This window comes from Trichoplax adhaerens, genomic scaffold (genome assembly GCF_000150275.1).
Source record: "Trichoplax adhaerens TRIADscaffold_9 genomic scaffold, whole genome shotgun sequence".
Lineage (NCBI taxonomy): Eukaryota > Metazoa > Placozoa > Uniplacotomia > Trichoplacea > Trichoplacidae > Trichoplax > Trichoplax adhaerens.
Genome location: NW_002060951.1, coordinates 2,111,299 through 2,183,387, shown reverse-complemented (window position 1 = coordinate 2,183,387; position 72,089 = coordinate 2,111,299). Strand labels below are relative to the sequence as shown.

The following is a 72,089-nucleotide window of genomic DNA, read 5'->3' as shown; positions in this document are numbered from 1 at the left end:
CGTATCTCGTATTTCAATTTCATTGCATATTTATTTCCAGTTATTAATAGCGTTGTTTTATATCTATATTTAATGCATTTTTTGAAAGAATAATATTACCTTTATGCTATTATTCTGAGAGTTACCGTCTAGTATAATATTAAAGAACATGAATTAAAGTATATATGTCGTTAATGCTAGCGATGACCTCTAATTTTCTACAATTTCGGTTATTAGAATAAAGATGTCAGGATAATATTCCTATTTGCTTATCCATCGAAAGCGCTACCTGTTCTATGTAATGTGAGTATATCATTTGAAAAAATTATTTATTTGAATATATGGAATCCCTATAGCCTTTTGCGGACATTGTTGAAATGGTCAAGATCAGTGACATCGTAAATATTCAATTTCACTATCATATAATCAGCTAAGACGAGAAAACGATTCATTTGAAGTCTGCATCTTTAGTATATTACAGTTATTAAATTATTAGTTGACCAACTGAATTGTAATAGTATCCCTCTGATTATTTATTGTATAATACATACAAACAACCGTGGACACATAACAAATAGATCAACGATCTTAAAACAAAATAGTATACGATAATTTCTGCAGCAGCTGCTTCTTTAAATTCTGTCCTGTATTATATTCAAAGCCTGAATAGCTGGCATATATTCATACAAATATGACCTTTGAACATTTAACTTCTTCCGCTATTCAGACCCAAAAGAAACGCATGCATCTTTTGTCTGCAAATACATACTCTATGTGATACATTAACTTAGTTAATCATTAATTTCTTTAATAAAATACACTGGCATAGTAATGAGGATATCATTTAAATGGAAGTAATTTTATCTGTCGCAATAAATATAGAAATATGATCGTACATTCGCATCTGGTCTAAACCGAGTTATCAGATATGATTTTTATTCGTATTATTCACTTAATTTTAGATATGCTCGTATGCTATTTGCTAATTGGAAATTTATTAGTACTGTATCGATTACCGATTTATGCTGTTACTTCACATTTTAAGCGGATAAAGCTTAGTAGTTTCGTTAAATCAAATAAATATCAATATTTTTTAGTAAGCAGATGCATTCCCGTTTCTCGTAACAGAAAAACTACATATTTGCATTTGAAGTATGTCTTGGTTGTAGTCAATCCACGTTCGTACTACAATCTGAGTAGTTTTTCGGTTTGATATAAAATAAGAGAGCTATGGTAACCTACGAGTATAATAAATTCTGTATGTATGTAGAATTTGATTGATGCAGTCAGTAAATCTTGCTCCGCTGATTTTAACACCGTACATAGGCGATAGTAAATCGAATATAGAGTCATTTAGAAGATCATTTGATAGCAGTAAGAGCTGAATTCTTGATACCGTAGCTATTATAGCTGAAGGCAAGAAGTAGCTTTAAGTCCTTTGTAATGATGTTAAAATTTAGTAAGATTAGTAATTATTAATTAATTCTTTAGTTATAACTGCTTCGTGTTTGCTGCATCCCGCTAAATTGTTTGAAAAGAAATGATCCTATTTGAAGGTAGCGCTGTATCGCGGACCCGATATGATTCCGTTTTCTAGAACAAAACCTAATTGAACTGCATCCTTGATAACTTTCACTACGCTACACGAATAAGATTTTAAGGCTGAAATATTAAATACTATATCACTAGCAACAAATTATGCCAAAGTAGCCACATATCGTAGATAGGATAGTTAACACAGTATTACTAAGAGCCATAAAGAGGATACGTTATTGTATTCAGCTACGGACTACTAGTTGCATCTAGTAGTCCATGATTCAGCCCATCTTTACCATTTCTATTCGTCTTTAGAAAGAGATGGTAAAGTTTATACTGCAGAGCTGCATGAAACAAGCGATGAAATTTATTTTTTAATATACCAGATCATCCTTAACAGTTAGTTCTTACAATTAGATTATCTTTAGTTTTTGTCTTTCAGATGTAGCACTGACGATTGACGTAAAATTTTCAGCGCCTAAACAACGTATTCAAAAATATTACTTGCTCGGTGTTATCTTGCGCATATACTAATTATTAGCTCATATTACAATATTTGTATAAGTTATCAAAGTTATCTTACTCCACTTTTTAGGCTTATCATCAAAAACTGTTTGGCTCGCATTATGTATGGATGCTGCCTGGATTTTATCTTGAAAACTGGTTTATTAACGATCTAAAAAAGCTCGATATAAATTGTACATCGGAGCAGATACAGGAAGTTATTGAAGGCTACGTTGCATTCAAAAACGAATTATTACCAGTTAATAACGAAAAGCCGCTGTCAGGATATGTAAGGAACTTATAGTATTCAACGACTATCTTTCGTTGTACTGATTCGATTCTAGCATAGATAATCTTTTATTATGATACTCACCGTTTAATAGAAAGCAGAAAGTATAGATAATCAATTAGCTTATATCGTTAATGCATTTAAATTAATAAGTTGCTTTCTGTAATTTTTTGTCAATCATCAGACGATTAATGGGTTTATAGAAGCTTATAACAATTTTTCAAATGGTGCTCCATTAAGTGGCAGCTATTCTTACGCTTACGATGCAATTTGGGCATTAGCACTTGGACTAAATCGTACTGATGAGATATTAAGGGAAAAATATGCAAGAAATCTGTCCTCATTCAATTATAATGATAACATTACGGCACATATACTTGTTGATGCTTTGAACAACGTTTCATTTATTGGTTTAAGCGTAAGTGCACGCGTATATGAATATGGCAGTTATGTTACTGCTCTAGTTGCGCTCCGGTGGCGCTAAAACATTAATTATAGTAAATGCTAATAAAATTTGGTGGCTATTACCTATTAAATCTATAATGAAATCGATCTAATTTAATTGATAGTATCTTTCTCAGATAACTTTATCTAAAGTTTTACGTATTCATGGTTTATTTGAATTTTACCATTACTTTTTACGTTAAGTTTAAGACCGTAGTAATTCCTTACATTTTACATGGCCATTAAGATCACAGTTATCCTGCTAACCTTTACTGCTTATTATTTTACTAACAGGGTCGAATTGCATTTGTCGATGGCAATCGAGTTGGAAATGTGATGGTCATGCAATATCAAAGTACGGATGCAACATCATGTTTTACGAGAAATAAAACCGTGTAATCTATCGATTGATTTCCGCTACAATATGATACTACTGTACAATATACTGCACATCATCGACTTCCATTTTTATGTTAACTAATCTTTCAAATAGCATGAACGTCTTTATTTGATTATTATTCATTAGAGTAGTTTGATTTAATGTGATGAAGCCGTGCAATTAGAATTTCACTCCAATAACATTTTGACTCAAAATCATATATCGGTTTCATGCATAGAATGCCGACGCCATAGTAATTTTTTTTGTCTTTCGACCTATCAAAATAATACGAATAAGCTTTTACCGTAAAATTAATTCTTATTGCAATTATAATCAATTATACCATTCTTGTATATTTTCGGTGAATAGGGCAAGTTTATCCAAATTATACAATTAGAGCAGGGTTTTACAATTATTTTACGAAAACGTTATCGGTATCGAACGAACCATATTCTATCAAATGGCAAGGTATCACATATTTTCTACCATAATTGAAGTTCCGTGAAATTTCTTAATTATCGTATTTAGTTTGAAATAGTCGCAAAACTTATAACTGATGCATCCGGCATATTAAATTGAGTTTAATACTGATTCTTTTAACATAGGTAACTTTACTCCGGCTGATGGAGAAAACGTCCACAACGAGTGGCAGTCTATCCCTACTGCTATATATATCGTATTTGCTTGCTTGGCTATGGCTGGTGTATTACTCACTACGATGTTTATGATATTTAATATAACCATGCAGAATGATAGGTAAGCTTTCAATATATACTTGTATTTCTACGAACATAGTCTAGAGCCGATGTGATATTAAAGTCCGATTTGAATTTTACAAATAAGTTAGAGAAATCTATGTAAGAAATGGAACGAGTTAAATTAATTACGGTGTCGCTTACGTTACAAATTAACCTTTACCGAAAATTCATTTATTGACAGACGAATTAAGATCTCAAGCCCTAAAATCAACATTATTATGCTAGTTGGTGCCATGCTTTGTTTTTTTTCGGTGATGTTTTTTGGTTTAGATTGGAAGTTTGTTGGTGAAAATGCTCTACCAGCGATATGCACTTCCGCTGCATGGACTTTATGTATTGGTTTTACGCTAGGCTTTGGCTCACTGTTCTGGAAAACATGGCGCGTTTATACTATATATAGAAATAAAACCAAGCGTTCTATAGTAAGTATAAAGTATTAAGAGGTTAAGCATCTTGTAAAATATTTTAACAGCTGTTTTTAATCATTAATAGATCATAAAGGATAGAAATCTAATTGTCAAGATATTTGGCCTCGCCGTAATTGATATTATTATACTAGTCTTTTGGCAAACTATTGATCCCCTATACGTACAAAAAGAGACAGTATTACCTAGGGTAAAATATTAGTCTTGTTACTGTAAGAGTTTTATAATTCTCTATACTTCTCTAATTTACTGTCATGTTTTGTTTTCTACTTGTTGACTACGTAGGCTGTTCAGAATAATCCAACAGTAACTACTCACTATATTGCAGTTGTGTGCACATCAAAATATTTGTCACTTTGGACAGGAATTATCTATGGTTATAAATTTCTTTTAATGATCTTCGGCGCATTCTTGGCATGGGAAACACGTTCTGTTGCCATTAAGGAACTTAATGATTCTAAGTTGATAGGATTATGCATCTACAATGTATTTGTACTATGTACTACCGGCGTTCTTCTTACTGCAGTCATCAATACTGACCCTATCACTAGCTTTTGCTTAATTGCTTCCTTCATAATACTATGCACGACTCTGACCATCGTTCTAATTTTTTCTCCAAAGGTAAATTTGCATAGCAACTGTAATAATGCTAGCTTGATATAAATAAAAAGGTACATTAATTGAAATAAATTAAAATCTTATACGCTTCTGTAATCGAAATTATGCTAATAATCTAATCTGGCACGGCCTAAATAAAAATTGGCTTATTTGAATTAGGTACATGCTATAAGAACTAGAAAAGAAGTTAATTTTATGAATAACAAGAGTGGAGTTGGGCTTACTAAGTCAGAACGTCAGTTAAAGCCAGCTCAGATCTTTCCAGCTGCCAATCTATCTTCCCTTAAGATCTCGAATGAAGCTAAATTACTAGTAGAGCAGGTTTGTGCTATTAATTGTTATGGGCATTCATTAACAATTAATACAGTAATTTTCTTCTTAATTTAAAATAAAAATATCAGCAATGCAATTAATAGTATTTATTTTTATACGATCTGTATTAGTATTAACTATTGCATCACTGATAATTAATTAATTAATTATGGTCATGAAATACGTGTTACAGAAGTTGTCGTGACAGGCAGAGAGTTGCTAATTATGAGATTAAGGTTAATTGTACTGTATAGGTATTCTCACATTGATGTATTTAATAACATAAATTGTTCTGGTGTTAGAAAGATAAAAGATATGTTTTTGTCATATTATGCAATAGAGAAGACTCTTTTACATTAATACAAGCGCATGACTTGCGTGAACAAATTATAAACAAGGAAATATAAACACTATATAAAATTTTAACTTTAAGAATAAAACTAGTCTTGACCCTCTATAATAATTCTCTTCTCATAACAAAACTGAATATGGAATTAGATTACAATAAAAGTATGTAACAATAGAAATCCTTTTAACTCTTTGGTCCTCAATAACGATCTAAATCACTTTTAATTTGATAGAAAGAAAAAGTTATTCGAAAGATGGAATTACTACTTCAAGAGCATAACATTCAGTACGACTATTCTGAATATTCAAAACTAGAGCCATCATCATCAAATCAAGATACTAATCAAAGCAACTAACCAATCAAACTACCTCATTGCCCAAAGAAACCTTCATATAAACTTTAATTCATATTATTAAATGGCTTTTTGCATATTAACATATGTGTTTAAATTATGTTCTATTATTATCATGTATTAGAAATTTATAGGATTATTATGTTATTAGCAAAGCTTGGAAAAGTTTCGACTTTTATTAAACCTACGATGAACAGAGACTTATATAACCATTACATTTTCATTATCATCAGGTATTGTAACTTGCTTTTCAATAGAATTCAATTACTATGAAAATTTAACTCTTTCGATCAGACCTATCACTGTCGTTACCAATTCATTCACAATAAATAAATAATAATAGGCACTTTATTCTGATATCTTCAGAGAGTCGTAAATGCAATTAAAGTGCTTAACAAAGTATTGAATAGATTTTGATTAATACGGATATTGTGTTTGAAATACGTTATGCGTAGATAATTACGGTTTGATGGTCCGTAAAAGATTATAGCAATAAAATAATGGACTGCAGTATAGCAGTTTATGGCTTTAGGTTCTAAGTCATTATTTATGTCGAAAGGTACTAAAATTTCAATCTATACACAGGGATAATCTATCCTATAAAGAGTCTCTCTGATTAGTCTCATGATGCGAGATGACTATTTAAGTTTTAATATCATCTGCAGCCTCATATGTAATGCTACACTCAAGGAGTTGCATTATTTGTTATGACCTACAGTGTATGCATAAGCGAAGACGATCTCACTCTTACTTTATTCAATATTTATTCGTGTGCATAGAGATATATATTACAATTTTAACGTCTGTAGTACCAGCAGTATGAAGCGCATTTAAATAATTGCTTTATTTTACGATACTCGATACTAATATATATATACTAATGGCCTGATGAAATATTATGAATTGGGAAAATTGATAAAATAATGACTTCAATTTAAGAAAATTTATTGGATATTCGGAAATGTTTCCTGTATTTATTTTACTTGATGCCTAATTTACCTAATTTCAATATAAAGCCATGCTACCACGAAATTTTACCATTTTTGATCTGTCCTTGGCATCTGTAATGATATTTAACAAATTGTGTAGTACATACGTAATTTAACTATTTCTTCCATGGAACATGTTCATGGCTGTGTATTCAATTTTGTTGTCTTAGTATGAATTGATTTAAAATCTTTAGATTGTCTTACTTCCTTATGTATTAAACTTTCCATCGACAAGTCTAATGCCAAGATAATATCTAAATAGTATTATTATGACCGTTCGTAGATCCTTTTAGTTTCAACAACATGCCAAATTTAACGATGTTTAATTAATAATTATTTCTTTGTTGCTGTTGCATTATTCTCTATGTTATAAATATAAACTCACATTTATAGATTGTTGAATATTGTAACTATCTTTGAACTATTACAGAGAAGATTAAAAACGCCCACGTATATATTTATCGTCCAAATTTTTAATTTAACATAAATTAGCTCGAACTGAAATTTGCGTAAAGTAACTAACGATCATCCATAGTTATTTCGGAAAAAATATTACCATAAATATAATAATAATAGAAGATTTCGTACAGTATATTGAGAGATATGCGTTTATACCTATGTAATATTTCGATAATTATTAGCTTTTGAAAAGTTTATATAAATCTCTAACAAAAACTGGTTTCTTATATTTCAGGTACATCCGACAGTAATTACAATTTATAAATTCAGTGTTAGCTGATTCATATATTATAGCTTCTCCGTACTTTGCTACATTACTTTGAAAAACTGACTATAATTATTAGTTTTACATCAAAATAAATTGTTGCCATAAATATACCAGTCGAATAACATTAGAAATGGTACAGCTATCTAGTTTATTAAAACGACTTAATTAAAATTAGACAGCCTTAATGCAGTATAGTAGTCTATAACTCTCTGTGTATTTCGATATAAAAACATTCATCGTCTGGTTCGCACAAGTACTTTACACGAGGATTCTATTTTAATAACCTTAGCATTGCATAGTAATGAATTTCTTGAATATAAGTAATAGATAAAACTTCAAATATTTTATATGTGATAGATGACTAACAGTCTACTGTAGGGTAGTTAGTGATATTCTTTAAATTTTAAGCAGATTGATTCGAACTGTAGAAAATAATAATGATCTATTTGAGGAAAAGTACTCTGTTTGATGACTTAAGTCTGATTGTAGCTAATTATCTTTTCATAAATCGATTTAACGAAATGCATTTAAGAACTGCGAAGTTAAACTCATATTAACGACTGCACTTCACTTTGAGCTCGGAATAATTTAGATTTTAGACTAGATTCTCGTAGTAATTAATTATTGCTCAATTATTCCTCAACCTTGTAATAAAAACCTGTCTGAAAATTTTATTTTACTGACACAGTTATTTGTGAGATACTTTTATTACATTTGTCGAATTTGAACTGTGTTATTTATAAAGCGCAAACATTTATTCGCCGTTGACTATTGTACTCTGATTGGAATGCTAGGTCCAAATTTTGATCTGGTTAGATTATTTTACTCAGCTTTCGTATATAGTGGTATATTATTAATAGAATTAAGGGGTTGGACATCACAGCAGGCGTTAGAACGAATTATTATTATTTTTTTAATCTAACCAGTAGTAGCGTTTTGATTAACATAAATCTAGCTCTTTCAAAGAAATGTTAATCACAGAACTTAGAATTTTTTGAAGATATCATGCTATTGCTTCCATAATCTGTTATTGTCTGACAATTTGAACATGAAGGGACTAGTTTACCGCATCTATAAAATTTTTACAAAACAGTTTTGTTAGTATAGACAGGTACATTACCGATTACATTAATGACATATATCACATCATTTCCATAACAGACTTGTGAATAGAAATACGTCAAAGATTACCAATTGGGCAAATTTTAGATTTAAAAAGCATCATTTACTCATAGAACATTAATTGAGCTTCCGTGTTATCTGTTGAGGCAAGTTAAAAATTTTATTAGGCTTATCTAAAAAGTATGGTATTACGATATTGGCATAGGATGTACTGTATACGAAAAACAATAGAAAGTACCAATAAAGTATTAGTAAAGATTGTAGTAAGTCTTGATATTGTCAGTTAATCCTATAAATTATCACAAACTTTTGTAATAATCTTGCTAGGCATCCATTTCGGCAATTGCCGCACATGTCAGCCAGTCACAAATTCGATTATCTCAGAAGTGCGACCGTTATGGGTTCTCGTGACCGGTTTATAATGAGAATATTGTAAATCAGATTAATTCCAGCAAGTAACCGGCTAATGCCATATTTCCAAAGTCTAATTAGCGTGCAATATGCTCCTGTATGATGGATGACATCCGATACTATAGTTTGGTAAATTAAACAAAAGACTAATATTAAGTGGCTAAAAGCGGCGTTCCCTAGATTCTCATTCATAGGTGGGTAGTAGTAGTGGACGATGACGTAGGAGTATGTATTTAAAAATGATGTTATGGAGATCATTAAAAACATCTCATTAGTCAAACTAGCTTAGCTTTGGCTAAAGGTAATAGTTTCTTGTCAATAGCGTTCTTAATTCAATTTACTGTTTTAATGGAGTTAATATCCAAGTAAAAATTATTCGATCGACGAAGTATTAATTCATAATCATTACACATAGCACGCTATCCAACAGGGCTTTCCCTCACGTTTCATCTTCTTATTAACGATCTAAACACTCTTACAGTGACAAGATATCTAATGCATGGATCGTATTCTTTATGTCAGCATTAATATTTTCCTTAGGCTGATAAATTTGTGATGAAGTCAATATTTTTGGACTTTTTAATAATTTGAGTTGCTGCATTAATTACAGTAGGAGTAAACTACTGATTGACAGTGCATGTAAAAGTTTCTGAAGAGAGATTTTAAAATACTTTCTAAAGGGTTCCAATGCAGCGAACTGCCATTGCTATCCCCTCTGCTTACACAAACTTACATTTTATGGCAGATACGTCAGTTAATTTAATTTACGGATGGGATTATATGGGTTCACATTTAAAGCACTACCAAGTAATCAAAAACCGGTATTAAGTTTGCCTTATACAGTTCATGCTAATTAGCCGTAATATTCTAATTTTAATTTTACGGTATTCGTTTCTTTATTAGCAGAGATATCGCCAATATGAATAATAATTTAAACAACAGGGCAATACTTCTATAGAATAAATGATTTCGGTATTATTTTGCCAAGCAAGAAATTTTATCTGTTCTTATAATTTGATGATTAAGATGATAACAAAGAACATATACAGTTGCAAATGGTTTTCTTGCCTGCAATACGTCTAGTTAGACGGAAATACAAGCCTTATTAGATTCAGGTTATCATGGGTTAAAAGACATACGGGTATGTGGCTATCAGGGGTGGGATTGTCTTTGATCTTTTCTACTAACTACGACATTACATACAAATAGATTGGGTGATTACAATTAACATCCTAGTCATCGTAGCGTAGCAAAAGGTCCTATAATTAATATTAATGATTAGTAAATATGATTTAAAACGTAATTTAGCTACTTTCTTTGAACGAGGTGATTAAATCAAGCCATTGTAGAATTGAATGCAATAATAGAAAACTTATGATGAAATAAAACAATTGTCTAGATCAATCGTGATAAAAGATTATCGCGAGTGAAATGAAACGGCTCCCAGATTAGATGCTGCGTGCTATTTTCTTTCATTCATATCATTAATTAAACGAGTAAAATTCTAAACTAATCAGTAAGTTATTGTTACATTATCCAATAATAGCTATTATATTGTCTTGTCATTCCATTTCTAAGGCATCAATGAGTGAAGAATTATTCCGAATTTATCATCTTACTGCTGCTGTCATATTTCATAAATAAAATTGATTGTTTAGTCTCGTTGGATACGGCAATTGATGCTATCGTGCTATTTTAGTAATTCTTACTAATTATTTAATAATCATTCTAGTTATTTTGTGACATCAATATTTATGATAGATGGGTTCAAATATAACCTGCTTATTTTAGGAACTGCTATAAGAATAAAAAGGACCTGAGTATTATCGACTTTGATTCTTTCTTGTACGCTTAGCAGGGAATTTTTTTCATTATTTTTATTTTAAGTATCAATTTCTTTCATCCAGGAATCATTAGATGAAAATGAAAATGTTAATGTTGCTCTTGTTATGGATCACAGCAATAGCAACTGCTCAGAGTAAAGATCCATTACATATTGGCATGCTACAACCGTTAAGTGGAGGATTTTCGTCTAGGGCTGGAAGTGCATTTGTATCGTGTGCTGAAATGGCTATACGCGATATCAATAAAAGACAAGATATTTTAAAGAACTACGAACTTCACTCAAGCTACTTAGATACAAAGGTAATTGGGAATTAAATTTTTTAACAGATCCATCTTTGAATGATAATCTAGTCTTATACGATCAGTTATATAGGTTAGGACATAATTTACTTAAGATTTAAAAAGCTGATATTGGATTTTGATGGATATCTAGCACTGCAATAGGGCTACTACCCTAAGTTCTACATTAAATAATACCTTTGTATTGCTAGTATCAATTTTATTCCCAAGCCAAAAATCCATTGTAATTTAAGCTATGAGATTATTGACTTAACAAGACGAGTTTTCATCTTTCTTCAATGTTTTTATTAATGCAAGTATTGAGATTTTTAAGAAGCTGGAAGTAAAAGTATGACATAAAATGAGTTTTATAATATTTGCCAAATAGATCATAGGATATTTAATTACGAATATTCATATCTATTGCCGCCTGACAATGCCGCTGTATTTAGCTTTTTACCTAATATTCCTTAAACATCGTGAAATGAATCTCAAACAATATCGTATTGACTTCGATGAATTTGCAGAAAATCAGGTATTCGTAAAAAATTGCATTATAACCTATGGCAAGGGTAATCACTATCACACGAGAGCGTAAAATACCATGATATTAATAGCGATATTTACAAAATGATAAATTTGAACGTTTTTGACCACATAAATGTGGTCTATGCCTTTATGTGAGGCAATAAATTTATGTTCAAGTCAGAATTTTTAGCTTCTTCGACTTACTTTATATAGAAATTCTGAATTTTTTGCTTCCGTCAACTAAAGAGAGTAGAAGAGATAACTAACGCAGTGAACATGCTATTAAGTTTATTCCGAGTTGTATTTGTTATACTATGTGGGACATTTATCATTATTGAAAGATCTTAAAAAAATTCTTATCCTGTTCTTGGAGTATAGTCATTGTGTTGCAGATTAGTTCATTATGCTTACTAAGAAATAATTCTGGACATTTCTTATTTGATAGAAAGATTTTCAAACGTAAGATTAAAAATAAATAATAATGAAACGGCTCATTAGAACATTAAATTTATGTCACAATAATGTGTTATATTCACTTATTGTGAAAATATATTCTTATAACGCACGATTCTCTTTTAATGGTTTCGGCTGATTATTCTTTTGATTTTACAATGCTGACGAAATGCTTTACGTATTAGAAAATGAGCTTTTAATCTTTTTATGATAAACACTACATCATTGTGTGAAATACAGATTGCATGTAGAATAATATTTAGTGTACAGCAAAAATATAATATGTTTATACGGTAGTGTAGCAGTATGTTGTATCTCAAAACTGTAGATGGCACAACGTTTTACTCTACTTTGGTAGTTCCTTCCACTCTGTTAATCTGTAGACATTTTGAATACTGCAATTTACAGTTACCTACTAATTTAATACTCTGATTAGTTAAGAGGGAGTGAGCTAGTACATATATCTTTGGAACTATGAATTGTATGTCACTCAATCATTATGTACAATTGCTGGCTACTCACAATTGTGATCATATATAACATAACAATAACATAACATATATATTTATGTACATATATTGGATAATGAAATAATTCCAAATTTAATACATAATCCACTCTTTAAACATTTTTAATTTATCAAGATTTAGGAAGTATTAGAGAATATTTATATATCCAGTATGATTTTAATCCGGTGTAAGCACTTAATAAGGCTTTGCAATCGTCATCTTATATTCGTATACATGAACATTTAACTATACTAGAGTACGTTCAGACACATTTGTATACTCTTGCAGTTGACGACATATTGGTATTAAATTTCAATGCTTTATAAAATAATTGGCTTTCATATAAATTTCTCATTACTTGAATACTGGGTTTATGGTAGGCATTTATTATGAAAGCTACAAACGATCGAATTGAATTATACGAATATTTGCTGCTTTTATTGCATTTACTATTTTAATATATTAATTATCATTAAAGTTTGTATCGGTGCAATTTGAAGAATTATGGATATTTATACATATCAATGATATCATATATATTGCGAGGCCCTTAATTCAATTAGAATCTTGTTAATTAGATTGCTACCGTAATACGTGAAAAATTAACTTTGGCATTAAATAGAAGCGCGACCGTACTAGCAATATTTCCATTCTATCAAGAAGTTAAATATCATAATGTTACAAGCCGGTGTTGTGGCAAGATGACGTAAAGCTTAAATCTACCAATCCGTCCTTGATCAGGCATTAGGGCACTAAATCCAATTGAGTAACTCTTGGATGCGATTATCTTTATTCTTAAAGGTTTCATAGAAATTTGTACTAATTCGAATATACGTTAGAGATTAAGCTTAAGAATTAAGTTTATTGTACCAATAACTACACTCGCATACCATGTCAGGCGAATGAGATTTCTGATGATATTAATTAATTTAATACTCCGTGCATAGTTATGCCTGTACTCAAGAGTATATTAGTAGCTTTATGAGATCAAGAAGCGAAATTGCTACCATTAACCCACTTAATACTGAAATTTTACGTTTCTTAAACTGTAGTTTCTTTAAACTTAGCCTATTGTACAAATTACCTTCGTCTTGTCAGAGACTATCTAGCTCCAATGAGACTGTTTAAATTATTATACCAAAATTGATTATTATTTTCTGGTTTATATACAAACAGTTCCAGAATGATTTTTTTTATCGGCAACGCAATCATATCTAACCAGTTAAGTTGCAGGATCAGACCTAAATTTACTATTGCTATCTAATCACAATTCGTACTTTTAAAAAGTGAAGCATCACAATAAAAATCTCAAAGTACTCACTTATTTGGCGCAATTTATTAGCAATATGTCTTGAAATCTCAATACAGCATATCTCAGTAGAATTGCTACAATACGTACTGCAATTATCTTTTACAAGTAAACACTAATACAATCTTGTAATCTAAAATACAAGTGAAGCAATTCTCATACAATCATACAGTCTTATTTTTAGCTATATTTGCCACTTTACCATATCCATTTATCGATATTATTATCATCTTGCGTTTATAAGAGTTAGTCAACAATATGACATTTGATTCTTCATGGATAATCCATTATTATGATCGTATGATTTGGGAGGATGTTTCTCATACAATTGATAATTATAGTCATATAATTAAAATTCGTTACTGTTGTGCTACAGCTGATAATTCTGGTATGAAGCCGTTGTAGTAATTGGCATGAGCTACGGTGGATACTTATTAATCATAGACAAAAGTATTGAATCATAATTAAATTATTCCTTATTAGTTATTTTGCCTGTACTTAAGCGAATACTATTCTCACTGTTCGTCACATTTATTTTTAATTGCTGCCGTGATGGAGTATATTAAGGAACGAATATCATTCTTAATTTAAACGGAAAGGTATCGTGTAACATAATAAACTTAAGGTTATTTTATAAATCCTACACTATAACTTAAACAATTTGTCGCAGTGTTGAGAACCACTTCAGATCTACTTTAATTTCCTTGAATAAAATTCCTGATTTATGACTTTAAATCAGAATGTTATCTAGACAATCTGTTAGTAGTTAACGCGAGTAGAACTGAGAAATATATGCATCTATCGAGAATAGGCAATATTAGTACTCGTAAACGCAATATTAGATAACATTAATATTATAGAATCGAGAAACAGAAATGCTTCGAGTCATAACCAGTCTAATAGTGACAATTTTCTGCTACTTTTACTGTTAGGAGGTAATTTCAATATAAAAATACACAAAATAGCCGTAGATACAGAACAACGCAATTTTTCAGCCTATAAAATTCTAGTTCATAAAGTTAGCAGTTGCAATGTAGTCCCAAATAATTAATTGTGTCGTAATTTTAGGCAAGTGACTGAAAGACAGATAATCCTTGGTATTGTTAGATGAACTAAGTTGGTGTAATAAAATGAAAAGTTTCATAAAGAATACTAGCCATTGTTCAAATACTTTGAAGACACTTCATCGCAGCAGCATCTAAATATTATTGCTTTAACGGTGTCTTCAAAGCTGAAAAGAGTATTGACAATAATATTCCTAAGAGGAGTATTGACTACAGTATTGTACTGGCAATTTCTGGAATCTTTTATTTTCTATGATAAATTTTATCAGAATTTTTGCGAATAACAATCGATAGGATTCACTTGTAAATATCGATTATAAATCAACCAATAATAAACGATATCTAACGGTAAAAGGCTTTCGTTATAAAAGGAACAACCGACCAAGTAGGCATTCTATGAAAGATATTATGAAATACATATATAAATAATAAGAGTAAATATTAATAGACAATTTCTAGGAAAAATAATCACTATTTAGACTCTTATCCAAGGTGGATACCTTATTATATTTTTAATATCATTAATAATACTTCAAATTTATTTTAAAATATCTTGAATTATTACTACTATAGGATAGAATTATTTATTTCATAGAAAAAAAGTCTACAGTGAAGTAGGTAGAAAGAGGATGGGTAATCAATCATGGTTATAATCATAGAAATGAATTCGTTTTTATAGATAATGCTAGGTAACAAGATCTACTCGCGAGTTTTAGCTGAATTTCGTTTTAATGTAAAATTCAAATATGCAACCTTGCAACAATCAGTAACCTAACTAAAAATCATTAACTGATTTCTTATTGTTGATATCATATTTTTCTCCCTAAAGTTTCGAATTTTATAATGAAAAAAGGAACATGATATATAATTTACAAGTTAATTAGATGATATTAGCTTCTCTTAAGTTGTTGTTAGTTCACTGTAGCTATGGTGATAATGCTTGTATTGTAATATAAGACTTAGTGAGTCAGATGAATACTGATGTGCTTATTAAATCTTTATAGTAATGATCAGCCTTAAATGTTAAGAATTGTTTCCATTATTGTAAATTTATTAGCTTATTACACAACAAGATCAAATAATCCATCGACAAATACAATTCTTTATACCTATGGTCTTATTTAATAATACTGAAATAGTAATATTTTCCTTATATTGAATTTTTCAGATTTTACTAATTGCTTAAAAGAGATAAAAATGCAATAGATATTTTGCCATTTCAATACACTGTATCATCTGTACGTATCCTGAGTTGCATACTGAAGAGTCTATCTTATTATTTGATATACTGAGCCATTCTTTGATAAATTTTGGCGCTATTAAGTAGGCAATTTCAGTTATTAATATGAATAAAGTACCAATATTGCGCTACCACTAATCTCTAACAATACAGTTTTTAAGTGAATGCAAAAAGTCTTCATTCCTAATAGCGCTTTATAAAGGATCAAAATTTCAATTTATACGTAAAAGATTTTAACGATATTTGGCTAAATACCGTCAAATATTTATATATGTATTTAAATACGTGCAAGAGGTCAGTATTTTCCTTATAGATCTATAAATCTTAATCGCATTTGCTAAATGTTGATACCGTATGATGATTAACAATAATGCCTTTTCTCATAGATTTAATGATAATTTGTAAATTCATGCAGAACTGAAATGAGGTGAACGTATGCTTCTAAAATAGATCCTAAAACTTTTCGCTGTTTTAATTAATGAACGACAATTTCATTACTACCCTATCAAAAATTGATGGTAATGAATCGATTGTCCTTACTTTGTGACAGTATATGTGCCAGGCGGCTGCTGTTAATTATTAACATCGAAAACTGAATAATTTAAATATAATTAACATTTGTAATGCAATAATTACAATAATTGTATCGCGATACTGATAATGTGCAATTATTATTTGTAACTGCCTTTTCAATACATTTTGTTTCTTGAGATCTATACAAACTACTGTATAACTGATGCATATTTTCTTAATATCAGCGCAGCTAAAGGTTAATATGAAAAATGAAATGTTGAATTATGTTGGGAATTCAATGATGTTAACAGTGTAGAGACTTATATAAATTCTTATCAATTCAAGTATTTGTAGGATATTGTTTTAGCGTTCTTTCATGATTTGGTCGTTCATTGCTTAATTAATATCCTTTCAGTTTATAATATTTCATGCAATCATAAATTTATGTACTTTACATTAGGCATTAACTCCATCTTCAACTTAATTTCAGCATAATCCCTCTTATGCCGTCAAGCAGTTTTTTCGTCTAGTTAACGAGAAACCCCCAAAAATAGCTATATTCGGGCCTGTATTATCAGTTGTTACTGAATCTGTCGCATCAGTCTCGAAATATTGGAATCTCGTTGAGGTATGAGCTGCTATTTGACTAAAAGTAAATTCTGGTTGTGATGCATGGTATTAGGTTGGTTTGCATTAAGAATGGTATTGTTACAATTTTGCTGCTAGGATTATGTATAGTTTTAACGGTGTTCAAGTTTAAATTGGATTGCATCCTCACTCAGATAGAATTCAATATTTGTTATACATTATATCCTTGCGCTAACTTTAGAGTTATCTGACACGAAATTATCTTATCCGTTATTTATTACCACAGTATACTTTGCGCTTAATACCTTATTACAAAAGCGAATGTTGGAAAGATACAAGCTTAATTTTCTATCTAATCATTGTAATCGCGAAGAAATTTGTGTTGCAAAAGTTGGATAATGCAAACAGATTAGCTTGGGCTTGCACCTTATTATTTTTGTTAGCACAGTAAAGTTTTATTAATTTTAAACTAAATATATTCGAATTGAAATCTTACAGATATCGCCTACATCAACTTCCATGAAGTTGACGGATAGAAAAGAATATCCTTACTTCTTTCGCACGGCAATCTCTGACATAAGTTATAATCCAGCACGTGTTGCCTTCATAAAGCATTTTAACTGGACCCGAGTTGGAATAATATACGAAATTAAAGATGTCTTTTTGCACGTAGGTATCACAACTCCGTAATTGAAACAAGAAATAGACAAGTTAACTTTAAGACACGAAGTCAAGTTTAGAACTAAAGTCGTTAACAAAAGTTATCTTTATTTCAAGAAAAATCTTCAGTATTAGCGTTAATGCGACTTAGCTTCACTTCTCTACAGTTCATCACGCTAGTACCGGTAAATATTGTTGTGTATTACTATCTAGAGTTAATAATAACAACCGTATTGGATGGTCGTTCGTACTACTCTCAATTAGCATGGAGACTAGAAATTGAATGCATAGTTAAATTTATGGTAAATCTAACTACAGTACTAACTTCTACTCTCTCTTTGTTGTACTGAAAAACGGCGGCTTATATATGTATGCCGTTCATACTTACAATGCAATCTTATTATAAGTCTGTTTAACTGTGGATTTATTAGTGTACGCAGTACAATCCACAATTGACACACAAAATTAACAGATATAGATTAACATATTTGTAGAATATAGAAATAATCAATTACGATTATTATAGTGTAATCTGTGACAATAGCAAATTTGTAACATACTAAATTCAGGTAATATCGAATTAACGCAAACACACAATAGTAACTTCGTTCCTATCATTTTAATAGGCCATTAACGATTTGCAAGAGATTTTCGCTAAAAATGGCATTGTTATTGTATCTAGTGAAAGCTTTACTACACATCCTCGTGATAAAGTTGCTAGAATGAAGGTAAATAGCACTACAACTCAAAAAATTAAGCAGCCGTACTTTGTTAAGCATGGAAAAATTACCTGTCTAATCATTATATGAAACGTACGTCTGTAGCAAATTAATAATACGAACAGGATCCATGACTTAATTGCTGTAAAAACTACTATTTATTGCTATAAATTCTTCATTTCGGTTCTCCAGCTTGTCAAAATTGGAATCTTTCAAGAAAGCAAAATTAACGGCGATATGCATTTGCTAATATCGCTGAGAACAAGTACTCTAGATTTGCCGTACCATAGAGCTATTTCTCATACATGTTAAGTAATACTAGACTTCATTTTTCTTTACTTCAGTTTTATTTTGACAAAACTGGGGTATAGAAAGATGGGCTCTTACTAGTATTTAAAGTTACTAATTAGTTAGCTACAGACACTTGTTTATAGCGAATTGGATTTACGCTTCTTTCTGACCAGTTGTCCCAGAATTACTTTCACGCGAAGAAATTCCGCAATTAGGTTCCTTGCACCTCAATTTTAATTTTTCGAACGACTACAATCTGTCAATTACTGTATAGAATTTACGGTGCCGGTATATATGTAATGTATCGGATTCGAAGTTAATCTTGTTATATAACAGCATTTGAGCTTTATTCAACCACTAGCTATAATACATTTCACATGAGCTATAACTATAAACTCTTTAATCCAAAGAATCTTTATAAAATAATGCTAACCTAATTCAGTTCACTTAATGTTGCAAATAAGATAGGTATCGTATTTATGCAGCTGCACTATTTCTGTAGCACTTGTTCTTAGTCCTTGATATCCAAAATCTGCCGTAAGAAATTTTATTTGTCTGCTAGAGCTTTTTATACTATAATATTACGAAGTATCTTGTTTGGATGGGAAAATTATCAATAAGATCTGTTATTGTAGATTCTTGATACAATTTAAATACTGAATAGTGTTAACATAACAGATTTGTGTACATGTCTATAAATACTTTGCTACATCTTTTTGTGATACTCCAGTCTAGAGACGTACGAATAATTCTCCTATTTGCATACCCTGTAAATGCAATAAGAGTATTTTGTGAGGTAAGTTAGTATTACAAATACAGTATGAGAATAAAGTTTTAAATTTTAGTCAATATTACCTTTAGTAGTATGAACGGATATTAGTAAGCATTAGTTTAAAAAAAATAGGTTGAAAAACTTGTATCGTAACATAGTTGGTTAAGTAGCTCGAGGTTTAAATTCATTTTCATATAAGTAGTAAACTCGGATATGGAAATCTAATAAATGTTTGAAATAATTTGTCCCCATTTGACTTTAAAATGTTACGAATACGTTGTAATAATAGTTCTCAATTATACCACTAGATCTAAAATGTGCATGTTAAATTCTCTTATTATAATTATTATCAACTTTCGATAACGAATAATTTTAAAGCCGTAATACAAAGCATATATTCACCTGTAAAGATTTATATGGTATAAATACAAAGAGTCAGTTCTAATTTCAAGTTAAGTAATGGTTATCCTAGTTGATTACATTGATTAAACTATTAAAATCATACTTGAAATTAGGCTTATCATCAGAAAGTATATGGATCTAAGTATGTTTGGATGTTACCAGGCTTTTTTCTAAACAATTGGTTCATTAACAATCTCAATGACGCTAAAGTGAATTGTACGGCTGAAAATCTACAAGAAGTTATAGAAGGTTACATTGCTTTTAAAAATGAGGTTACTCCGCGATTATCTGAGCCTACGTTATCCGGTTATGTATGTCTGCATCGTTCATTTCACTCATAAGCTAAGCTTAATCTTAAAATTACTAATCATAGCCTAATGAAGTTGTCATCTGTAATGACTAGTACATTTTTTTAAAGGCTAAAAATATATGTCCAGTTGGATCGTAACAAAATAATACTTACGTGTTACCTACCTAATATTCGGTTTTAGACACAAGAAGGATTTAAAACAGCATTCGCTAATTTCTCAAGTGGAAAGCCACTAGTTGGCAGCTACACATATGCTTATGATGCCATATGGGCTTTAGCCCTTGGTCTAAATCGAACAGATATCATCCTTAGGAAGCAATTAAAGAATTTGACGTTATTTGATTACAACGATACTGTTATACCCAAGATTCTTATCAATGAAATGAATAACGTATCATTTATTGGCTTAACAGTAAGTACACGAGTGCTATCGTTAGATTCTAATTAATATCATTCATGATTCTTCTATCAGTACGGTATTTGACGGGTCAATATTCATATCATGAACAAGGTTGTGGTATAAGGAGATAGTATAAAATAAGTATTTTTTACCCTCATTAATCCAGCAATTATACCTCGTAACTTTATATTAAGTAGAATTACTGTTCTAATAATTTTTTTTGTACTGATATAATTGGCACTAGTCTACCTTTTGTCCTGCAGACAAGTTTATGATCAACGTGTATAATCTACCTAAGTATTAGCTGGTTAAGCTCAATTCAGTGCCACTCGTCTAATAATCGATCACTTAAGAATACGTTTTATTTTAGAATAATCCATTGTATAGAGATAGTTCTCAATCATCTGACGATAAATTAGTTAACTTTTTTAATGATAACAACTCAGCAACATACCGGGAAAATCTGATAATCAACGTAGCAATTATAATTGTATACATTCTACAGACATTAGATATAATACTTTTAAGAACATATCTTTACCGCTTACTTCGAAAATTCTCTGTTGATATTAGCGTAAAAGCAAAATTAAATTATATTATTTTAATCACTAAGGTTGTAAATTCACAGCTGTGAATTGAGATTAATTATTACGTTTCAATCTTAGGATCGAATTGTCTTCATTGACGGAAATAGAGTTGGGAGCGTTATCGTCATGCAGTACCAAAGTAAAAAGCGATTTAACCAGAAATTTAATTACGAATTGTTATACATATACGAATCACATATAGAAATAAATATATGTATTTTATAAATACTTTAACTCTTTAATCAGGAATATCGTAAAAGATTGATATTATAGCACTTTAATTATTCATTGTGAACTTAAGCTAAAGTACCTTATCAATACTCAGTGTTTGAACACGATGTAATTTGAGCTCGCTTAATAGAATATTATTTTAAAGATGGTACGCCGCGGAGTTGAGCACTAACCATGCTTTAACCTAAAATAATGCATTTATCATGTCAAATTCTTACTTCTGTAGAAGACTATTCTTATAGAAATATTGCCAAAGGCTAAGATTTCTTGAACATTGTGCCATTGCACTATTAATTTTATGATTTAAGTTATATAATTTTCAGATTCCAAGTGATGCTTAAATACCGCAATATACATGCCAATTTACTGCAATTTACGTTATTTTAAATTAAAATCATGACTATTGCCATTTCCTTTTAGAGAATACCTTTGCAAATTATACAATTCAGACCGGAAATTATAATTACTTCAAAGATAAATTAACTTTAGGTGTTAAAGGAAATACAATAAAATGGCAAGGTACGGTACCTACCAGCAGGCATAAATTTACGCTGCAGTATTTCGAAATATCAATTAAATAAAGTAATTTTTACAGTATACTATCGATATATTTGATTCTCTTTTCGTTAGTTGATCATTTTCTTGGCTTTCTATGTAGGAAGTTTTGCTCCAGTTGATGTAGAACGCATTGAAATTGAAGAAATTTTCATTTCTAGTCCCGTATTTACTTTATTTGCTTGCTTAGCCGGAATTGGGATAGCCTTATGCGCTGCATTTATATTTTTAAACGTTAGCAAGCAACATGACAGGTACCATACAAATAAGGTGTTAATACATTTACTACTACAGTATAAAAATTTGAACTATCATTTTAACGAGCCACACGTCAACTTGATATTAAGGTAGTGCTGAAACCATGATTTTTACCATTGACCACTAATAATGAATTTTATATTTCGCAAATAAATATTTAATAGACTTATCAAAATGTCCAGTCCTAAAATTAATATCGTTATGCTCCTTGGTTCGATTTTATGCTACATATCTGTGCTCTTTTTTGGGTTAGACTCAAAAGCGGTCGGTATTAGGTCAATGCCTATATTTTGTCATAGTGCAGCGTGGACTATATGTTTAGGTTTTACATTGGGTTTTGGAGCCTTATTTTGGAAAACTTGGAGGGTTTACAGCATCTATAGGAATAAAACAAAGCGATCTATCGTAAGTTGGTTTACAATATACCATAATGTTAACTTCATACGTACCAAGTAGCTTCTAACGAATATTAATATTTGTTATATTTATGAGTGAGTCCGATGCGTAATTACAATTAATTTCATATAATAAATGTAGGAAATGCCTCTAGAATTTGAATCTTATATCTTTTTTGGAAGCCAATTGTTTAGTTTTATCAACTTAAAGTTGTAACATTGCAGTTTAACATACCGTACATAATTAGCTTTCATTCCATCATAAAAATTTTTTCCTTCAATTGACCTAAATTTTGCCATTTTAACTGTTAAATCATTAATATTTTACCTGCATGTTCATAGCAAAAGCGCTAAAGTAAAATTTATTTCGTTCATTATGCGGCGATTTATTTCAGCAAATAGATCAATACTATTCATTCATCAGTTTATCAATAATAGATCTCATGCAGACGTTCAACTATTAGCTAAGTATTCTACCGTTTAATAACTGCCTGGCTTCACAGATTTCAATTTATAAAAAAGCTAATTCTATACATTCACACTACACAGATTATCAAAGACAAAAGTTTAATTGGTAAAATTTTCGCCTTAACTATCTTTGATGCTGTCATTATGATACTTTGGCATATTATTGACCCAATCTATACCAAACAAGTTACCCTAAATCCAAAGGTAAATTTTAATAGCTATCGATAATACGGGTATAGGTATAACACTTCTTAGAATATAAGGATATTGTATTGTAATGAAGTTGACTATTTCAATCGTTTTCGTTTGCACAGTTGGAAACCAACGCGGCAGTAATTACTCGTTCTGTTGCTATTATTTGTGTATCAAACTATATGACAATTTGGATGGTAGTAATCTATTGCTGGAAGTTTTTACTGATCGTTTTTGGAGCATTTCTAGCTTGGGAGACACGTCATGTTACAATCCCAGAGCTAAACGATTCTAAATTGATCGGATTATGCATTTATAACGTATTTGTGCTATGCGTCACTGGAGTTTTATTGACTGCAGTTGTGACAGCTGACCCCATTACAAGTTATTGCTTGATTGCCTCATTTATTGTATTTTGTACCTCCGTAACGATAATTGTGATCTTCGTACCTAAGGTGAGCCATTCAAATAAATATCTTACAAAATTTCCTATACTATTTTATAGTTCTTAATGAAACGGTAACAGATTTTGGTTACTCTCAGCTATGCTCACTTGAAATTCAAAATAAGTATAGATGATAATGATATCGCAAGCTATCTTAAAGATACTTGCAAACATTCAAAAATTAGTAAATAGTCGTCAAATAGTTTGATTAGAACCATTCCTATTTATTGTTTATGATTTCATAATTACCGTATGCTATACAATGAACTAGAATGTTCTACCAAATTTTATCTTTGTAAATTATCATACCATGTAGCATTTTAAGAAGTATGATCCAGATACTATACTTACCTTGTATTTACTTATATTGCTAATAGCATTCTGCTTAAGCTAAAGAATGATATTAATCATTTGCGAATTTAATACATAAATATAGTGGCATGCAATAAATTTAGCAAAAAGGATTAATATGACGAATGGAGATGTTGCTGGACCCATAACGGATAGATCACCAGCTAGTAAGTCAAAGTGTAGTTTATCTAAATCGTCCAGTGATTCCGATGATAAAGAATCGAAGAAGAAGGAACAGGTTTTCGATCTTTTTTCATACCCATTTTAGAATTACTTAAAGTATAAATTACTAAATTTCAATTGATGCAGATAAAAAACCAATATGTAACTTATTGATTTCTTAAACTATCCATTACTTTAGTTGTTGATCATTTAAGTTCTAGAAAATTTCTGATAGATATTCAAATCTATGACACCATTGTTTAATCTGCTTTTCCTGTAGAAAGATAAAAATGAACAGAAATCAGTGAAAAAGATCGAAGTCGAACAGCCCTAATTAACTATACCGTTATATGAGATAATGTTTGGATAAGGTTACCATGATGAAGCAATTTTTCATATACGAACCATATTCTCATAATATACTACGTATTTCCACTGTTAGCAGGTAACGAACTCGCCATATACATGAAATTTCATTCATTTCATAAAAAATTAAAATCTTAGGATAAAATCGCGAATTCATGCATTTTCTTTCTCATGTTACATGTATGTGTTGTCAGGTCTAATTTTAAGTGTAGTCAAACTAATCTTTAACAAGTGGTGCTCAACGCTGCCATTTTTAACATTGCAAACAACAGTTCATGATAGTTTGTCTATAGTATTGTTTCAGTGCAAAAATATTTAAGGGTAATAAATAATAAATACATAATTATTGTACTTTTGCGACACTAATGTCATTGCTGCGCAATCAATTGGTATGTTTTCTGAAGATCCTCAAAATATTTTGCGTGATGTTATTCAAATACTTTAAATTTTAATTATTATATACTAAAAGTGTATGATCTATGCAATGAAATAATATCATTAATCCCGAATGTGTAGCCGCTGTTGTAATTAAACTTTCAATTTGAACTAAAACGTAAAAATAAAATTTCATTACCAAATCTCCTATATTCTTAATCGTTATTAACAAAATCAGCTATTACAATATATAGCATTCTCAATGTATAATAGCGACAGATATCTAGCGATTCCTCTGCCCTAAAAATTTTAATGCTTTTGTTAAGATGAGAATTTAAGCTTGTACCTATAGTACCTCCTGAATAAATAGCCGATTGTCACAAAACAGCTTTGCAACAAGATAACGCAATATACGATCAATAAGTCAATTCCTTGAACCACGTATCAAGGAACGATATCTGCACTATCACAAACACTTTTGCTCTATTAGCAGACTACACAAAGACTTAAACGCCTCGTATTTTACGTTGAACACTAAGTTGGAGAATTCTCTTTATTTCACGATATACTGCATTTATATACTACTCCTCAATAGTTCATGAGTCATAGTTAATACAATTAACATTAGAATCATTTACTGAATTAGATATTAATTTTATATATATACAGTATATAACACTGTAACACCGATATAAATAATGAAAGATTAATGCGTGAGAACCTTCAGCCTGTTTGAATAAATTGCAATATCGTGGTGTTACAAGTCTCAATTTGTAGAAACTGTTAACACGGATTGAGAATGTAATTTCGACTGTTTTTCTGTCATTAACGACTAAACGAGATTAATATATGAAGTCACTAAGCGATCTTCCGTATTGAAGAATTTTGTCCGTAGTTCGAACCCTAATCAACTTGTCCTAGATAATGGATTAAGTCTTCAACTTATAAGGAAATCACAAATCTGATTTATTAGCAGAGTGAAGTGCTTAAATAGTTGTTTAGAGGCATGACCGGTTTGACTACTCAAGTCGTCGCGGGGTTACAGTGTAACCAATCAGAAGGTGATAGCTCACCCAAAATGTCCTATGCAGGACTTCTCTAAGCTTTGATCTAGTTGCATTAACTACAGATCCAACATGGGAAAAACCCCAATTATCTTCGGCTTCTACAGCTAATTCCCACCACCCACCCAATTCTTATTGCTTCTCTGACAGAGATACTGCAACCTTTCCAATTTCGTAGGCAGTTAAATAATATAATACGAAACTGTAGTATTACACAATATTCAATAAAGCACTAATTTTATAATAAATAGTGATGTATATGCGTATGGTTAATGTTTGTCACTACGGAATTTTTAATTGTTACTGAATATAATGCGCTAGACGTATGCAAACTGAAAGTAGTGGATCACTATTGTAATAACTGGTAAATTGCTCGTTCAACACTATGTTCGGGAATCTACTGCAAAATTTAGGAATTATTGTCATACTAAAATAATGTAACATTGATATATTCGATCACTGCCCCTACTGCATGCACTTAAATCACATTTAGTTATAGAATTACACAAAACATTTAGATGGCAATCGCCATTCTCTAACTTAGTCAAAATCTACTTAATGATATATAAAACGCTACTCACGGTAATTTAGTACTTTGATACGTGGGTGATAAAATGTTTCAGTCGGGCTGAGCGACGCTACCACATTTATTCATCTGAATACTCTTAAATATTACACTAACTGATCTCAGTTGCTAGTACCGACTAATAATTTCCACGTCGGTGCTATTCATAGAAAAATTTGGGGCATTTCAATTCAATCACTCATGTGATTACAAACGGTCACTTATATTCAATCATACAGTCAGAAATGTAAAAAGATATGATTCGTAATCTTTAGGTAGTACTGAAAAAATTATGAATGACTTTTAAGTAGCATAATTCACGCTGCATGCGAAATTTCTGAGAATTTTGCGTGGCGTTAATGATTTTATTAATTCTAAAGCATCTTCAGATAGAGATGATAAATGATCGTGTTACTAATTGTAATGATAAGCTCTAGATAATAATTTAGCATAATATTATTACCGGTTATTTGTCTTTTTCAACTAATCTCTTTCAATCTTTTAATAATGGTCTCTATTGTAGTGCCTACCTATAATGGGTTATTTGCGACATTTAGGCTATGTAAAAAATTTCCCTTATTATTGACTATACAGCATACAGTTTGATTGGTTGAGTAACGCATATCAATAACTTTTATTCACAGTTATTGCAGAGATTGTTAATATGTTTTAAATATACTATGAATTCATATTCGGAATTTTATTCTAACAACGATATAATTTTAATGTATTTTAAAGGGAAAATAGAAATCGTTCACCTTAATGTCGGCGGTCCGATTATCATGGGAATAATCAGAATGTCTCTTTGTAACGTAACTTAGTATTGTGATTGTAGACTGTTAGCCATGTTTAGTATAATATACTGTAGCGTAACCTCTATATTTATCCTAGGAGATATTTGGTAGCCGTAACTAAAGACTGTAGTGGTATGGACTCTATGCTAGAGTACAGATGGCTATATACAGTAAGATGTTGAGATACTAATAAGGTTATAGGTAAAAATAGAACCTAAATCATATATTAGGATATGGTTAATTCATTGTACTTTGGCTGGTGTAAATAATGTCTACATAAATACTGTAGTCGTATCCATTCAAATTAATGATGGTCTGCAGTAGAATAGTGTTACTAAAAATAATTTAAGTATGTGTAAAATGAGGCAAAAGGTTGCCGTGCAGATTGTAGCTGCGAATGCTACGAAAAGTATAAAAGCATGCAACTTTAGATTATTCTGTTAGTTCGTTCTAGAAGTCTTTAATAGTAGTATTCGGCTAGAGTAGATATGTGCGTAGTTAATCTTTGTATAAGATTCAATAAAGCCCTTATTTTTCTAAAATTTTGAATTTCGTGATCGGTATATATCACACTCTTATTGGGATAACCTGCTTATGAAATTTTTTAGCTATTTTATGTAATGCTTAAGTATTTCTGAAGGTCATTATTTATTGTTTGTCGAAAAGAATCGCGATTTTAAACATCGTTAATTAGTCAATACTCAATGCAATAAGGCTATCGTATTTGATATTTATGTTCATTATACAATACAAATTCCGGGAAATTTTTCTATTATACGCAACTAAAGTAACCTAGAATAATAACGAGAACAGTTATGTATATTGAAAAGGTACTTCATGATTCGTATACGTAGTTCACCGCAAATGCTCAATAAAATTACCAATATATTAGTATTGTTGCTCTTATATGAAAAAAAAATTGGGTGATATAAATATGAAATATTGCTATTTTCTCGTGGTGAACAAAACTTTCACTTGGCACATTTCAGAGATCGGAAAAAGTTTTTAATTGCCAGGTGTATCTGAAGAGATTAAACACTGGATAAAATTCAATCATTAAGCTAGATAGTTTGGTTTTTGTATCGTGATAAGTGTTCTAGCTTTAAAAATATGAATTATTTGGTTGATTATAATAGTAGATTTTACTTAGTGTCTTAGTATATTGTAAACCTGGCTGCTTTATTCGTGTTAGAAGTTAAGATAATCCATAGCATAATTTTTTTGTTAAGAATCAGATATTATGATTTTCTAATTCAAGCGACATATTTAGTTAATAGAATATATGTGTGCTAACTTTGATCATTAATTACGGTAGAAGTTAATGTTACTTTGTAATTTCATGCAGTATGAACCCAAGACATTTAATCTAGGATTAGTATTTTGTCTCAGCGTATAATGTAGAAACGTATGGTTTCAAGCTAACTATATTTAGTATTAATTTAGTAGTTTTTGGGAGTCTAGGGTATAATTTATCTTTATGAGTGTGCTTTATTGCTAGTTTTATTTGGAGTACTTTAGATTGATAGTTGGATAGTCTAATACTACCAATTGCTCTGCGTAGCATATAAAAAGTGACGTAGTTCGGTAATTTAGTGCAGTTGAAGTTAGAGAAGACAAGAAACGTTTAGGATAATCGTGAGTTATACCATTAATTGATGGTTTGGTTGGTTGAGGCAGTAGTTCTGCCTGTATTTTGTTATTCATTTGAGAGTTTTTGCTAAAATTGTTGTTAAATTTATAATATACTCGTATTTTCCCCTAATTTATTTTGTTTGGACTTCAATTATAATTATTGGTAGTTCAATTTAATATTAAAAAAATTTTATTTTTTTGACCACCAATGCTACTAAACTATGTTGACTATGCACATACTTTATGGTTTGTTGGTTATCTTATATTAATCATTTTTAATGAATTCTTAAATTCATACAGAATATCGATCATCATACCATAACAACGATAGCACTTTACCGAGTTGTAATTTAAGTAGAATAAGGAATTAATTGCGTCATTGTCGCTTTTTCAGTCCATTATTAACTGGTTCAAGACTGTAGTAGCAGTATTCTATATAATGCGAGGACCGTAACAAAACCTGTTCTACTAACCGTAATAAGAGTGTAAGTTACACAATTAATTTTATAATAGCAGATTTTATTACTGATTCTCTCTCGACTGAGATACTACGTAATAGCACAAAAAGCTCCGACAGGCAAGGAAAATTTCCTACAACAGCAGATCTTAGAAAAGGACTAAGAATAACAATGACAGAAAAGCATAGCTGCTTAAATGAGTTATCTAACTCATTTATAAGATAAGAATTGCGCAAAAATAACTCAACCCTTACGTAACATAGTATGAGAATAAAATTTTATGATAAATATCATATCCTACGTAGCTGAAATCAACATACTTGAATTATCATTAACATTACTTCTATGGACCTATTATTGTCAACAGACCTAGATTTTGGTATTATTTTTAAGTTATAACTAATTCACTTCCATATAACATGTTGACTGCAGCAGCTTATCTAACAGCTTCACTGCAGGACAAAGTCTGCTGGCAATATATTATGGCAAGTTATTCATTAGAAATATTTTAAAAAGTAATAGGTTAATTTGCTTTATATTATTAGGTACGTTAGTTGCTTATCGTTAGCCCCAATCACGAAACAAGAGTAACTAACTAAACATTGCGTTTATTAAAAAAATTTTAATTAAAGTTATTATGATAGTGAAGCAATTTTCTGAGGTACAGGTCCTTGAAGACTTTATTCTAGTACTGGTTAAGCACTGCTCAATTAAGAACGGCAATTTTAAAAATTGGTTATGACATTTTTCGACTCTAAATTCGCTTCAATTTAAGCCGGCGTGATCTGACATTGATATTACGAAAAATGCTGTACAAGTCACAGGGATGCAGACCAGTCATTTATCGAAAACGCACAGCGACAATTAATAAATGCCATAATAACTAGCTTACAGTACAAAACTGTTAGTTAATTGAGTGACGGTCAGATCTGGTATTTCGGTATTAATTGTACTATCTATTAATTAAAGCCATAGTAACATACTATACTAACGAGTAGCAATATAGATTTAAGTAAATATAGGTATAGTCAGGATTATTAATTATTTTAATTCATGATATTTCCAACTATTGACCACAAATAACAAAGCATCAATCGTCGTTGCGTACAGAGATAGAATTTGGAATTGAAATTAGTTTAAAAAATATTTATATGAGTAAATATGTTTATTCACAGATAATGATGCTTATCGATATCAATAGAAAATTCATGGTATACTAAGCCATTACCATAGTTCTCCAATATAATTTATACTTTTCGAGTATTATTTGATGATAAAGAAAGGTTTTATTTATGTATGATCTTGTAACTTACTAGAATAAGTAATTCGCTTGTTGCATGATGTTTACTGCAAAGGGTATGAAGTAAATAATAGCTGCGCTATACAAAAGTTTAAGTATTATTTTGATTTTTAGCATATTTTTTTCAAGGTATCACGTCATTAGCAGGTACTAACAATGATTTTCGGTATTTAATGTAAATGTCTGCAATACATTAAATGGAAATCATTTAATTACATTATTCCAACATATTGCTGACGTCATGATAAGCATAAAGTAAACATAATTCTTTACGATTCATAACAATAATTTTTATAAGAATAGCATTTCAACAAATTAGGTTGATTTATCATATCATACTTTTAACTACAGATAAATAGAACTTATTGATGGCGCATTTCAGTCGGGGAAAGCATCTAAAGACTACCTCATTTGAAGCAAGATAAGTTTTGAAATCGAATTTAGAAATAGAATACTCGCTTCTCTTTCAATTTCCTAACATTATTGGCCTCATCCTTGCTATTCTCATCACCATTTGCACCAATTGAAATGCTCATTTTGGCAGGATACCAAATTATTATGTTATATCCTTAATTTTTCGGAAAATAATAAAATCTACCGTAGGTATTTAATTAGTATATCAACTCTTAATAACAAGTTTACCTACGTAAATCAAAATTGAAATTAATACAATAGGAAAACTTTGATTCCTTACTCTGCTGATGGTATTAATAAACTAATTCGACTGTGCGACGTCAAGTTTACAGTATCTATCATAATTATCATTAATCGAATAATTGCTAGACTTGTTTTAATTGTAAGCAAATATTAATATATTATTAAATGGAGTTTTCCTGTTGATTAAACTTAAATCTTTCAGATTTGATACAGTTAATAGATAATAAAAGAATGATATGAGGATATAAAATCGCATACAATTGCAAATACACGTATTCTAGATTATGATATTTTCTATAGATAATACGCGTATTATGAAGCAATTTATCAAAAATCCTAGTAATTGTGTAATTTTTTTCTTGTACAATGTACAGTATAGTCATCATAATAAATATCCTGATTTTCTTCTGAATTGGTATCTATCGAATTAATCACGTGGATAGTTGCTGGTTGACAGCAGCATGGCAATTTTTGTCTAATATTTTGCTTCCTATTATTTACGTTCCGTATAAAATAATACTTCGCAGAAATAGAATCAAAACGAAAATGATCAATAAAGTAAGAGATTTCCTACTCTGCTACCTATATGCTGTATTATTAAAGCTAGAATAATATGTGTAGAACAGCCTAGTTTGCAAGGATTGTTATATATTCTGGCTACAACTGTAGATAATATTAGATCAATATATATTATATACCTTTTATGTTAACAATTTTATTACTAGCTGTCACTATTACTAGCATGTAGTCTCGACGAAGAGAGTATTGGTTACTCTTTGAAGTCCATGAAAAGGTGAAGGTGATAAATTTTGTTAATTTTGTTGTCTAACTGATTTTTGGCGCGAGGTATACCACATTCATTATTATGAAATTATCGAAGTAAAAATTGAAAATCTGGTTATAGATCAGTATAATAATAATAACTTAAAATTCCACACTTTTAATTATTAAAACTTTAATTAACTTGCTAGGAAGTATAAGATCGAATAAATAATTTGGTTGGTTGTCTACCCTTTATTTATTGTAATCATTTAACCTCTTTTCATCGAGCATGAGCTTTTATCTATTATTTTTCTTCATTATAAAAATTAAGGTAAACACCAATCTGATGAGTCTAAATAACTTAAAAGTCACCTCAGAAATGAATTACCACATTATCTTGGAATAGGTTATAAAACTCATTTCCGAAATGATGCAATGAAAGATGCAAAGAAAGTTGTGAAGTTTAGTATGACTATAGACAGTATACTGCTATTGATGGCATTACCATTATATGATGAGGAAATTACACGTACATATGTATTAAAATCTTCTGATTTCTCTCCACTGATATTGCAGAAGTATTCGATAATATCGATTATATTATTATTATTATATCATCAGTTATCAATGTAGATATTGAATATTATGTCCGTTATATCGTAACTAAAGAAAATTAGGTACTGAAAAATGAATATAGACATAAAAAATTTGATTGCTAATTTTCGTTAGTTCGAAGGCGGACAAGATATCGGGCGTTTACAAATTCGCCGATAGACAGTTCCAGACTGGAATAAAGATGTTTTTAAAGTCCATTTTTAAGAATATGATCAGACTATAGGTATTGCAAAATACGTGACAGAAATAATAAATACATTTTGTATTCGGTACCAACAGAGAGAAAATAAAAATTTACACCGTTATAAGAATTAGTGTTCCGCATGCTTGATTTTCATAAATGGAATGCTAAAGATAATCACGATGTGATTAATATCAAAACCCGATGGGTTGTACCAACAAACCTTTAAACAACAATAACCGTTTAGCATCCTTTCTTTCCTGATGATTTAAGAGGTTATTAGTTATTAACATAATTGCCAGGTGTTCGATTGTAAATTTAGAATAGCTTAGTGATGAGTGCAGTCGATTATGTCAAACTTAGACTTGAAGTTAAATCTAAAAATAAAATATTTCAAACCTAATACCTTTCAAATGTAGCTAAATGTCAATAGAAGATTGGGATATTAAATTTAATTCAATACAATATCCTTTATTATACTGTATTTTAAAACAACAGTACCGAGTTTTGTGTCGATTCTTTGAGCCAGGTGATATTATACCGGTGTTATCCTTGCTAATTATATTCATATCAGACTTTTTTTCCTCCATAATTTCATTTAATACATCCACTTTGCAATTAAAAATCATATAAAGGATATTGTTCTCTACGTTATCATTTTGTAAAAACAGTCATACCGGAAGTTATAAGACTATATAGATATACACGCATGCAGGTATTGGGTGCCATTTATCATAGCCTTAAATATATCCAAAGGAAGCTAAGTTTAGCCGATCTGTCGAAAATGAATAGTATTCTTATAATATGGTTCTTGTTTTATATTATTGTCCAACTGCTTTCGCTAAAATCCGAATGTCTTGCAAACACGACTATTCTGCACCTTGGGCTACTTCATCCACTTTCTAACGGATTTGCAAGTAAAGCGTCTCAAGCGTACTTGCAATCTTTTAGAATGGCCTTAAGAGATATTAACAATCGATCAGATATTTTACCAGGTTACAAACTCGATGTGATCATTAAAGATACAAAGGTGCATACTTATTAGTCTTTTAAACGTTGACTCAAAATTTTAATTAAAACTGTATCCAATTATTTTTATACTAATGTAGCCATTAAGATATACATAAAGTAAATCAAATCCTTAATGTACAAGTTGCTTTCGAAGAGAAAGATCGTTTTTTACATAATAATCTTAAAAATTGATCTAATGCAGTAATTTAGTACTAAAGTAAATACTGTAAATAGGGCAACCCCTAGATGGAGTACGTTCTGACAGGTTTGATAGTAACTCCAGGTTACTGCAATGGTTATGGATAAATTATGATGTGTTACTGTAGCATGGCAAGATATACCATAATCTGATCAAATTCTAACCAAATTGATGCTTAAAAAGCGGGTATTACATATTAATTATTTTGATTATATTATATAATTCCAATTAAGCTATATCTCTTAGATAGACGTTCTATCAATCGGCTTGCTATGTAATATAAGTATCATTATGGGCTGTATTAACTTTTCCATATATTTTACAGCATAATTCATTTCATGCTGTTAAAGAATTTTTCGATTTGGTTAGTAAACCACCTAAGAAATACTTGATCTATGGGCCAATACAATCAGCTAATTGCGAAGCGGTAGCTCCTATAACTAAATATTGGAATCTAATAACGGTAAACTATATTAGATAGAGTAATTTTTTTATTTATCGTCGTTTATTTGGTCTACTATTTTATAATCCAACCTACAATTAAGACCATCGGATATAGAATATACACTTAGATGGATACAATTGGCAATCAAACGATCTTGCAGTTAAAAATCCTTTCTTTTCTGAGTCGCTCATTCCCATTAGTAGACTAAAATTATCAAGCTAATGAGTCTAAAATACGACAGTTAATTAAGTACCGGTACCGTATCATATCAAAATAAAATGGTTTGTTCCAGTTTCGATTTCTAAGGTATTTTACAGCAGTGCATATTACTTGCTGTTATTCTTAAAATTAGCAAAATTGTATAACCCAATACTCCTTAATATTTAATGCTACGATGGGAATAAGCTTTATGTGATAAGTCAAACTACAGCACCATTTTTTATCTACTAATTTTAATTTTCTCTTCCTATTTGTCTCTGTTGATAACTCTTTTAAAGTGCTTTGCTTAAGTGAAGGTGCTCAAGGAGTTATTTTCTGTTACTGAAATCTTCTCACGCAATACCTATGCATTTCGTGTAATAATTATACTATTTTAAGCGTTGAAAATAAATCAGGATATCGCTCTTCAATTCAAATTTATCAGAGCTAATATGACCACAGTCCACTTGTTTAAAGATTATTGTTAGTAAAAGTAATAGTAATTTCTTTTGCAGTAATTGAATCTCATAATCAGCTTTTGTTATTTCTCATTATGCGCGTATGGACTGTTACTACTTTGCGGTATGAACTGGGCTAGGCTATATTATTCTTCAGGGATATATATAAACTGGACTAGGCAGATATAGTCGGGGCTAGGCTAGAATAGACTCTGGGGTGTAAATTGAACTAGTCTACTATACTTGGGTATACTTTGAAGGGGGTATGCTTTGGCCTGTTACACCGGCACTCACCAAATCTGGTGCCGTTGTTACGGTCAATCCTTTGACCGTAACATCATAGCGGTGACCTTCGATATCAGATTAATCTTCCAGCCTACATGCTTTATTGCAGCTCTTTCTAGATCACATGTAACTAATTTAATGCTGTTATTCACGGATGAAAGTTTACACTTAGTCCTAATATCGAATACAGATAGACACATAGATCCGTTTAAGTAGTAAAAAGAGATAGAGTAATGGTCATTACAACGATCGAGGAATGGTACAAAACAGCTTCAAGCATCATTTTAACAAAGCTTTTAAGTAGCCATTAACTTAATTAATCTTTAAATTCTACTAAGCAATAGTAAATCATTACTTCATCGAGCTTTTATAGTTTATGATCTTATAGTACTGTGTGTTTGTGTGCAATGCACAAATACGAGAATAGCTTGAAGCATTTTTAATATCTTACTCGCCGCAAACAAATGAACAGTCCATAATAAAACTTTAACTAAAGTTTGCTTAGATCCTTACTTAAATTTATAACTTACTGATTTTAAGTTACAATGATGTATTAGTAAGTAATTTGATCAATACATATATGCATTATTAGGAGTAAGCCTTAATCCCATTTTTTCCAATACAAGAGTTTCATTGTTTGCCCTTTTAACTAGTGCTAATTGATTATATTCTACACCATAACAGTTCTAACTTAACTATTTCGTATATGCTTGTTAGAGAAATTTGGAATAGAATTAAAATAAGAATACTGGGTCTATTTAATTAATAACCATACAACATTCATTTTACTGCTGATGCTGGAATTTTGATACTCTTTAATATGTAGTAAATAACACGTATTTACTATCCTTTGATTTCAATATTTTTACTGCTACTTTTGATTTTAAATTTTTGGTAATGGTTGATATTTAGTGTCCTAGCGAAGGATCGATCATTGTATAAAATGCCTAGAGAATTCCAGGCACTTTACAAAGCGCCTGATTTACTAATTACCGTTGATATCAATGTGCATTAAATCAAAATATTAGTCTATATAATATAATGCGACAACTTTCGCGTGGCAGTGTTATATACTGTATTAGAGTAGAAATATCTATGTTAGGATAATACTGTTAGCCTATCCTTATTTAGCTAACTTCTAATTTGGATATACTGTGTTTTAATATAGCACTGACTTTTTATGACAGAGACACATATACACATACTGAAATTAATGGTTATAATAGGGAATGCAAATCATCTACTTACAGTTCGAATCATTGTGATTGTAACTTACTTATAGTAGATTGTAAATTATCGTGGAAGTGTTCCATGATAGGACATATCGTAGTTTGACTATTCTGTATTAGTCATCAGATGTCTATGTTCGTAGATACTGTTGTCTGCATTAAGGGAGCAGTTGCTAAAATTAATATCTAGTTCAGTAAATGATTCCAAAGTTAATCGCACTAACTATGACTCATGAACTATTAAGGAAGAGTATATAAATGCAGAATATCGTGTAATAAAATCGATTCTTAAAAAAACTTAGTGTTTAATATAAAGTACGAGGCGTCTAAGTCTTTGTGTAGTCTACTAGTAGGGCAAAAGTATTTCTGATAGTGCAGATATCGTTCCTTGATACGTGGTTCAAGGAATTGACTTATTGATCGTACATTACGTTATCTTGTTGCAAAGCTGTTTTGTGACATTTCGTTATCGTATTTTAGAGAAAGGCTATTTCAATATTAGAAGCTTATAGTTTGATGACTATTTTCTGTATATACTTTATGCGTAGGCATGTTACTATTGCTGTTGTCACGCAGCTAATACTTCCAATTGTAATAATTTCTATTACTGCTTACGGTAATTGCAACATTTTTCGGTAGACTAGACGATGAACTCAAACTTTCTTGAATACTATAGTGATATTAATTCATCAGGCCACGTAAATATCAATTAAAGTTGAGTAAAAAACATAAAATATGCGTAATGTACACGCATAAGACATACAGGTTTATACAGATATTATAAGACTCTATATTATAGTATCTTACTTGCGTATAGATGATTAAATTAAGATGTAGACAGTATGCCAAGTTAAATTACCTAAATAGAGGCAATTTATTATGGCACAACATAAAATTTATACTTCAAAATTTTGACATTAAAACTATGCCAGCGATCTATTTCAAAGGATGTCAATATTTTAAAATTGATATACTTTATGTCATATAATGTAATTTGTTTATTAAATTACTGAATGAGAAAATACTACTTCAATCGGTGATATCTTGCTTTAAAATTTTACCAAGAACCAAAGTTAAATATTTGTTTTTAATGCTAAGAATGTAATTAACCCGACAAAGAGTAATGGTTTAGAAATAGTTTTTCATATTTCAAACCGTATCAATCATAATTACTAATCATAACTAATACTACTATAGATAGAAAACTGAAAAATTTCAAATGGAACCTCATCTAATAGCGTTAAAATTTTATACGAGAGTCTATAGCAAAAATTAGGTATAGAACAATATTTTTGCTCATATACTATAGTAAACCTAGAAAGAATGAACCCGTAACAGAATCTGAAATATTTTCATGTTACTCTTTATTTCTTATAAGAATTAATCAAGCTATATCTACAAAACAATTGTAAAATAGTGGCTACTACATTGCATATTGAAATATTTCAGTTCTTTTATATCCTTTGTAATATCAATTTTAATCACCGGAGCTCAGTTTTTTTCCTTAATAATATTATGCTTTAGTTTTCTCCCTCTGCAACCTCCATGAAACTAGCTAACAAGAAGACCTATTCCAATTTTTTTCGAACTTCCATATCGGATTTCAGTTATAATCCGGCAAGAATTGCGGTTATGAAACATTTTAATTGGACACGAATTGGCTTAATAAGTCAAGTAACTGACTTATTTACTTACGTACGTAATTGTTTCATGAAAGTATTTATTCTTAGTTACGAGATGAAAAATTTTACAGAGGATGAGAATAATATTATTGTTGAAGCTAAATGTTTACATAGTTTCTATATTATCCTTATTTGTAAGCTACTCACGCAAATCGTTTAATTATAGTAACTAAAAGTATGGATTGCTACTATTTTTCTAGCAGCCGTATTAAAGGAATCTTATCTATTGCTTGCTGTAATAAATATATATTCTTTTAATTTTATCACATTAGAATAGTTTGCCTCATTGCATGTATACTATAGATATAAGAATACATATTTAGATAACTATCACTTCCCAACAAGTAAATTTGCTGCATATCTATCGATCTCATTAAATACAACAATGGGGTACATATTAGATAACCTTAATCTCCTATTAAGCAAAATTATTATATATCTATCGCTATAACTTCAGTAACAAATACTTCTTAACAAACCATGACTAGTTACCCATATACAATAGCCACCAATATTATAGGATGATGTAAAACAAATTATATAGTGACATTTAATTAACAATTTTAGGCAGCAAAAGATTTAGAAAAACTTGCCTCAAGGGAGGATATTCAGGTTGTATCGAGTGAGAGCTTTACCGATGATCCTACTTTTACAATCTCTCAATTGAAGGTAATAAATACTATTTCTACGATCTTAATTACTAATTACAGTATTTATAATCGTTCTTAATTCGCTTAAATTGAAGTTCAATGCGCACAATTTATAATTTCTCATTGTTTATTCTTTCGCACTTGTAGTTAAATAATATTGAAATTATTCTGGAATTATACTAATGGTTCAAATTGCTAATAAAATAAGATCGAATGAAATTATTTAATATTACAAACATCGAATGATCTAACATTTTCTAGGAAAAAGATGTACGTATTATTGTTCTGAATGCCTATCCTGCACAAATATTGCAAGTGCTATGCTCGGTAAATTTAGAACTTATTTCGTAATATTGTGTTAGTCTAACGTATACATAAACTAACCTGTAGGATTTTTAAGTTTGGTGTAATTGAAGTAGTAATCAAGCTCTCGAGTGACCTTTTCGATATGAAATTTAGGCATATCTTTATAAGTTGTATGGAGCACAATATGTTTGGTTCCTACCGGGTTGGTTTTTCGAGAATTGGATTTTTGATAATTATCGCCCTAAAACATTCAACTACAACTGCACTATGGCTCAACTCTTAGAAGTAGCAGATTACTATATTGCTTTCAAAGGTGTTACCTTACCACGATTATCAGAACCAAGACTAGCAGGCTACGTAAGAATGTCGATATGCTTATAAGCGATACTTCTCACTTTAATATCTAAAAATTAAAAGCGTCATGACTGTATCTTATACTTTCATTTAATTTCTCAGCCCATAAATCATTATTTAAGTATAGCTAAAATATTTTATTTTCTACTAATCTTAGACGGCTGAAGGATTTAATAAGGAATATATTAACTTCGGTGACAAGATCCATTTAAGTGGTAGTTATACCTACGCTTATGATGCAGCTTGGACTATAGCATTAGCATTGAATCGAACACGGGAGATTTTGCAAAGAAATTACTCTCGCTCACTTGATGATTTTAACTATAATGATTCAACTACCATGAACATCCTTCAGAGAGCTATCAATGATGTACAATTTATTGGTGTTAGCGTTAGTAAAAACGATTTTACCCAATTAATTCTCCTTAATCAGTAAATTTTGTTAACTGTTAACAATACGGACTTTTTACATTCTATTTAACCTTATCAATTTAGGGTAAGATTGTATTCCAGGATGGAAATCGATTGGGTAATGTAAGAATTATGCAATATCAACGTAAGTTAGGAAAATTTATTCATAAACCATATATATTGCAATTTCAGTAAGCTAAAATTGACTAGATATTACTAACGTTTTAAAGGGGATTAATCCTTATGGCATGATGAAATATATTTAGTTTACGATTGAATTCGATCTATACCGATATGATATTAACGTATTTTGAAATTCGTTTGAAAATTTTATGATTATAAATTCCATCGATACACTTTAATAAACGATTATATCCACGCTAGTATCTTTTATGTAGTACTTGCTAACTCTGTAGAACAAGTTTATGATTATATGTTCGTGCCGTTTGTGATTCTTATCTCATTTCAAAATTTTTTTGCCATACATAATCATATTCACTTAGGAAAGGTTTACATCAACTATACGGTAACAGTTGGATTTTACGACGTTTTTGAGAAGAAATTATTTTTCAGCAACTACAAAAATAAGATCACTTTCAAAGGTATATGCATTATACACATATTGAGATCATTGAAATTCTATCATATTTCATAGGTAAAGTTCTAATGGTAGCAGTAACTGGAGCAATTTAGCAATAGTTTGAATACGTTAATAACAATAAGCCGTACAGATCAATATTTCTTACTAATATCTGCAACTTGATACGATTATGAACGACAGGAAATTATACGCCAGTTGATCATGCTAAGAGGATAATACGAAGATTGAGTGTTGGGAAAGAGATATTTGCTATCTTTGCGACATTATCTTCCCTTGGTACTCTGTTAAGCCTTTTCATGATTACTTTCAACGTTACATACCGTTCAGTAAGGTATGAATTACGAATTGCATCATGACTAGTACATAGAGTATGTTGCTATGCGTTTATAAAATGCTGCATTTACTGTACCTTGTATTATTTTACCATAAACATCAACTAAGTATGTGGGTAATACATAATAAGACGTCCATGTTCTAATCTCCTTTACTATTCTCTTTGCAGGCAAGTTAAGATCACAAGTCCACGGGTTAATGTTATGCTTCTATTGGGATGTGTACTATGCTACTTATCTGTTATACTGTTGGGTTTGGATTGGAATCTGATATCCTCCAAAACTTTTATTGCTTCTTGCACTGCAGCCGTATGGTTATTGTCGATTGGTTTTACTTTGGGTTTCGGTTCATTATTTTGGAAAACCTGGAGAGTTTATGCAATATACAAAAGCAAAAGTCCTAAACGAAAGGTTACCTCTTAGATTACTCGATATTCCTATTACAATTTGCAGGCTTCCTAACTACTTTAAATAACTACTGTTTTGCTACAAGACGTGTAACGGATATGTCTACTGCAATACCATCAGTTACTTAAGCAGATTATATTCAAGAATATCATTACATGTTTAGATTATCCGCGATATTCACATCTTACCAAGACTTGCTGTACTCCTGGTAATCGATATTATTATTTTATCCTTGTGGCAAATTATTGATCCAATGCGAACTATCGAAAATTCAATTCTGTCCAAGGTAATGCTTACTTCTTTTTAATGATTCTTATAACGAATCTTTATTTATAACGGCTGTTAGCTAAAGCCCTATGCATTAAATACGTATTCAATTAATCGGATTAAAAGTAAACCTGTTAGCTTGATAAGTGTTCGTATAACTTAAAATGCTGTCAAATCAATAATATTAAGATTATGAAACTAAATGTACAAAGATTCTTAAGCACTCAATTCTCCGATAAACACCGGACATAGGAGTCTTTATTTCATTTAGTTTTTGCTACCCTTTTTGCGGTGTAATGATGCTGTAAATACTTTCAACTGAGTTTGAGCCACCATATGACAATTTGCTAAATTTAATTCATGGCGTATATTGTTGCTTGCACATAAAATCTATACGTTAGCATCATCGGACTTCTAATGGTAAATATCCAGATCGTAGAACTGCTTAAAATTTATAGTGCCTTAATGGAGTCTTATATTCTTATATGAGACTCATTTTAGATTAATCATCAATGTAAAGGTTTCAAAATTGGAAAATCAACGTCTTTATACCAATATTTATACTAATTCATTAGAAATTTTAAAGAGCAACTCGCAATTATAAAACTAAGTTCTTTCTATCTAATATTTTATTCCTAGCATACTTCGTCAATAGGGGATTATGAGATTACATCTATCACGATGGTTTGCCAATCCGTAAATATGCCAATTTGGTTAGGTGTTATATATGGCTATAAATTTGTGCTGATGATCTTTGGTGCATTTTTGGCTTGGGAAACACGTCATGTTAATATCCAAGAAATAAATGACTCTAAATTGATTGGTTTATCTATATATAATGTTGCCTTGCTATGCACTGTTGGTGTAATTCTATATCAATTTACAACAGCCGAACCTAGCACTAGTTACTCCATCGTGTCATCCTTCATCATTTTCTGCAATACCGTAACCATCTGTATAATCTTTATCCCAATGGTAAATATTTGTAACAGCTTAAAAGTATTCAAAATATAGCAATTATTGCTTCAGAATTTATCGAAAATTTGTTCTCTACGCTTAATCATTAAAATATCGTTGTCAAATGGGAAGATTGTAGGCTAGCATAGCGCTGATCGTTATTTACGTACTTCTTATTTATTATGATAGCGATATAATGTCGTTCGTATATGCTCGCATTAAAATACTACATACTTAAATATTAGCTCTGTATACTCGTAATTCAATTCATTGCAGTAGTGTCTCCGATCAATAAACTTTATTAGTACATAATTATAAATCAAATTAAGTAGACTTATAATCTGTGGTAGAAATAGTTCAAATTTTATATTGGAAACATATCGTGCTGATTTTTCCTAGAACGAGCCCCAAAGTAGAGCCTGTATACACCTTTTTGTCAACGGCTGTTAAAAATTTTGATATACAGATACGGAATCATGGCATATGAGCTGTATAAATTACTATCTCGATAATGAATAACATAGATATAACTATAACGTTCATGGTTGAGTTCTGTATTTAGCTGGTTCAATTAATATAACGTGCTTCAAAATAATCAATGTTGTTCTATCTTGTATGTTGCGTTTATAGTAATGATAGTTAAATTTCTTATTTATTAGATACGAAATGTTAAAGAAGGTAGGGATGTAACCTCATTTTACGCTAATAGAACCAATAAAGTGCGGTCTAATACCAAAGAAGGAATTAATGGCACAATAAATACGGTCGATGTTACTACCTATAAGCGTGAAATTGAACAGGTAAGAATTTTAGTTTTCAGAATTAGCTCATGCAGTGATTCAATTTCCTGTTAAAGATTGCTTTTGTCTTTTACTACTTTTACCGTCACTTTTAGTATTATTTACTATTCTCGAGATTTAAGACACATAAATTAATAACCTTATTAACAATAAAAATGCAAAAATCGAAGCTATACTAGTTAAACAATTTATTTCAATACATAATTCAATTACAATATCTCTAACTTTGATATCATTGTTTTGACTACAGCAAAATGAAATTGTTTATAAACTTAAACAGTTTATACTAGCAAATAACATCAATGTTCAAGAATCCGAAGAAATTCGTAGTCTATTCTCAACTTAGCGATATAATTTAAATATGAGTAATCTCATTTCGAGTATATCTATCAATTATTTAATTTGAACAATAATCCATGATAATTCTCTAATCTGCCTCTAATATGAAATCAATTCTTTAAGACGTACTTCCATTATTATCCACTTATTTGTAGCGCAACTGCTACTAGAGTTCGTTTGAGATGATCGAAAATAGTCCAAAGCTTTTGTTATAATGTGGTGAACAGTGTAAACTATCAATGAATAGTATAATATTGCCATAAGATAGCTTAGTATCTGAATCTTGACGGCAAATAAGCAGATATCGGATCTATTTGTAGTATTACAGTGGAATATTTTTCTTTAGTATCTTACAGTAATTTGTACTTACTGGAGCTATTCTATTAAAAGTCGCAACATTACGACACATTGATATTTCTAGTTCGATTAACTCTGATTTTAATATCATTATGAAACTTGACAATTCCATTTAATTAAAATTCCTGGTATTTGCCGTATTTCACCAATTGTACCCTATGTGAATAGTACATGCAAGTATGTTATGATTGTAAGACATCTTAGAAATTCATACTCTAATAAAGATGTCGGTATAAAGAATTTGCTATGAATTCGATGTAAATGAGCATTTTAAAACTGCAGGCTCACCAATAAAGACATCTCAATCATTAAAGATAATGAAAGGCTATGGCTTTAACATTTGATTTAAATTCTAGTGCTGTATTAGAATGCTACTGAGGTACAACTACAAAATTGATTTACGATTAAAGTTATACGATTGTATGAACGTAATTCATGATGAATGCTTGATTATAAGATAGTGCAAGTACGTATTTCTAGGTTTAATTCATCAAAGATCGAATTGTAGCCTTGTTCAGAATAGGTTATATTTGGACTTTGAGATTGTGGGAAAATGGTTCTATGGTAAGACCCCGATAATTATAATCGTAAGTAAGTCGTGGAACAGCGGCGTCAAGGATACTACACTTAGGCGTGGGAATAGTCGAGTGCTGTTAGCCTATTATTATAAATGATTGCAGTAATCGATAATCATCAGCAAAACCCAAATTTTAATATAACACCAAGCATATTATTAAGGGCTTTCTAATGATACTGGAAATCATGCTACTGTATTTTAAGACCTATGGCATTACATTTATATCGTATAGGGTATGCATAGTTCGGGAGGTCGCATATGGGTATCTAAGCAAATATATCTATTAATAAACTGACGTCAATTAAGCTCAGATTGATATTCAAGATGCGCATTTATGCAATACGTACGCTGTAAACAGATATTAGAATCAAAAAGACAGCTAATTTATTTCTAATATTTAAATGTAAAAAATACCACAATGTAAATTTGAGATATGCGTGCATCAATTAGCGATAATTACTTTTAATTTGGTTTATTCATACAGTAATGCTATTTATCAAATTTATTTGGACTTTGAACCCTTTACGAGTTATGAGAGGTTATGAATTGACTGAATTATATACAATTCAAATTAGTTTGCGCACTAAATAGTGTATTGACTGCTTTCCAGCTCCATCCAGTCTATCGTATAGATATATGCTATACATCCATAATATGTAGCTCTAAGTTATAAACTAATTTTGTAGTATAATATCACGACTATTCTGGGCGATATACAGTAATATGTATTTATAACATTAGTAATATTATTTACGAAAATTGATTCTAAGTGTATATTTGTAAATCAATTATTGTAAATTTATTCTAAGATGTTATACTAGTAGTATCGTTCTAGTTTATTTTGCTAGCTCTAGTATAGTAGGTTGAAGCTACAATAGCAATTTTACAATACCAGTATCACTGATAAAGAATCGAGTAGTCCTTTATAGTTTTACGTGTTTGATAGAGCATCCATATTGTATCCATATTTTAAATAAATGAAACTTTTGAATGATAATAACAGGACGTCACGAATTCACCAAATTCTGAGCTTCAGAGCATAGAGGAATAGATATATCTTATTTTAAAAATTATCCTTAAGAATGTTTTTTACTCACTTAGTAACTATTTATAGCTCTAAATTATTTCCTGCTATAAGCTATATAGAACTGTAATAAAATAAACTGAAGACACTATTACATTTTAATAACAGATTTTCAATAGATAAATTACCTAGACATTTCAATAATGATATCAGATAGTGTTTACTAATTATTAATACGGTAGATAATCATGAAGAAAATAATTTATGAAACTTTTGAAAGGGCCATAGCTAATTTAACCCAGGTGTTTGCTTAATCACGTGGTTAGCATTAAGTAAACTTTTGAACATGATCAATTTTCCAATTTATATCATTAATCCGTTACCTCCAGATGTTATAATAATTATTGTCAAATTAGCTTTTGGATGGCAACTGATCGATCTCAATATAGATATCGCGTTCGCGATTGATTGTATCTTTGAATAAGTTATATCCGTAATAACAGTCCTAACATTGTAAAATACTGTACATTTGCCATATGCAAACTATACTATAATAGTATAAATTGCAAATATTTAGGCTTCACATTTTATATTAATATTATTGAAAGAGCATTGCAGCTAATAAATTAATACTGATCTGGTATAAGCAGTGTATACCCGTATTTTTACTATTGACCATTAATTGCTTTATTTGGTATTTTTACAGCAATGCAATATCACCTGAACGTCAAATATTAAGCTAATTGCAAGTTGTTTATTAATCTTCTCACATAGTATCAATGCCATTATTATTTTTCTATGCAGTCTAAAAATGGATAATATTTAGTAATTATATCTACTTTTGGAATAATAAAGGAAGAATGTTGCACTTTATTGTTAAGTTGTAACATAATTAAGATGAATAAAATATTAGGGTATAAATACAATAACTTCATAAATATCTAATTAGATTATTGACAATTACCTTAGAAATCATTTTTTCTCAGCGGTTGTGATATTCTTTAATATAATGTGAATTATGGACAAATATTCATAAATATTGATAAAAAATATGATTTAACTAATTATAGCCACATCATCATCGATTTATTTAAACGAGTACATAACAAACTTTGAGGTAGTTGGTCGTTCTCTAGTTTTAGTGCATTTATTCCTCTATCAGTTTGCTTTAAAATCGTAAAGGGAAACTATAGGGCTTTAAGAAATTATGTCCTTCCGCTATTTCATATTTATTTTTACTTTAAATCTAGCTTTAGCGTGTAATTGCAAAGTGCAAGACATGGAAAATAATAAAACTATCCTATACCTTGGTACTCTCCATCCTTTAAGTCAAGGATTTGCTATAAATGCCGCAAATGGCTACTTGCAAGCTGTTATGTTGGCTATCAGAGATGTTAACAACAGACAAGATATTCTAAAAGATTATAAATTAGATAACGTCGTTTTGGATACACAGGTAGGGAACATATATCTACATTTGATGCTACACCTATATTTGCATTTGGCGTTATATTACCCCTAAGAACAACAGAATAAATATCTATTTACGTTATCTGAAATATCTGAAATATTATAAACCTTGCGCAAAATACCAACTAGAACAGCATCTTTCGAGTTGGCTTATAAATTTTTTCTTCTCGAAAAGCTTCAATGAATAGCGAATAATAGAAATCCGGCTACTACTATAATTATAATTTAAAACTTTAGTACTCGATCGCATCAATAACGTTAATCTATAATGAAAAAGAACTACTGCTGTATGCTATGATAAATCACACATTATTTTTCACAAAGTACAACTAGCAGATTTTAACTATTTAGTTCAATTAATGATCGATAATCTTAGTTGTTGCTATAATATATAAAGTACTACATACTAAAATTCATGTGTCAAACTAGCATAAGAAGCGAAGCCAATTAAACACCGAATAATTGAGCTTTTTTATCGTAAAGTAGGCTAAGATTAAGTCTATTTTAGTTCCTGATTTCGCCATAAACATTGTTTTCAAACATTGTTTTCACTATTTATATTTATCGTAAATATCAAGTACAGATTTTCTATTTAAACAAACTGATCACAGTACTAGTGGGATAGAAAGTCAATTGAGCTATGTTTTACTACAAATCCTAGATTAGTGCTCACATTACATCTGTTAGTAACTTGAAAGCTTAAACGAATTCTTTATTGCTCTGTAGTTTAAATTTTTTAATTATCGTTTAAGGATTATTTATATGATTTGATAGCTTTTAATGAAAATCTGAGCATTTCCATTTTGTAGCTATTTAACAATGCCCATACAGATATGATTAATTTTTTTAAGGCAAAATTTTACTTCAATCTGAAATACTCTATGTACTTAACCTATTGCTTAGAGATATAAGCTTGGCGATCGTTCAGCGGTAGCAATTTACTCATGTCGAATGATAGAACGGTGTAAAACCACATCTTATCCATTACTGAAGAGAACCGAAAGAATGTTAATGCGCAATTTAAACATCGCTCGGCTATTCTATAGCTATCAGACAGACTAATATACGGTAGATATTAGTTTTTATTACGGTATTATTCGCGAAATGTACGGAAGGAGAGGGTGACTACATGTTAACTTACCAATCAATAACTGATTGAGAAATAGAGTCTCTGTAATGTATGGGTTTTTAACTCTAATCAACACTTACTTTATCAAGATATATTGTTCTACACTACATACTATCTTTGCGTTCCCTAACACACTTCTGTAATTAGCTGAGATCACTGCAGTCTTCACTTTATTATTATACTTATAACTTGATTTCAATTAGCCTTCATTTATACTTTATACAACACTATCAATTGCGAAATTAATATAAATTGTGAATTTAAATTTGATGTACGATAAAATTACTAAAACATTTCGTGAAGGATCGAGCTTACTAATGGATTTTGATACGTTTTTGTTTCGTTATTAATTGCAAAAAATATTATTTATTTTATTTCACTATTTAAGTGGCCAATGATATGAATTGATTGATGTAAATCATTAATTCATAATTTTATTATGCAATAGTTATTATTTTATAGTTTCCATAGAATTTTATTGCATCATTAATATGGTACTTTAATATTCATTTTAGTTTCGTTCATTTAAATTGATTGCTTTGTTTTATGTATTTCCTTAGCATAATTCAGCCTACGCTATCAAACAATTTTTTAAACTTGTAAGTAACAAACCTCAAAAAATGATCATTTATGGACCAATATTGTCTCCAAACTGTGAAGCTGTGGCAGCTATATCAAAATATTGGAATTTACTTGTGGTAAGTCATGCTAAAAGATTTGTTAAAGTTTCTTCTTCAATATTGTCGCATCGTAATATTAATTTGTTGCTAGACTTATTTTTGTGGTAGGGATTGATACCTTTAATTAAAATATATATTATTATATGATTTCATAATCATTATCAAATGATTACTTATAATTTATATTACGAACATTGCTGGAATGGTAATGTTTAAAACGCATCTCGTAATATTGTAGAATCACTATTCTTTACTACGTATTCTTTCTTTTATTTCTCTATTTGTCGGCATGTGCATAGATGTCAAGTGCCGCCGTCTCTATGAAATTAGGAGATAGGAAGTTATATCCCTACTTTTATCGAACATCAGTTTCCGCTTATAGTTTTAATCCAGCCAGGATAGCGTTGCTGAAGCATTACTCATGGAAAAAATTTGCGATCATCAACCATTCTGCTGATTTCTTTACTTATGTATGTTGCAAAGTACTGTAAAATAATGATCATTTCATACTTTGATCTTAATTATGTCGTACATTGTTTTAATAATCTAATTTAACCTAATTGGCTATTTTTCTTCAACAAAAGTTGCAATATTTATATCAGCATAATAATTATTTGATTGGTGTATTCGTAATGATGATAATTATTACTGTTACTGTAAGACCAACATGAATTGATAAGTATAATAATGGCCAAAATCATTAATATTCCATAAATTAATAGTCATTTAATATTATACGTCATATTTTATTAGACTGCTAGAGACTTAAGACAGAGAGCTAAATTAGCAAATATGGAAATTTTGGCTAGTGAAACATTCTCAAGCGAAGTTGACTTTCACCTTGCTCGAATTAAAGTAAGATTGTTGCAATGCACCGGTTATCGTGAGATGCTAGACCTACTAGCGATGTTAATTACTTTTTAATTTTAGATATTTCATAACGCTATTGTAGTATACCAGCGAGAAGAGGCATACTTGATCGCTATAAAAATTTTATTTAGACTAAAAAAACACATACGTCTATTATGAAGGCACACACAACATGTATAACTTCGCCACATATTTCTATCTTAAAGAAAAGATATTCTGTTTAACATGTCAGACTAACATTTTAAACAGATGTTCAGTGATATTTGCAGATCACTATTTTTATTACATATTGCTTAGCTCGAATAATAAATATAGAGTACGTACATTACATTAAGCCCTCAATTAAATAGTCCTGACTATTTTCTATTAGGAAAGTAAAGCAAGGATTATTATGGTGCTTGCTTATCCTTCTGATGTACTATCAGTTATTTGCTCGGTAAATATTACATTATTATGTTAACTATAAATCATTTACAATGCACAATCGCATACGAAATGTTTTGAAAATTCTATTCGACAGGCTTTTAAACAAAATTTATATGGTCCAAAATATGTTTGGTTTTTGAGTGGCTGGTTTTATAGCAATTGGATGTTTCAAAACTATGATGAAAATAAGTTAAATTGCAGTATTAACGAAATTTTGAAAGTTCTCGACGGTTACTTTGCCTTTAAAGGTGTCAATTTGCCTGACCTTAAGGAACCTCGACTTAGTGGCTATGTAAGCTATCTAGTTAAATCTTACATGATTAAATACTAAGATAAGTATACAGTATTATTCGACAAGACTACAGCTTTTTGCTTTATATTCTTCCATAGACGCCTGATCAATTCTTAACGGAATATAAGAATTTTGGAAATCGTACTCATCTGACTGGTACTTTCCCTTATGCTTACGATGCTGTTTGGTCTATAGCACTGGGTTTGAATACTACCGATCATATCTTAAAAAAGTACCATGGGCATACATTAGCAGATTTTAACTATAAAGATATATTAACGAGGTCCATCTTTCAAGAAGCTCTGAATAATGTTTCATTTATCGGCATAAGTGTATGTTCAAGATAACCATAAATTCTGTTAATCAACATTTATCAAGATTGTATATGCTTAATTTATCGAGATTGTTACTTTACGTCAGTGTTCATGAATTATTACCGCTCCTACATTGAATGCTGGTATTTGAATTGAATTAATTGTATTTTCAGACCGTACGCTAAAATAATACTTATGACATACCGGTAGCCTTTTAAATATATAGATAGAATAAATTTAGAAAGCTTATTGATTTAGAGTAACTATGCAATAATTTATAATTATTTTTAATTTTTTGTTAATGCTAATAATTTACCAACATTGGTATTGTCTTCTTAGGGTAAAATAAAATTCGTTGATGGAAATAGAATTGGCAACGTGAAGTATATGCAATATCAAAGTAAGTTTTGAGATTATATCTGCATGTTTGGCTCAATACTTTTCAGTTATGCTATTGGGATGAAATTGAAATATCAAATTATCCATATATTAACAGTATACTCAATTTCTAAGCTGATGTCTAGAGTACTTCGCGATCGTTAATTAATCGATCCTTTCTTATTAACTTATCTCACTATAAGATATTCTTTTATTGCAGGAAATAAGTATATAAATTATACTTTGCAAGTAGGATTTTACGACGTCTTTAATGATAGCGTTTCTATAAACGAAAGTTTCGTTGCCTGGAAAGGTATGTGTAAGATAATTGATCATACAGTGGTATTTTACGCTACTGAAATATTAATTTACCGTTAAATATGCAAAATTACCATAGTTTACATTGCTATATAACGATATTCCTTTAATTAACGAACACATTTTTATTTATCATGCTAAATACGATGTGGATGAGAGAAAATAATATAATATATTCGGACTTTTAATTATAGGCAAAAAAATCCCAATGGATCATGTACGAATAGTTGTTGTCAATCTTGGTATCGGCTTTGGAGTATTTATCGTATTTGCAGTCTTGTCTGGCATTGGGATCTTGTTTGCACTGAGCATTATTGCATTTAATATTTCTAAACGATCTACTAGGTCATAAATTTACCAATAGCAGTATTTTAACGGGTTACGATAGCAAGGATTGTAACTTTACTGAATTTTCGTACTGCAGTAGATTCAAATGCTTTACTATGGAACTATTGTTTTGTAGGATAGTCAAAATTACAAGTCCTAGGATTAATGTTCTCATGCTAGCTGGAAGCGTTTGCTGTTATTTAGCAATTGTACTATTTGGCTTAGATTGGAGTATCATGCGACAAGATATGGTTAAATATGCATGTACCATTGCTACTTGGCAATTAAGTATAGGGTTTACACTCGGTTTTGGGGCTTTATTCTGTAAAACCTGGAGAATTTATGCCATTTATAGGAATAAATTTTCTAAAAAAGTGGTAAGATGCTTACGAAATATAGTAGCTATATACGGTGTATAGTTAGTCCTTTGTAAGTTTAAGATTATCATTTATTTTACTCTAATATAATGGATTTCCGAACTGAGAAATCTTTGCTAATAGCTTATTCCTTATCAGTACTGGATTATAGCTTTACATTCTTAATATATGAACGGATATATAAGCAATAAGAATTGGCTAGCACTGATATGTACTGTTACTGAATCGATCATAATAATTTTAGAACATTAAAGATCGACATGTAATCTTAAGGTTGATAAGCCTTGTTATGATTGATTTAATCATCTTAACTTGCTGGCAAATAATAAATCCACTTGAGACAACAGTCCAGGATTTACCAAATAAGGTATTAAAAAAAGATCGTATTTAACATTTTATTAAGCCTTTTGTTGTAAACAAACTTTAATTAAGTCTTTATATCAATATAGAGATGACGCATAGCATGCGATAAATTATAATATGATGAGCAATTTATTATACTTACAAATGATTTTCAGGTCATCAGTATAGCGTTACAATAATACATTTATCTATAAGTTCTGAAGTAGTTTTACCTCAAGAGTTGTTGATAGAGGTTTTATCATCTCGTAAATCCTTAATATTTGATGATTATTTGATGAATAATTTAAGCAGATATTATATTAGCTCCAATAAACCCTGTTTAATTTATCAATTCAAGGCGACTGCTTTATTTTTAGTACGATAATATTGCTTGGTATTGATTAAATATTAATTAAATGCCTTTCTCACTTTATTATTAATCTGTATCACTTAGCTCAACCATAATTAAAGGTTATTTTCGCAAGAAGGATGCCGTAGTAACAATACTAATAGATACACTCACTGATTGATGCTAGTTCATATAATTTAAGTTTATAGTTAATATCATTTTATTACACTTGTTTGCTATAGATATTTTCAACAATTATGCATCATTATAGATAGCTTGGGATAGGTGCTGCTATTCTATATAGATATATTTGATTGTTTAAATTTTGTATTTCAGAGGCTTATGTCTGTAAATGGAGAGGTAGAGACCTTTTATAATATCTTAGTTTGTCGTTCAGAAAATATGTCGATTTGGCTGGGTGTCACGTATGGATATAAATTTCTGGTGATGATCTTTGGTGCATTTCTTGCCTGGGAAACACGTTATGTGCACATACAGGAGTTAAATGATTCCAAGTTAATTGCGGTTTCAATTTATAATGTTGCATTACTATCAACGGTTGGAGTTATTTTACATGAATTTACATTTGCTGAACCTCATATTGCTTACGCTCTGGTTGCATCTTTCATATTTTTTGCTACGACTATTACCACTTGCATCATTTTTATACCTACTGTGAGTATTACCGAATAGGTTAAGTAGCGTATTAATTTTTTAGAGTTGGCGATATTCATAACCTATATGCTTCCTACAGTATATAGTTTATAAAAGTCTAGTCATAGGAAAGCCCTAGAAAATAAATCATCTATCTGATTTAGCACTTCTAAACTCCTAACGTAATGTGTTTAGGAAGTGAAAGTGACCATGAATTCTCCATGCTAATCGCTAGCTAGAGGTAGTAGAATTAAAATTGATAAAATGCCACTATTTAATTTCTCTTAAGATGAAAGAATTTGTAAGAAACAGGAAAACAATATCGAGTAATACTAATAATAACAGTAATGTTGGGAATCGGCTCTGGACAAGTGGTACGAAGGGGTCTAGTAAATTGTATGCGGAATCTGAAGACATCAATCAGTTAAAAGAAGAAATCTATAGGGTCAGTTGCTATATCCTTTTTAGGAAATGCTGTACTAGCTATGTGTGCCATGTATGATTCAAAGCCAGCGTACGTTATTTTCTCAGCAAATTGATTGCAGTAGGATGTAATTGTAGTCTCCAATAAAACGTTATACGAAAGTTATAGATGGTTTACTATACACACAAGAACCCTGCAATCACAATATATCCTTGTGCAGTAGCAACTAAGCACTGACCAATTTCGTCGTTAGCTTTTTGAGTCATAGGATCGCATCACCAAATTAACTTCTTAACTTCTACCTTATATCTAGCACAAAATGATTATTGAGGAAATGAAGTCATACCTGATATCCAAGGGTATTCCATATGAAGGAATTAACCTTGAATAGATAACTTTAAGCCTAAAGTTGGCTCAAATATGTATTAAGTAAAAGAACCTCTAATACGCACAGCAGTGCTACGGTACATCTTCTGTGGAGATTTTTTAACATTATAGTTTTTATCTAGCATGAACGTAGTATCAATAGGTATTAAAACGGTACATGGATAAATAGATAAATTTTATAATATCTTTCTAGCAGAATAATATAATGACTACTAGCTAAATATCTAAATATAAATGAAGGATTAATTATGCATTAGTTTGAATTAAGTTTGCCTCGAATTATGCAACAATTGTAATTAGCATTCAAGCTTGAGTTTGTCACTGCATATAATCCGGTATTGGCATTTTTGGACGTACAGTTAATACTATGCTGTAGCATAGTTATTAAGGAAGTACTTCCCGTTTGCTCATTTACCGCGAGTTATAAAATATAAATGAATAGCAAATAATTGAAAATATTTAAATTTTTTGTGAAACCATTTCCTTGGTTTACTACAATTTGGTCATTAATGCTCAGGCCGTCCGAGAGCTGTTTTATGGTCTAGAAAATTTTGATGCTAGTTGATAGTACACTCGGTGGTTGCAGAAAAAGATATTATACATTAAAGCCAAACCAGAAGATTTATTGTAGAACAGTGATTATATAATTCTAGCTTGTAAAGCTGTAGTATGGAAACGAATCTGAGTAAAAATTAGGTAGAAATTACTATAATAGAGTTTAGCTTAACACTTACTAAATATAAAGCAACACGTAAGTTATTAAGTGAGAATACGATAGGAATGTTAACGTTTATGTTATTACAGCCTAGGAATATTCTTACTAGCAATCCGTATTGAGAATGTGCTTTCCTTGGCTAAAAAGTTACGAAAAAATTAGAATACTTGTACTTCTCAATCATTTGGTCGATCTTACACTAAACTATCAAAGGGGATCTGAAGAATTCGTACTAGTTAAAAATACAGTCTAAATTCATTAAATTTTTTACTTAGCATTAGAAACTATTAAACTACTGGATAAAGTTCCATGATAAACTTATTACGTAAGGTTATCGTCCTAGACCATTCCATCTTAACTTATAAATTCTACTTCTAATTTCTAGCGTCAACAAGACGAATGATAGGTTTCAGTTGGGCCAGTTCGCAACTGCTATTTCAACCTGCCTGCGATATTCTTAAGTTGGGAGTTACTTACGCTGTAAAAATAACTATGATCTACTAAGATACAGCTAAGGAGATTGCAAATATCACTAAGACCTGCTAACTTTTTTCAGTATCAATCTATTCCCCGAAATAAGCAACAGCGTTATCCGTATATGGTATTAAATATTAAGTAGTAAAATTCTTTGATAATTAATATACTCATTTGTGCGGAATTTATGAAATAAATATTGAGCAAAAATATGTACAAGAATATATAGCACAGTAAAAAGTTTACGGAACATTCGAAATAATACAATTATTTGTATTGTGTTAAAAAAGTGAACGAATTCCTATCATCTCAAAAAGGGTATCGCAGTGATATTTCACTTTAATACGTGTATGCATAAACTACTAGATGTATTTTTAGTAGTCCGTGGTATATGCCTTTATGACGGAGTATAGACTCCGTCAATTAATTGTGGCATTAGCCTTAGTAATTAGTAATTAGTAATTAAGATTTCATTAATTGTTAATAACATTTATTTATTAGCTATACGAGAGATAGTACTGTATATGGTTTGTTATAATTAAATCATCTTCGGCTAAGGGCAGGGAAGGGGAATTAGTTAGATACCTAATTTATAAGAGAGCTCAAAGCTCAGCCAGATCGTGCTCTGATCTTGTGTTATATGCTTGCTCTAATGTACGGGTATATTAAAAGCAGAGAATAAAATTTTTACAAATTTTGATCTAAGAATATATGACAGCTGATATTATTATTTAAAATATACAGTATATACAGTACTGTACAATAAAGTGTTATGTTCATGTACAGTACTGCATAGGTTATGTATACTGTACTCTGTAGTTGCTCGCGAGACTAGAAAGAAGATATAAGCGAGTTACTGTTTAAAATAAAGAGGGTTCTAAATTTGATCCTAGTAAGGACAAGGACTATTTATTTCAAGATTTATTAGTCCATGGTAAAGACTAGTCTGTTTCAATTAAAATATCCGAGTGTAGGTGGGATTCTTGACTCGTTTTCAAGGCAATAATGATTACTTACTTACTTAGAGAGCTCACGGACTACTGAACTACAGTATACAGTACAGTACTGTACTGTACTCTGAGTATACTGTACTGTACTGTACAATGTACAGTATTGTACTGTATAGTACTGTACTGTACAGTGTACAGTACTGTAAAGTTGAGAAGTTCCTGGTACCGTACTGTACTGTACAGTACAGTGTACGGTACGTTGCAGAACTGTACTGTAAATCTTGTCCCATAAGCGAAGCACAGAAAACATTGATATAAAAGGCTAGTTGAAATCCATGTGCTGTTACTAGTCTTCTAAATCTTGTGACTGCAACTGGTTTTATACGACTATTGCTGTGTTGATGATATGCTTCAGCAGATTACACGACATCTTGATTGATTTCGATCGGATGATTGTGATTGATGATATAAGCATAGATAGCTGAACAGCTTCCATAGATGCATTCTGTATCTCTTTCCAGGATGCTAAGTGACGACCAGTGCACATTATGGAATATACAAAATATATAAGGTACAGCATACAGTGCGTAACCCAATAATTGATCACTTTCGGGCAATACAGTACAGCAAAATAGGCGTCCGCCAACGTCACGCGTTTCACATGTACAGTACTGTACACTGTACTGTATGGTTGCATTTTAGCGGTGATCCGGTGACTGGTTCGGATCACTGCAGTACAGTACTGTACTGTACAGTAGAGACTGTAGTTCGTTCTCTCATCACGTGATTTTTTTTTTTTGACTCGAGTTACAGTGCACCGTACTGTACCACACAGTCTGGACTACTAAATGTTATACTGTACTCAGTAGTACTCAACAGTAGTACTGTACAGTAGTACTGTGGACGTTAGCCAGTTTTAATGAACGAACGTACAAACGTCCAATTTGAACGTCGGACGTTCATTGAACGTACCAACGTACACAGTGTACAGTGTTAACACTACAGTATATAGTGTACACTGTACAGTACGGTATAAGACTATACTACAGTATACTGTACAGTAGTACGTAACAGCGTACAGTATACTGTACTGTAGTCATGACTCTGAAATACAAAGTGTTGTAAAAGACGTTTGTACTACTGTACTGTATGTACTGTACAGTATAGTACAGTATTGGGGTGGGATTATACAGTACAAACTGACTGTATACGCTGTACTGTACACTGTACACTGTACAGTACAGTTCGTCGACGTCCGATCTGACAACGAACGTACAGTACATACCGAACGTCCAAAATCGAACGTCCGTTGGACGTCCAATCGCTCGACGTCTACAGCACTACTGTACAGTAGGCACCAGCCGCTAACTTGGTTTGCCACAGTATTATGTACTGTAACTTACGGTAAAGTACTGTACTGTACTGTAGAGTGTTCGTTCAATTTCTAACATGGCGGCTACGATTAGAAGATGGCCACAGATTTCAAATTTTAATGGTTAGTAAATTGCAATTAGAGTATTCTTTCATACTTACAGATATGCAGGAGATTTCGATTAATACTTACTTAGACTCATCTTGAATTAAATTTACAGCACTGCGTAACTCTGTTCCTTTACTTGGTACCAAAAGTTCATCAACAAGTACCGAGGTACCCTACGCTCAAAACGCTTAGATACTGTGTATTTAGGTCACAAAAATAAAAATACTATACGCATATGTCCTTGCCGCTATTGGCATACTGCATACCGTATATACTCAATCTTTACATAGCATGATTAATTGCTTATTGAATACCCTTCAAAGTAATATTTTGTGTGATCTTGATTTGCAGAAACGCACTTACGGCGGATTGAAGGTAATCGGCTATACTATATAGGCATATTCCCTTACGTTTTACAAGGGATATGAACAGGGACCTTTTGAGCTGTTCACAACAATATAAGCGTAAACGTCTTGTCATTGCAGTCTATTTTTTAAATAAAGTAGCCACAGTTTTTAATTTACGTTATTATGCTGTATTTACACTACTCAATAAGTTAGTACTTTATATCCATTTACTAAGCTATTTCTCTAATTAAGGACGAAGATAGAATTTTTACAAATCTGTACGGAAGACACGATTGGCGTCTAAAAGGAGCCTTGTCTAGGGTGATTGCAATAGCAAGAATAGAATTCGATTAGGTGGTTTTTATGTTATTTGATGGTATTGCATAACCTTCGCATACTTTCCTTGGTTTATGTAGGGTGATTGGTACAAGACTAAAGAGATTTTATTGAAAGGCCACGAGTGGATTCTTAATGAGGTTAAGAAGTCAGGCTTACGAGGCAGAGGTGGTGCAGGTAACTACAAGTTTATGTACTATAATAATATGCTATTTCCTTCGATATTATATGTAATTAGATCAATTTATGATTCTATCATGTAATTAATGTTATGATGGAGTGTGTGCTTGATTCTACCTAGGGTTCCCTAGTGGTCTTAAATGGAGTTTTATGAATAAGCCGTCGGATGGGAGGTTACAGCTTTCTGATATTTCTTTTTACTATTAATTTGCAAGGAGATTTATATCGATTGTATTATACTATTTGTGGACAAAAGGAGAATTCGTCTATTGATAGGATATGCAGAATTTTCCTATGTGTTCTTATAGACTTGTCTAAATCTTCCCAAATTAGGCCAAAGTATCTAGTTGTTAATGCTGATGAGGGTGAACCGGGAACTTGTAAAGATCGAGAGATCATGAGGCATGACCCGCATAAACTTGTTGAAGGATGCTTAGTTGCTGGAAGGTCAATGGGAGCTAGAGCAGGTATGGCATCGTTTCATACTATTACTTAGGTCTTGTTAGCAATAAATATCTTAGAATAATTAATGCGATATCGAATTTTTTCTCTGATCACAGCATATATTTATATCCGTGGAGAATTTTATAACGAAGCTTCTAATATGCAGATTGCCATTAATGAGGTAAGTATGATATCACTTGCTAGATATCTGATTAATAGTTACTTTTTGATTATTACAGCACTGGAACGTTAAACTATGTTCTTTCTATTTATAATATTATTATTTACTGTTAGGCTTACAAAGCCGGTCTCATTGGGAAAAATGCCTGCAGCAGTGGATATGACTTTGATATTTTTATGCATCGTGGAGCTGGTGCTTACATCTGTGGGGAAGAAACTGTAAGATTTTATAAGTTGATTTCATAAAATCATTTTTACGGTTTCAACCAAGCGAATGTCATAGAATACATATAGTCCTGCCGTAAGATGATATTTTGTAATCTATCATAATAATGACAGGCTTTAATCGAGAGCTTGGAAGGTAAACAAGGCAAACCCCGACTTAAGCCACCTTTTCCTGCTGATATAGGTATGCTGTATGAAATACTGCTTGTACAATATATATGCATTGATTGAAAGATTATTAATTCCGAGAACAATACGTGACTTCCACTATTAGGAGTATTCGGGTGCCCAACCACTGTGGCAAATGTTGAAACTGTTGCCGTCGCTCCGGTGAGAGATTTCAGTTATTACAGACGTGTATTTTACACGATGAGATAAAGACCTATTAAAATTGCTGCTTCGAAATACGTTCGGTTTCATCACGATCTTTAATATTGCAATCTGATATGCTGTATTCTAGGCCATTTGTCGTCGAGGTGGGGACTGGTTTGCCTCATTTGGCAGAGAGAGAAATTCTGGGACGAAGGCAAGTTTAATTATCATTTTTGGTTATTTTGACGTTGATATATCTTTTAATCGCGGCTCGCAAATAAACTTCTACTTTTTATGCTTGCAATGTGTGTTTGTAGCTTTTTTGTATTTCTGGTCATGTAAATGCTCCGTGCACCGTTGAGGAAGAAATGTCTGTACCACTTAAAGAACTAATTGAAAAGCACGCAGGTGGAGTAATAGGGGGTTGGGATAATCTACTTGGGATCATACCTGGCGGATCTTCAGTACCGGTCATACCTAGAAGGTTTACTTCTGTAACTGTAGATTTTCATGCGAACTGATGGTTATATTTTCTTTGTGTGTAATTATCTGTCATGGTGAAATATTTTCTTATTCGAATATTTAAGAATATGTGATGATGTTTTAATGGATTTCGATGCCCTTCAGCAAGTACAGTCTGGATTAGGAACAGCGGCTGTTATCGTTATGAATAAACAAGTGAGTTTAATTTTAACAGGGGTTGTATGAAATAATCAACTTGCTCATATATTAAAGTTTATTTTGATTTACTATATTCTTAGAGCGACATGATTAAATGCATATCTAGATTGATGGATTTTTATAAGCATGAAAGTTGCGGACAGGTATTTATTAACAGCGTCACTTTGTATTGATTACTTACAGCAGTGTGTGTTTAAGTTATGTGCCGATAAAATTGAGTACAGCAATTACTGAGTTGTAAATTTTTAATTTAGTGCACTCCTTGTAGAGAAGGAACGGGATGGCTTGCTAAAATAATGGCTCGTTTCGGTATAATGTTTAAGATAATAGTGTTTAGGGTATTATTTAGAATTAACAGCTAAGATAATAATTCGATGTAAATCCTGTATTAGTTGAAGGTAATGCTGATCCGGAAGAAATTGATATGATTGAGGTATAATAAATAAATTTCCTTACTATGATTTACGATAAGACGTGAATTGTAGGATAAATTATATTTGCTTATATTGTTATATTGCATTTATTACAGGAGCTTAGTCGCCAAATTGAAGGACATACAATCTGTGCCTTGGGAGACGCAGCTGCATGGCCTGTACAGGTGCTGATATCCTTAGATCTGGGATAACAATTTGAATCTTAATATTTGTTTAATCACTAATGTTATTATGGTTGAATTCGATAGGGTTTGGTTAGACATTTTCGTCATGAAATGCTTGAGCGCATAGAGCAATATAAAGCTAAGAATAATCGACAAGCGTCAGTGGCTAATTAAATTAAGATGTGAAATATATGTAACGTATTTTATAAAATATTATGCGGTATTTAGTTTAATTTACGTCGCCGTTCAGTAGCATTGCTTACATTTGTTGGTAACGTAATACAAGGCAATTTATTCAGGACGAAGAATTTAATAAAGCTTTTACACACACTCGTATGTTCTATAACTCCAGTCTGTAATTGATTTGCTAGATGATTATATAGTCAACTAATAGATGACGAGAAAATTACCTATCTAATTACTGCTTTTAAATAAAACTATACCCGTTACAATTAATGCCTTTTCTCCAATTAGATAAATACGGATAGAAAATCTTATTTTAGTTATTAGTCGTGATTGAATTTTACCATTCAATTGCAAATTGTGGTCAAGAACGAAAATAATGTAATCTGTAATGCTATAAGATAGATTGACTACTTATTAGATCATAACCTGCAAAAATTGTTCTGTTCATGGAATAGAATCTTGATAATCTGAAGTTATATGAATTGGACAATTTAATGAGCTGGTGTTGCTAGTCTGTTATAAAATAAAATTTCTATATTGACAGCTCCATAACATCATATATGCGTACTTATATCTATCCAGCGTTAGTACTTGATCTGGCTGTGGAATCGTTATTTACTGTAAATTAATTCGTGTTCAATCAATTGTATAGTTTTAAATTTTTCAGTATCTGATAAGGCGATACTATTTAAATTAACTATTTAAATATCTAAACTAGTTGTATGTTGTACAGTGTAACGTATGTTCCAAGGTCTATTACAATGACAGAGTAAGCATTGGTTTCATCAGCTTACACCTAATTAAAATGAAAGCAACCAAACAGCGCAGCATTGAAATTAAATTTTTATTAACTATATTTCGTTAGATAACAATAAATATGTACCTGTAATTCTAAGCAATGTGAACGCTGGAATTACCTAGTTAATTAATATCGTTATATTTATTTTTAAATCCTAGCATAAAATACCGCTACTGTCACTAGTAAATACGCAAATGATAGTAGTATACAGCATTAAAAAGTCATCGAAAGTATTATACAACTTAAGCATCGTATCAACCTAAAAAATTGCATTTTGTCTGACAATCGTGAGAAAAAGTTTGTACAACTTGACAGAAAATTAATGACTGTGTTAATCGTGCAATCCAGACTACAAGATGAAAGGACTATTATGAAATAATTTCTGAAATTATGTTGTATAATAGCAACTTTATGGTATTAACATTCCTGGTGTAGAGTATTGTAACCAAACACTAAATTTTGAAATCTCAGCTATTAGTATAATTCTTCATAAGAAAATATTACAGAATAATTGGCGTAAACAAAAGTAGATATGATAAAATAAAAGGTCTGTAGTCCTAATAATAAAATATATGATATTAATATACTACACAAAGCTGTCAACCCTCTTCGTATATGCAATTGAGCATGCATTGTTACTGGCTAGACTTCTGACATAGTCGGTAAAACGCAGGAAAACTGTTAACGTTCGCTAAAATTTCTATGAAGATGTCACAATGGCTAACGCCTTCTTTCTCTCTTTTGCGTTCTCTTTTTTTCTCTTTCTTTTCTATCTGCAACTTTCTGTTTCTCTTTTTGCCTATTAATTTTATCCCTTTCTACACGCGCTGCATGTGAAGCCTTCTGCTCTTCTCGCTTGTGACGCTCTTCTACAGCGACAGCCGCAGTGTTGGTATTAGGGTGGAAATCTAAATACAATTGATTGCACGAATGATTCGAGAGAAAGAAAAGAAGCATTAGTTGTCAAAATATTTTCTAGTTTAATTTCTTACGAGCTCATTATTATTTGATAATTATAATATCTGTAATAAATCCTATAACTATTTTATGGACCGTTTGATAAACAGCAGCTATCATAATCTATCATGATTGTTAGATTATAAATATAGAATTATTGTCAAGGTTTTAAAATACCTGAGATCATATTGTCCGATAAATCATCGTCATCATTTCGTAAAGTTAAGGTAGCGTTCTGAATTGCATAAATATCAATACAATTGCTAACTTGATACGATTTGAAAGAAAGGTATCTATTACGGAATGTACAAATAACTTCGATGTAATATGAAATTAATGATCATTCACTACCCTAAGTGATCAAATACTTGATATTAATCTGGTCAAACAGCATTTGCACTGAGAACTGATGCTGAAGTATTTCACATCAGATGCTTTAGTAATCTGATTATATTATTGTATAACTTCGGTAATTGTAACATTTCATCGATTCATGATTGCCTGCAGTAATAAGCCTTTTAAATCAGGATATGATCCCCTTTCGACCGCTCCTCCTGTACTTTCGTAGCCGTAACGTTCGCATACTGTTTTCTCCTTCTGATCCATTACATTTCTCTCGTGTATTTGAACTGTAGCGATATCAGAAATGGCGCTTTTTAATGCCGATTCTATATTGATGCTTCCTTCTGCAGTCTTGGAAAGGCTGCATTCTATGAATCATAAAACATATTACTATCATTGACTATATGGTGCAGTTACTGCCCTAAATAATATATATACTCGTATATGCTGTATATATATATATAAATTAATTATCAAAAAGTAAATGCTTTGATTCATAAAGATGGCATACTAAAGGATATCATATTCATGATTACAGTAATAAGAACAATTTTGTTTCAAGCATACTGTAATATCATATCAAATATTTGTATTGGAGCAATCATATATCATAATTGTTAATTTACCGAGTCTAGCATCATCTGATGGACTTTCAGTCCACTTATCGACGATTTCTTTCGCTAATTCATCCATTGACTGTTCCTAAATTGCGCAGCAACAATCCAGGTTATCAAAGGTTTTTCGTTTTACTAAATGCGTACAAATCACAGCGTTTGTAACTAGAGCAAGATGTGTGTAGGAAAACGGTTTTAACCGGAATACTGATTGCATATACATCTATCATTTAATAGAGTTGTGGCGGTAATAATATGCTAAAAGCAAAGATGTGAGAATATTGTTACGGAATTTCATTTGCAAAATGCCAATTTCTGTAATTTTGTGTTCTGGATGTATTTCCGCTAAACACATGATATCAAATTGTTCCATGTTATAGGAGCATAAGAATAAATACAAGTCAAACTATTGTATCGCAATACTGTAATGCAATCTATTAAGGTTAAGATTAACGTTAATTCACAAGCGTAATAGTTCTACTCTACATCTCCGTCACTATGTACTACAGTATACGATACGCATATGTCGGCGAGTATGCTGACACATATACTTTTATATTCTGTGTAGCTTATCAGTTTAGATTTAGATACGTTCTGTAATAACTTACGATCACTTAATAATTAAATGTTACCGTAAAATCAGTCAGTATTTCAAGCACACATTCATATTTATCATCACTTTCTTGCTCCAAAGCTGCTATGATGTAATTAGCCATCACTTCACCATCAAGACCAATAGCTTGCAGGCGATGGCTGAGCCATTCATTGAATTGGGATGCCATCTACAAACTGTCTTTCCGTTGTCAAATTGTACTATCCAGTTTAGTTACGATTCCTATTCTCGCTTGCTACATATATGTATCTAACTATGATCAAAAATTTCGACTGATGGTGAATAACAAATCCAAGGAAACGCAATAAAACTTGCAAGACTCAGCTCATTGCTATCTACTGTAGACTCTATAGTACTGTGTAGAGTGGACCTGTGACCAAAAGTGACCAAATGGTTCATTAGCTTTTGATCTAGCGAACAGACATGCGGTAAGTAGGGTAATGTGCGGTACTGTACGCTGTCCAGTACAGTACAGTGTAACGGCCTACAGTACGTAAAGGCCTGTAAAGTACTGTACATTGTACGCTGTACTGTACGTACAGTACACTCACTGTACAGTACTGTACTGTACACTGTACTGTACAGTGTAAAATGAATGACTGTGAGACCACAGACTACTAAAAGAAGAAAGAAATATGACTGCTAACAGTTGTTGACAACAAGGTACAGTACTAATAACATAATATGGAGGCTGATTATTTTACTGCCAATTTTAAGTGAATCATATGTCTGTAACAGTACATTGCACTGTCCGTGATCGATGTCCAAATTAGCTGCTAGATTGGTTTCGTTTTGTGTAGTACTAGTGTAAACTCCTTTACGATAATGTGCTCATTTAACAGATGGTATTACCATTTGTCGTAGACCTGTCAGAGGTTCAGTAACTTTATACCGTGTAATGCACAATCATGAACTACTGTACAGTACAGTACTATACTGTACAGTACAATGTAAAGTACAGTAAGTGCTGTCCTGTATAGTACTGTACACTGTACAGTACAGTATAAAGAAAGGTTACAGACAGACAGACAAACTACCACTAAAAAATGCAACATTAATCAAGACTTTTAATTAAAGATATCAAAAGCACTTTTTAAGCTTCGTTTATTTTATCCTACTGTTGAACGACAGAAAGCCATAAAAGTAACAGCTTATTTGCACACTGCCATACGCAAGTACAAATGATATACCAAGTACTTGTTAATTAATTATATATAAGTACAGTATATATACATTTATAACTCACAAACTGTATCATATTGAAAATTGGGAAGTTTACTATACTGACGTTCAAGGAATACACATACCATACAGAATGTTGTTTTTAAATACTGTATACAGCACTACTTCATTTTACAAAATTGTTGAAATTTTATAATTTTTTGTTAATTTGCAGTCTATATGTCTTTGTGACTCTGGAGATAACAAAAATTGAATGAATGATTGTTCACATATACGTGCAATGTTCATTAGATAGTCCCCTTCAAGTTTAAACGTAAACATTGATTTGAAATCATGTATTGCTGGTGTCAATAAGTAAATCATCGCAAAACATTCTAGATTATTTAATCATTACAAACTTGACCTGAGCAGGTTCATCATATCAAGAGGAATGACATGAGCAAGATGACCACTAAAAAGTGTGGTTAAGCTTTGCTACTTAAAGCCATAGTAAATGACCGTCTTTGCCTACTGTTCACAAGTGATTTTACAGTATCATAATTTCATGTAGCGCCAATATTAATGTACGTAAATGTATTGAGCTAGTTATGACTAGTCATACGTCACTCTACAAGTCGTGCACGTCATGATTATGGCTCATAAATATAATATAATAAGTGTATAGTTCAAAGGCGAAATAGTAATACCTGTCATAATAATTAAAATCTCAAGATGTTATGCTGCTGCTTGCCTAATTCGCAAATCTTGCTTACACTCATTGTTATCTTGATGACTAATAACATTCTAATTAACAACTATGGCTAGAGTAGATAGTTATAATCCCTCCTCTGTATTGTTTATGAATAGAACTCCATCTTGTACAGATCATAATTTGAAGGTCAATATGCAATAGTGCCCAAAAAAAGAATACCCTAGAAATAAAAACATGCTCGTAGAATGTCATATGTATAAGTATTTTGAGTTTCCGATCAGTATCTGATGTTAAAACATGAGACAATTTTATGTTGCACTTCAATTTTAATGTTTTATCGTATAATAAAATTTCGAATGATGCACATATCATTACTGGAAAGAGCAGTACATAGTAATATTCTCTCATGTGAAGATTATAGCTACAAATTTATGTATTGCTTGATTGCGTATACGCGTAGAAGTAACGTCTTACAAGAACAACATTCTAAAAACATAACAGGTTGGTTATAGGAATCGAAAAGTCGTGATAGGCTAAAGGCATCATTAATATTCTAAAAGTATTTCAATTAATAAAGATCATTTTCATCTGGAGCATCAAGATCATGATAATTGAGAAGTTTTCTTGGATCAGATCGATGCCTAAAATATATTATATGGATATTCATGTAATTTTGTGTAATAAATAACTATGAAAACGTACTAGAAAGAACGTCATTTACACGAGATATATAATTGGTACCTGCTAGATGGAGATGGCCTCATACGAGGAGTCATTGGCGGAGCTGCCGGATAAGATCCGAAAGGAGGCCTTCTCCCTGAAATTTTAAATTCAATCAAGATTGTTTTATACAACCCAGTGATCAAAGAAAGTTTGTATCAATATTTTCACCAAATCATATACATAAAAACTGCAAGCGCTAACCATCATTCATCATTAATGGCGGCTGAACAGGTGGACCCCAGTTCATAGGGCGCGGCCAACCCAAAGGTGGAGGAGGTGGTCCTCTGGCATTTCCTGTACCAGAACGTCTGTTAAGACTAGGTTCGACTTCCTCCGGGCGATTAGGATCTCGCAAGAAGTTATGAAAGAACTCAACCTTGAATAAAATTGAACTTGTATTTTAAAATATGGTATCAGAAGAAAGATAATGAATTGGATCTATACTACTGTATGTAGATAATATCTAAAAGTAACCTATACTTTCGTCGTAACTTAATGATACCTCAGCCCGCACTTCATCGACTTTATCAGAATGTTTATTAAATATGTGCTTCTTTACAAATTCAGGGCCACGAAATTTTTTACCACTTAATGGACATAACCATTTTTCTGACGATAGCTCTTTAGTATTTTCTTTAATGAAAGCTTCCACTTCCGTAGCTATGTGGTTAAGGAATTTATTTGTAACAAAACTGAAAATATATCATTAGTTGATTATATATATATCATATAATAAACAACATCATGAAACTGTAGAGGATATTTTTCCGGATCTTTTGATCCTAACTGTTCACACTCTTTGTCAGTCAAACGAGCTGGTGGCTCTTGAAATCGAGGACTTGTTTTTTTGGCCATACTATCTTTCCAATATTTAACTAGGTTCGATATAAAGTACGAAAATGTTAGATTGTTAATGATCTAATACACCGCACATTCACTAATATCTTAAACAGATAAATAACCTGGTAACAACTGAGGCATTAAAATATCATATCATAGTAATAATACACACTTTCTTTATATTGTATTTTTGGAGCTGATTTCCCACGAACTGTCAATATGCCGCAACGATGTGGCATATCGTCTTCATAAATATACTCAGAACCACCATAGTAATCGACTGAATGTACTAAGCGTAAATACAGGAGTAGTCGATCCAATACCTGTATCACAATTAAAACTCCATTATGTATAGAACAAATTATGCGAAGTATAAATAAAACTGGTGTTTCCATACCTGCAGAAGATCTTTATTAACATCTACGTCATATTCCGTATTGCTATCTTCATCTTCCTGCAATTCTTCGCTTTCTGGCAGGCTTAGTTTATCGATCTTTTCTAAAATCGGATTAGTCTCATAGTTTAAAGCCAGCAGTTCTGGATGTTTCTAAAAATAATTTGATATTATATTCATTTAATTTTTGTGTTCGAATACCATAATTGCCTGCTACGTTACAAAGGAGGAATTAACATTGTTCCTAGTAATAATCTTATTCAAATTATACCTTTTCGCTAATCCATAACGAATATTTGTTATCTAAGAATTTTGCTAGCTTTGATGCTAACATAATGTCATTTTCTACACAAGGTTTATGCGCAGCATAACCAGCAATCGAACGTATACGACGATTAAGCTCCCTATTTAAAGTTGCATACAATTCAAACTTGCGAATCTAAAACAAATAATGATTAAAGAATCAGTAACTAGTATCCGTACTGTATCATTCAAGTAAACTAAAAAGAGATACAAACTTTTGACCCGTTGATTTTATTACAAGTTTCTCTAATATCGACAGTACTTTCAAAAGTAGCCCAAGCATGTCTGTAAAATCTATTAAAATTACTAATCATTAGGTTGTTAAGAAATCTTTAACATATAATGCAACTTAAAACTTAAAATCTCCTTACCTTTTATCTGGCATTACTTCGCCAACAGCCACCCGAATAAAACCTTCATACTGGGAAACTACCTAATAAATGAAGGTAAAAGTTAAGTCTTCCTAGATCTGATAGAAATAATATAGAATATACAACATAGAAAAGAGATTAATATAAAGATATGAAAGGCATATTAATTAAATGTCACACCGATTCGATATCAGTCTTTGAGATAACTGGTGCTAAATTTCGCAAAAATATCGATAAATTTTTGTGAAATTTTCTACGTTTGACGTCACCTATTTCATTGCTGTTAGAATTCTAAAGAATATTCCATTGGGAAAATATTTTATTAAGCAAATGCATGTATTGCTAAATATAACATGAAGGCAACCTATTAATTATTTCAAAATTAATGCTAGGTATCCCTCAAATTGTAAACTAGTGATGTCAACTAACAGCCAATTGACCTAATTAACTAACCAACCACATGAGTTAATATGAATTAACAAGATGGCCTAATAGTCCATGACTCGCTGTATAGTGTACAGTGGTTAGTTGGTTAGGTCATTCGTTGTAAGTTATCATCACTATTACGAACCAAAAGAATATCTGCATACCTTGCTCATATCAAGATTTTCGCTCCGTTTACTATCATTTTCATCATCGCCCTAACAATTGCCAAGCATCAAGATTACGAAAATAATTATTATAAGTCCTGCCTTACATACGTAAAATAAATATTGTATTTTATTACCTCTTCTATGTAACCTTCGTCATCTTCTAACACACAAAACGTTAATAAATTGAAATAAATTAATACAAATTTTTACTAGTTATATCTAGAACAAGTCCTGAATAACAAATTATAATGTTTAAAATTTCTTTCAGTTTCGTAAGCACCTCCACGTTTTGAATCACGGCTTTCAGTTTCATCCTGTATAGTTAGTGGCAAAATCACATAATTGTTCCATTAATAAAACATATAAGACTTCAGGTTTGTATAATTATATAACTAAACACATCAAAATACAAGTCAAAAGGCTTGTTAAAATAGATCAATACGAATGAAAAACTACCAATAACCATCAAAGATCATTTCCAATCAAGAAAGTAATTTCTGTACTGCTAATACTTACTTTCGCTGCATCTTCTTTGTTCTCACTATCTGATTCTAAGTATTTTAAAATATAATCCAAGTGTTATAAGAGTTTGGCATTGTGGTGCTGTTTATGCATGTACAGTTAATGTATAGTTAAATCGCTAGCAATACCGTAATTACCATTTCCAGTTTCTTCTATTTCAGTAGCTTCAGTTTGAAGCTAAAGTTTTAATACGATTTCATATTATAAATTAATAAAAATGAATGACAGTTACACGTTACGGTTCTTGAATAATAATCAATTACGAATCAAAAAATATTATTACTTCGCTTGATAATTTATATACGTAATATGAATATATATATACTATTAAGAACCTTGGGTTTGTCAGGGACATCGGTTTCTCGTACTTCGTTGTCCAGGAGCTCTGCATCATCATCGGTTCCACCTTCTAATCTAATCACAACTTTAAAGGAGAAGAAGGTTGATTAACCGTATTCTACAACGACAATATCAGAAAATACTGTATAATGCATTACTATATCATAAACTTACATTCATCAAGTATCCGCGTAACATTCATAGTATTATCGTGATGCAATGGCACATCACTTAATCGGTCATTATCATACATTTCCATGAATGTTAGCAGCCTTTTCACTACATTATCTTTCAAGTATTCGGTCTTAGCACTAGAATCAACCGGATGATATTTCTGTCGAAACCTACAAGATAGGGTTGCACAATTTTTTCAAGGGATATTAAGCGATCCTTTCTGAAGAAAACGCAAGCTATTGTTAACTTATTTATGAGGATTTCCAGTTAAGTATAACCCGAATACGAAATTAGCAATCAGCTTTACATCAATTTGTAATTACCAGTCTTCCCCTTTGTGGATCATGAAAAACTTCTTACAGTGAGTTCTCTTATAATCTAATTTATATTCGTTATATTTCTTAATAG

General features: G+C 31.0%; 7 protein-coding genes across 7 annotated transcripts in view; 5 read left to right on the top strand and 2 right to left on the bottom strand.

Moving 5' to 3' along the window:
- Positions 1 to 4,977, top strand: part of TRIADDRAFT_28937 (uncharacterized protein) — a gene marked incomplete at both ends in the record, with an annotated part of 7,650 nt that extends 2,673 nt beyond the window's left edge. Inside the window, 9 exons of the mRNA XM_002115121.1 lie at positions 217 to 282; positions 2,111 to 2,308; positions 2,493 to 2,726; positions 3,047 to 3,125; positions 3,531 to 3,599; positions 3,737 to 3,887; positions 4,071 to 4,311; positions 4,382 to 4,492; positions 4,600 to 4,977. Coding sequence (XP_002115157.1) covers positions 217 to 282; positions 2,111 to 2,308; positions 2,493 to 2,726; positions 3,047 to 3,125; positions 3,531 to 3,599; positions 3,737 to 3,887; positions 4,071 to 4,311; positions 4,382 to 4,492; positions 4,600 to 4,977 — 1,527 coding nt within the window. The remainder of the gene's footprint in view (positions 1 to 216; positions 283 to 2,110; positions 2,309 to 2,492; positions 2,727 to 3,046; positions 3,126 to 3,530; positions 3,600 to 3,736; positions 3,888 to 4,070; positions 4,312 to 4,381; positions 4,493 to 4,599) is intronic.
- A 12,465-nt stretch (positions 4,978 to 17,442) lies between these two features.
- Positions 17,443 to 24,274, top strand: TRIADDRAFT_28568 (uncharacterized protein; the record flags this gene model as incomplete). Its single annotated transcript, XM_002115120.1, has 12 exons — positions 17,443 to 17,562; positions 18,021 to 18,191; positions 18,809 to 18,910; positions 19,923 to 19,988; positions 20,480 to 20,677; positions 20,858 to 21,088; positions 21,742 to 21,802; positions 22,315 to 22,413; positions 22,553 to 22,703; positions 22,872 to 23,112; positions 23,652 to 23,774; positions 23,885 to 24,274. Coding segments are annotated over 12 exons (1,953 nt in total), but the record flags the coding sequence as incomplete, so codon positions are not given.
- Positions 24,275 to 34,441: 10,167 nt separating this feature from the next.
- On the top strand, positions 34,442 to 44,428 carry TRIADDRAFT_59025 (uncharacterized protein; the record flags this gene model as incomplete). Its single annotated transcript, XM_002115119.1, has 15 exons — positions 34,442 to 34,519; positions 35,025 to 35,162; positions 38,839 to 39,009; positions 39,564 to 39,665; positions 39,908 to 39,973; positions 40,106 to 40,309; positions 40,464 to 40,697; positions 40,802 to 40,862; positions 41,221 to 41,319; positions 41,499 to 41,649; positions 41,821 to 42,061; positions 42,222 to 42,344; positions 42,965 to 43,300; positions 43,942 to 44,082; positions 44,333 to 44,428. 15 exons carry the CDS (start codon positions 34,442 to 34,444, stop codon positions 44,426 to 44,428), a joined length of 2,241 nt encoding a protein of 746 aa, XP_002115155.1.
- A 3,230-nt stretch (positions 44,429 to 47,658) lies between these two features.
- Positions 47,659 to 55,120, top strand: TRIADDRAFT_59024 (uncharacterized protein; the record flags this gene model as incomplete). The annotated part of the gene is made up of 14 exons (XM_002115118.1): positions 47,659 to 47,835; positions 49,539 to 49,676; positions 50,412 to 50,513; positions 50,899 to 50,964; positions 51,049 to 51,246; positions 51,345 to 51,578; positions 51,900 to 51,960; positions 52,159 to 52,251; positions 52,451 to 52,601; positions 52,720 to 52,960; positions 53,205 to 53,327; positions 53,988 to 54,326; positions 54,595 to 54,750; positions 55,043 to 55,120. The coding sequence occupies 14 exons, from the start codon at positions 47,659 to 47,661 to the stop codon at positions 55,118 to 55,120; spliced, it is 2,157 nt and encodes a 718-aa protein (XP_002115154.1).
- Positions 55,121 to 59,328: 4,208 nt separating this feature from the next.
- On the top strand, positions 59,329 to 62,212 carry TRIADDRAFT_28664 (uncharacterized protein; the record flags this gene model as incomplete). Its single annotated transcript, XM_002115117.1, has 16 exons — positions 59,329 to 59,403; positions 59,499 to 59,595; positions 59,720 to 59,771; positions 59,932 to 60,065; positions 60,159 to 60,223; positions 60,337 to 60,441; positions 60,562 to 60,631; positions 60,722 to 60,777; positions 60,908 to 61,006; positions 61,077 to 61,243; positions 61,347 to 61,437; positions 61,521 to 61,583; positions 61,695 to 61,749; positions 61,833 to 61,873; positions 61,970 to 62,038; positions 62,123 to 62,212. Coding segments are annotated over 16 exons (1,329 nt in total), but the record flags the coding sequence as incomplete, so codon positions are not given.
- A 1,531-nt stretch (positions 62,213 to 63,743) lies between these two features.
- On the bottom strand, positions 63,744 to 65,718 carry TRIADDRAFT_59022 (uncharacterized protein; the record flags this gene model as incomplete). Its single annotated transcript, XM_002114939.1, has 4 exons — positions 63,744 to 63,931; positions 64,158 to 64,247; positions 64,949 to 65,024; positions 65,569 to 65,718. 4 exons carry the CDS (start codon positions 65,716 to 65,718, stop codon positions 63,744 to 63,746), a joined length of 504 nt encoding a protein of 167 aa, XP_002114975.1.
- A 2,627-nt stretch (positions 65,719 to 68,345) lies between these two features.
- Positions 68,346 to 72,089, bottom strand: part of TRIADDRAFT_64154 (uncharacterized protein) — a gene marked incomplete at both ends in the record, with an annotated part of 5,294 nt that continues 1,550 nt past the window's right edge. Inside the window, 17 exons of the mRNA XM_002114938.1 lie at positions 68,346 to 68,521; positions 68,648 to 68,837; positions 68,933 to 69,020; positions 69,158 to 69,308; positions 69,383 to 69,532; positions 69,651 to 69,818; positions 69,898 to 69,967; positions 70,054 to 70,115; positions 70,234 to 70,344; positions 70,644 to 70,694; positions 70,781 to 70,806; positions 70,927 to 70,960; positions 71,163 to 71,197; positions 71,297 to 71,345; positions 71,504 to 71,592; positions 71,682 to 71,851; positions 72,005 to 72,089. The exon at positions 72,005 to 72,089 is cut by the window's right edge and continues 104 nt beyond it. Coding sequence (XP_002114974.1) covers positions 68,348 to 68,521; positions 68,648 to 68,837; positions 68,933 to 69,020; positions 69,158 to 69,308; positions 69,383 to 69,532; positions 69,651 to 69,818; positions 69,898 to 69,967; positions 70,054 to 70,115; positions 70,234 to 70,344; positions 70,644 to 70,694; positions 70,781 to 70,806; positions 70,927 to 70,960; positions 71,163 to 71,197; positions 71,297 to 71,345; positions 71,504 to 71,592; positions 71,682 to 71,851; positions 72,005 to 72,089 — 1,703 coding nt within the window. The remainder of the gene's footprint in view (positions 68,522 to 68,647; positions 68,838 to 68,932; positions 69,021 to 69,157; positions 69,309 to 69,382; positions 69,533 to 69,650; positions 69,819 to 69,897; positions 69,968 to 70,053; positions 70,116 to 70,233; positions 70,345 to 70,643; positions 70,695 to 70,780; positions 70,807 to 70,926; positions 70,961 to 71,162; positions 71,198 to 71,296; positions 71,346 to 71,503; positions 71,593 to 71,681; positions 71,852 to 72,004) is intronic.